We start from the raw sequence: 70,672 nt of genomic DNA on the forward strand, positions 1-70,672 counted from the left end.
TCTCAACCTTGGGAAGAGTCGGTATAACCAAGGATCACTGTCTTCAATGTCTGTGCAGGCCACTAACGGCCTTCAGAAGGTTCTGGGTGTATGGACAGAGCCCAGGAAGGGATCCAACTTCCCAATCAAATAACTGTTGTCTTCAGCAGTTACTCACACCCTGAGAGTCTGGAACGACGTTTCCTACGTGCCCCACCTGTCAGACCTGTGGCCCTGTGAGATTATCGGGGGAGGAGCCAAAACCACCAAGAAGTCGTAAGTCTTTGAATATGTGCTGCCCACCAGGAAGTGGTCCTGGCAGCTCGGCAGAGGGCAGGGGGTGCTGATGGAGGCTGAGGGCAGACGAGAGCTGGTGAGAACTATACCACCGCCCCCCAGGGAATGACACTGGAAGGGCCTCTGGCCCTCCCTAAACCCTTCAGTCTCCTCTACTTCTCAAAAAGACTGCCCCTCCGGAAAGAGCAATGCCCACACTCCCACCTGGTCACCAGCCCTGCTGGGACATTCTTCTGTCATCTCATGAGCTGAACAAGGCCAGGGGCACTGTAGAGATCCTAATAACCACAGCAGCAGCAGCAGCGCCCCACTGGATCTCCCATCATGCCTCGATAACCCAAACCCGTTAGCTCGCCTTCCTGAGAACCTGGGCAGCCATGCCAGCCAGCTGGGCCCAGGGCACAGAGAGGCTGGTGATTAGACTGGTCCTGGTGGGTCTGAGCTCCATCAAATGCTCACACTCCTTGGTGCCTGAGGTGGTTTTATCTAAAATGTGTTTACTCCTGCCGAGACCGGTTTGGCTCAGTGGATAGAGCGTCGGCCTCGGACTCAAGGGTCCCGGGTTCGATTCCGGTTAAGGGCATGTACCTTGGTTGCGGGCACATCCCCAGTAGGGGGTGTGCAGGAGGCAGCTGATCGATGTTTCTCTCTCATCGATGTTTCTAGCTCTCTATCCCTCTCTCTTCCTCTCTGTAAACATTCAATAAAATATATTTTAAAAAAATAAAAAAATAAAAAAATAAAATGTGTTTACTCCAAGCCACTGTCCCAGGCCACCACTTTGATTCCCTGTCCTGGGAGCCTTCACTCCACTGGGGACTCCTCCGTAAGGTACAGCTTATTATGTGCCCCGGTTGAAAGGAAACTGAGGCAACAATAAGTAGCCTGGATTTCCTGATTCCAAGCCAGCTCTCTTCCACTGCCCACAACATACCTCCCAGAGGCCCCAAGACTCTGTGAATATCCAGTTTCCATTTCAGCCTCTGTGACCAAAATATCCCACAGCACCCCAAAGAGAGATAATCACCCCTTCTGGCTCTCTCTCTGCTTCTCTGAGCGAATTCTCTCTGAGAAAACCCTGAGGAGAAGAAAGGGCCATGCAGGCTGACATCCAGGTGGGGGCAGGTCTGGCTTACAGGTGAGGGCGGGGCTGACAGACAGGTGAGGGTGGGGCTGGCTTAGAGGTGAGGGCGGGGCTGACTTACAGGTGAGGGCGGGGCTGACAGGTGAGGGCGGGGCTGACTTACAGGTGAGGGTGGGGCAGGGCTGACAGGTGAGGGCGGGGCTGGCTTACAGGTGAGGGCGGGGCTGACTTACAGGTGGGGGCGGGGCTGACAGGTGAGGGCGGGGCTGGCTTACAGGTGAGGGCAGGGCTGACTTACAGGTGAGGGCGGGGCTGACTTACAGGTGGGGGCAGGGCTGACAGGTGAGGGCAGGGCTGACTTACAGGTGGGGGCAGGGCTGACAGGTGAGGGCGGAGGTTCACAGGGTCAGACACCTGCCCAAGGCCATTCACAGTGAATGGCAGGCCAGCCTCAAACTCAGGATTGGGTGACAACTGATAAGCGTGTGGACTCACTTCCCAACCCTGGGAGCAGGTGGTGCCGACGCTGGCACCTCCGGGCGACATGAAAGAGAAGGAAATCACAGCAACCAGCAATGCCGCATCGTGCAGAGGGCCCGGGACACCCATCCAGGGAGCGGGGCCCACCTCGCTGTCCTCACGTCCATGTCCTAGGAATTTGTCTCCGTAACAAACATTCGCTACGCATAAGCTGAGGTCCCTTAAATAAGACAGATATTCATTAAACACGTACTCTGTGCAAGGCACTTGGGACAGGGCTGACCGTGAGCAAAGCAGGTGTGGGGTCCCGGCCCTCGTGGAGGTAAGCTCCATTCCAGGTCCCCTGGAGGTGACACACAGATGAGCAACTCTGAGATCAGTGAGGGCTGGGCACAGGGTCCAGTGCCCGAGGGGAGAGCAGAGGGCTGGGCACAGGGTGCCAGGGCCCGAGGGAGAGCAGAGGGCTGGGCACAGGGTGCCAGGGCCCGAGGGAAGAGCAGAGGGCTGGGCACAGGGTCCCAGGGCCCGAGGGGAGAGCAGAGAGGGTGGAAGAGGTGGTGGCGGTAAACCCCGTCAGCAGGAATGCCGGGAAGCAGCGCCCTAGGCAGCATGTGGCCGCAGGTGCTCCCCCTCACACAACCTGCTGCCCAGGAAGCCCCTGGCTGACCCCCCACCGCCCTCCACGCTCCAGGGGCTTCCCCTCCGCTCGGCGGGCAGCACACCCAGAGCTTCCCTGGGAGGGCCTTCGCCTCTGGTTCCCTGCCTCTGGACGCGGCTTCACAGTCGCCTCATCTCCAGGGTGAAAGCCTCTGAGTTCTCGCCCCGGCTCCCTCCTCTGCTCGTCCAGTCTGCCGTGTGCTCTGCTCTTTGGAAATGTTACTCAGTGCACCCCCTCTGCCTTCACCGCACCCCAGGCCCTCCGCGCCGTGCCCGGCACTGCACACCTCTGCCCGCGGATCCTCAGCTCTCCCCACCTGGCCCTCTCCTCTCTGCTTTCCCGCCCTCCTGAGCTGACTTGTTCCGCCCACTCAAGCCCTTCTTTCCTCGCCTCACTGGATCCTCAGGACCCCCCCCCCCGCCCCCCTCCCGGTGCAGCCCTCCTCACCCAGGAAGGCCCTCCTCCTGCCCGAGCCCCAGTCCGGGGTGTTCTGTGCTCGCCACTCACATCACCCACCTGCCCAAGCCAGAGCCCCTGCACGGGCTCCTCGCTCAGCGTCCCTGCGGGGCTGCGGCACACGGCACTCTGACATCGAACAGGTCTGTAGTTTAGTCAAACCTGAGAGGACTTTTCATAAAGAGCCTCTCCCTCCCTTTTTCAGGCCCAGGAGCTGGGGCTCTGGAGTGCCCCCCCCCCCCCATCTGTGCAGCAGCACAGACATCCCACTGCAGGGCCCAGGCCCCGCCGCACCTGTAAGGTGCAGATGCTCACAGCTGCCTCAGGGGGAGCTGGGACGAGTGAGAGAAAGAAGCAGAGACAGTGCCACGGTCAACTGATGCCCTCTCCCTCCCACATCTGACCTCGGCGGCACCGTGGCGTCAGATGTGTTTACATTTGATTTGCTAGATGTAGAGCGTACCCTATTTTATGTCACCAAATGTCACAGTCACTCCACAGCTCTCCTGTATGTCCCCGCGGTGAGCAGGGCCCGTTTGGGGGTGTAGACGGACAGCCCTTGCGAGGCCAGGAGCCCCGGAGGGGAAAGGCACGGGGCACAAAGGCTCTCTCCTGCCGGGACCTGCCGTCTGGGTGGGGAGCCAGCGGGTAGGAACTGGCAGCAGCAGGCAGGAGCGGGCAGCTGACACAGTGCCACCGAGGGCCGAGGGCGGCGTGGCAGAGCCCGCCCAGGGACGCTGAGTGGGCACCTGCTGGGAGCCCTGGGGGTGACAGATCAGTCCCCACCCCTCACTCCTGCTGTAACAGCCCTTCAAGCACTGGGATTATCCCCGTCTTACAGGTGAGGCAACTGAGGCTGAGCAGTTTCTTCCAAGTCACTGGGAGTGACACAGGGATGGAAACCGAGGTTTCCCAGCAAGTACTTCCTGCTGGCGCCTGCCGATGGGGTGGGGCTCCCCAGGAGGAGGGAAGAAGAGTCCTGGGGGCGTGGAGGTGGGCAGAGGGTCCCGCCCGGAGGCGGAAAGCTGGGACCAGCCTGTGAGCGGCCGGGGCTTCCGAGCAGCTACAGGGGAATTCCGTCCAGTAGCCCGGGGGCCGCTGAGGGCTCCTGAGACGGGCCACACGTCACAAGCACCTTCCTCTGCAGGAAGGCAGCGTGGCCTCAGGCTGCCCGGGCAGACTGTTACCGCGACCACGAAAGCCTCACGTGAGGACAGAGGCCGGGGAAAGGAGGGGATCAGACAGGGCGCCCCAAGTTCTCAGAGAGCTGAGAGGGCTGGAGTGATGAGGATGGAGCGGGGGTGGGAGAACAGGGGAGAGGCGCTGGGGGTCCCAGGACCACGCCTCAGGCCTTGGGGAACCTGGAGCTCTCTCTGCAGGAGCGAGTCCAGAGAAACGGCGGGCCCAGGGTCCGGGTGGCGGAGGCCCTGGGTGCCGGCAGCCGGGCTAAGGTGGAGAGAATGCAGAACCAGGAGCCCGCCAGAGCCCAGACCCTGGCGGGGTGGAAGCCAGCCTCCAGCCCCACAGGGAGAGGAGAGTGCTGAGCTGACGGGGAGATGAAGGGGAACGGAAGCCTGGGACGGGAGGGGGCGGGGGAGGCTGAACAGCTTTAAAAGCCACAAGTAGCAGCAAAGGAGACTTAGCAGCGGGCGGCCAGAGACCCGGGTGTGGCCGCAGAGCCTCAAGTCATTTAGCCTGGGGGCCCGTATCCTGGGACTCAAGAACACCTCCTCACAGGGTGGTAGCAGGTCAAATACCAGTAGGTCCCAAGGAGAGATCCAGTAATTTTCCTAAAAGCACTGGAGAACTGCGGAGCTACCACCTAGAGGATGGTGCTCTGCCCAAATAACAAGATGCTCTTTCCGCTCCGGTTCACCCACTGCCCACCCAGCAGCCACACGCCAGCCACTTCCTGCGCGCCCTCCTCACGGCCCTTCTGGTCCTAGCAGTGTCCCCCTCACCCAAGAGAGGCCTTCCGTCTGCTTCCTTCCTCCCCCCGGGGGCTGGGACCCCAGCAGGGCGCTGAGGCGGCTCCAAGGCCCTGCTCCCGGCAGCTGGGCCTTGCCCACCACACACACGTCTCCTCACCGTCCTCAGGGAAGACAAGCTGGAAAGTCACACCAACTTCCGGCGCTGGGAGAGGTCAGCCAAGATGCCTTTGGAGGGGGAATGGGGGAAACACAGACAATAACGAGGCCCCTCTCAACCCCCGCGTCTGCCCCCCAGGCACTGCCCCAGCCCTGGGCCCGCCTGCCCGCCTGGGCGCCGAGCTGGGCAGGCAGAAGCTACTGAGAAACCAGGCCACAGCTCCCACACAAGGCTCCCTCCACGAGAAAGGAACGAAATGTGGAAAATTAAACCCAGACATGGCAACGTGTGCTTATTAGATTAACTCTCCAGAGGGCCGCGACCTTGACGAACACGTCGTCAGTGAGGAAAATAATAAACCTGATTCATAATGAGACATGAGCCCCAGCTGGTTTGGCTCCATGGATAAAGCGTTGGCCTGGAGCTGAAGGGTCCTGGGTTTGATTCTGGCCCAGGGCACATGCCCGGGTTGCGGGCTCCATCCCCAGTAGGGGGCGTGCAGAAGGCAGTCGATCAATGATTCTCTGTCATCATTGATGTGTCTCTCTCTCTCTCCCTCCCTTCCTCTCTGAAATCAATAAAAATATACTTTAATAATAATACTGGTAATAATGAGGCCTGAGCTTCAGCACAATGAGCCTCGTGAGGCCCAGGGGCGTTCCAGGGGCTCCTTCCAGGGGGAACACACAGCGGCCTCTCCCGGCCCTGACCGCCAGCCCCTGAGCAGACACAGGAAGTAAAGCAGAACCGGATTTCTCCTGCAGAGGACCCCTGCCCCCCAGGCAGCCTCTCGCCCACAGCCCTGAGCAGGGGCTCCTGGGAGGGTCCCAGCACCCAGGGACTCACGGAGCTTAAGTGAAGGTCGCTCTCTTGGTTCCTGACAGGGCTCAGGGCTCCTGGCCAGTCCTGAGTGCCCACCACTTGGCAAAGGGGCTGCCCGAGCCCAGACAGCCCAGGTCCCTGGGAGACATGCCCAGAAGAGCCCCTGGAGGGAGGCGGGGAGATGGCACCACGTGGCACCCCAGACAACAGCACCAGGAGGAAGATGGCAGCATAGAGATGCCAGAGCTGTGCAGCCACGGGCCCAAGGGGAGCGGCTCTGCGCATTGCCCCACTCCCGCCAGGCGGGCAGGCCCTGGGCCAGGCCCTGCACCCCCTCCTCTGCCCCAGGCCCTGGCCAGCGCTCCGGGGGTTCCCTCGCCTCCCCCTGGCTGTCACCAGCTCCAGGGAGCAGGGAAGGAGGCACAGGTGCTTTAAGGCTTTGAAACCCCATGTCGGACCCCAGGCCAGGGGTAGCAGGCTGACCCCCAACCCCAGGCCAGGTCTGAGCTCTCCGCTCTGCCATCCTCACAGGAGAGTGCCATCAGCCACCCCTCCCCCAGCCTCCCCCCAGCCTCGGGATCACGGGCCCAAATGAAGGTCTCCGAGCTCCTCCTGGCTTCCCACCGGGGTGAACTAGGGTGGGATGGATGGCGCTCCCTTAGTCAGGGACAGAGCGTCATTTCTGATGGGGCTCTGGGTTCCCCAGCGAGCAGCGTGCAGGATGGGAAGGTGGTGGTGGCCCGAGTCCAGCACAGGGACTAGGGGAGGCCGAGGCAGAAGCCAGTGAGGAAACACATCCAGTCAGTGAAGGGGGGGGTGGTTCCTGGGACCCAGGGCTGAGCTGGGTGGGGGGCTGTGGCCAGGGAGCCCGGAGACCAGAGGCCCGGGGCAGAGGGGGAGGAGAGGCACGGGGAGCCCAGCCCTGCAGAGAGCAGCGGGGGGGGGGGGTGGGGGGGGGAGAGACGGGGCAGAGCGGGAGGACCCGGGCCCAGGGAAAGGATGCGGAGGGGAGGCTGGGACGAGGCCGGAGGGCCCAGTGGGCAGGGCCGGCTGTCAGGAGGCGGGAGAGGAAGGCGGCGCAGGCGGCGGTGTCAGCGGCCGCGGCGGGCACAGGGGAGAGGGGAGACCCAGACTTCCGAGTGGGGGGCACGGACGCGGGAGGAGCGCGCGCCAGAAGCCCGCAGGCTGGGGCGCCGGGGCGCGGGGACGGAGGGGCGCGGCGCCGCTGTGGCCGGCCTTACCTGGGCGGCTCCGCGTGGGCCGGAGGGCCGGTGCCGGCCGCGGCGCGCCGTTCCCCTCGCTTCTTCCGCAGCAGCTGCCCGGCCTGGCCCGACCCGCCGGCGGCCGGAGGGAGCGTCTGTGTCCAGCCGGAGTGGGGCGCGGGCAGCGCGGAGGAGCGGGCGCGGGGCGCCGCCCGGCGGGCAGCGCGGGCACTGCGGGCGGATGCCAGCTGGCCGGGGGGAGGGGGCCTGCGGGCGGGGGTCCCCCCGAGCCTCCCTGTAGCGGCAGGAGGCGGCGGGCCCAGCTGCGGGCAAACTTCCTGCCGCCCGGGGGCCGGGGGAGCCGCGGGCTCGGGCTGGGGACCGGTGCCAGGCCGGGGGCGGGGGGCGCGCTCCGGACGAGGTGCCGGCTCCGCGGTGCGTGGACCTCAGGGCACCCGCGCAGCCCGCACCGAGCGCCGCCCCGCGCAGAGGCCGGCAGCCCCCACCCGGCCCGGGGGAGCGGCGGCCCCGCCAGCTTACGGGCAAGGGCGCCCCCTGGTGGGCGCGGGGATGGAGGGCAGGCTGGTGAGGAGCTGGGTGCCCGCAGGTTCCGGGAGAGCAGACGCTCCAGGGCGGGGGCGCCCTGCTCTGGAGGTTCCCACGCTCCGGGGTAACGCAGCCAGCGGGGCGCCGAGAGCGCGGGGAGGGCGGGGACCGTCCGGAAGGGCGGAGGGAGGCCCGGCGCCAGGCCCCCGGAGCCGGTCTGAGCGGCAGGACCTGCAGGCGGCAGGCTTTGCCCACCGGGCAGCCGGTGCTCCACAGGTGGAGGCCGGGGCGGCACCCGAGGAAGGAGCCCGGACCTCCGGCCTCCGAACTGGAGTTCCTCCCCCACCCACCGCTCCTGCCTCGCACAAGGCGCCATTGCCATGGGTCCGAGCCCCACCCCGGCCACCAGCCCCAACGCCATCGGACTCTCTGTGGATCCCATAGCGATGATGTGTCAGAGGGAATGAAGCTGGCCCAGCTGTACCTTTTTCTTTTTAATACTAGAGGCCCAGTGCATGATTGAATCATGCACGTGTAGGGTCCCCTACACGCTTTCACTTTTCGAGGTGGAGATGGGTGCCTGTCCGCTGGTGCACCAGAGGCTTCTGAAAAGCCTGGTGCCGGAGCAGACAGGCACCCAGCTCCCACACTTTTGATGATCCGCGGCCGCTGAGGGGGGCTACCCTGCTGTTGAGAGGCGCTGAGGGGGGCTGCCGTGGACACCTGGCTACCCTGCCGTTGAGAGGCGCAGCTGGGTGTCCACGGCAGGCCCCCTCAGCGGCCGCGGATCCCCCAGCCTCCCGCCGCCCAATCGTGGGCGTAGTGGAGTGATGGTAATTTACATGTTACTCTATTATTAGATAGGATTGATTCCAGAGGCAGAGAGAGGGGGAGAGAGAGAGAAACATCAATGATGAGAGAGGATCATTGATGAGCCGTCTCCCTTTAGCCCCCCACTGGGGCTTGAGCCGCCAACCTGGGCTGTGCCCTTGACTGAAATCAAACCGGGGACACTTCAGTCTGCAGGCCGACGCTCTATCCACTGAGCCAAACCGGCCAGGGCCCAGCTGAACTACTTCTGAAGCTGCTGCCTCAAATGGGAAAGATTGGGGAAGGGGACTCCCTTGCAAAATGATCGCTCCAATCATTCTGACAACATGCATAGTTATTAAAACACTAGAAGCCCAGTGCATGATTTAATCATGCACGTTTAAGCTGTCTGTCCGCTGGTCGGCAGCTCCGAAGTCCCTGGGCCCCTAGGGCGAGGCGGGGCGGGGGCGTGGTCCTCCTGCGGCCAGAGCCCAGGCCGGGGTCTTGCCTTTGCCTCCCGCCCAGGAAGGCTGGGGCCGCCGCCACATGCTCCTGCGGCCCAACTGCCACCAGACTCCTCCCTGGGGAGCCGCACCGCCCGCCGCCTCCAAACCTCCAAAACGCCGGCTCGGCTCGCTGCCCCAGAGGCCTGTCTGTGCCGCAGCACAGCCATGGTGCAGACGCTGAGCTCGCGTCCCCGCGTTGCGAGCTCAGCGTCCTGCCGGCCCAATCACCACCCCAGCCACCCCGAGTCCCGCCCCCTGTGTCACCCGCTGGCCCAATCATGGGCGTAGCAGAGTGATGGTAATTTAAATATTACCTTTTTATTATGTAAGATTATTGGCTATTGCCCGGGTGGTATAGCTCAGTGGTTGAGCATTGACCCATGAACCAGGATGTCACAGTTGGATTCCTGGTCAGGGTGCATGCCCAGGTGGGCCCGATCCCCAGTACAGGTGTGCAGGAGGCAGCCGATGGATGAATCTCTCTCATCATTGATGCCTCTCTCTCTCTCTCTCTCTCCCTCTCTCTCTCTCTCTCTCTCTCTCTCTTCCTTCCTTTCTCTGAAGTCAATAAAAACATTTAAAAAAAATATATCTATTATTGACTATATTCTCTATGCTGTACTTTACATACAACCCTGTAACTGTTTTCTTATCTGGCTATTTGTACATCTTAATCCATTCCCCTTTGTCACCTATCACCTCAACCCCCTCCCTCTGGCAACCATTAATTTGTTCTCTGTATCTATGAATTTGTTTCTGTTTTGTTTGTTCATTTATTTTGTTTTTTAGATTCCATGTATAAGTGAAATCATATGGTGTTTGTCTTCTTTGTCTGACTTATTGCACTTAGCACAATACCAACTAGGCCCATCCATGTTGTTGCAAATGGCAAGACTTCATTCTTTTTATGCCTGAGCAATCTTCCAAGTATCTATGTACCACATCTTTATCCGCTCATTTATCGATGAACATGTAAGTTGCTTGTGCTTATTGTAAATAATGCTATGATGAACATAGAGTCCATATGTTCTTCGAATTAGTGTTTTGGGTTTTCTAAATAAATACCCGGAGGTGAAATTGCTGGATCATATGGTAGTTCTACTTTTAATTTTTTGAAGAACCACCATATTTTTCCCCTCAGTGGCTGCACCAATTTAGAAGCCCACCCACAGTGCACAAGTGTCCCATTTTCTCCACGTTCCTGCCAACACGTTGATTTACTGATGACAGCCATTCTGACAGGTGTGAAGTGGTACCTCACTGTGGTTTTAATTTGCATTTCCATGGCAATTAGTGAGGTTGAGCATCTTTTCACATGCCTATTGGCATCTGTATGTCCTAGTCAGAGCAGTGTCTATCCAGGGCCTTTGCCCCTTTTTCAATCAGATTGTTGGCTTTTTTTGGTGATAAGATGTATGAGTTCCTTATATATTTTGGATATTAATGGGTTATCAGATGTATCATTGGAGAATACCTTCGTCCATTCAGTAGGTTGTCTTTTCATTTTGTTGGTGGTTTCCTTTACTGTTCAATAACTTTTTAGTTTGATGTCATTCCATTTGTTTATTTTTCCTATTGTTTCTCCTGCCAAGGAGACAACTCCAACATATATATATATATATATATATATATATATATATATATATATATTATGACAAATGATGCCAAAGAGTTTACTGCCATGTTTTCTTCTAGTTTTATGAATTCAGGTGTTACATGGTGGAAGGCATCAGGGCCCTGCATTACCCCAGGGGCGTGGGGCAGGAGGAAAAAAAGCCTTCAGCACCAGGTATGCCCAGGCGGTGTCCCATCCAAGTACCAGGCCCAACCCTGCTTAGCTTCTTTTTCCCCAATATTGAGTGGACCTGCTTGGCTTCTAAGATCAGAAGAGATCTGGTGTGTTCAGGGTGGTATGACCCTAGATGCTGGAGGAGGCCTCCAGGAACCCCAGAAGCCCATGCCTGGCCTCCAGGACCCCCCTTCTCCACTCAGCCCGTGGCCCCCATGCTGAGCTGGTACCCCCTAACCCCATACCCCCTAGCTGGTACCAGGTCTTTCCCTGCTGAGCCCCTCAGCTGCCACTCGCCCACCTTCTGAGCTTCCAGAGGGTGCAGGCCAGCATCTCCTGTTGGGGTGCGATGTCCTGGGTAGGGCAGAAGGTGGTGCCCTCCCCAACTGGGTAAGACAGAGCCCTCTAGGGACTCGACTTCACTCCATCGTGGCTGTATTTTGTTGTGGAGGATCTACTTGTTAAACACTTAGTTGTCACCAAAAATGTGTGTGTCCGAAGGCGGGTCCATGGGGAGTAACTGCAGAGGCTGCCCACCAAGTAGGCCCACAGCAAGCCCAAGGTCTGATGCCACGTGTCCGGGGAGACCACAGACGGTGACGTGGCGCGGGCGGTCACCCCCTCCTTTCCTTCCTCTCACCCTCTCACAGGTGAAGGCTATGGAAGTGGCCCAGAGCGTGCGGCTCTCCCAGGGTCACGGCGCTGAAACCCAGGGTCACGGCGCTGAAACCCAGGCCTGTTTGAAGCGACCGTTCGGGCCACATCCAGCCCTGTCTTCGACTTTGGCCACCTCTGAGTTTTTGCATCAGGCACAGGTCACACTGCCCACATGTGTGGCAGGTTTGATGTCGTAGACACCTGCCCGCGTCTCTAGAAAATGGTTTCCTACATCATCCTTTGGGTGTTGGCAGGGGCCCTGGGAAGGCCCAGGAGGACACAATGGCTTTGCCAGGACACTGAACGGATCAGACAGACACAGGTCTAACTCGGCTCTCCTGAACGCTAGGACCCTGGTGGCATGATCCGGGGTTGTTGGGGAAAGCTGAGTTGGATTACTTTACATATTTATGGAGGTGCCGCTGGGTGAGCAGTCAAAAGCCCCGAGGGGTTTCCAGGTAAGTCTGCTTTTTTAAAAAAACTCACGGGTAATGGAATCTTGAAAACTTTATTTCACTTCCTTGGTGACAGAAGCTAGAAGTTGGTCACCAGGCTCCCACATTCCTGAGACAGGGCCCTGTCACCTCACTTGACTGGAGACCATGGAGTGAGCAGGGGGTCCTCCACTGGTCTCCAGATGGTCTCAGGGGGTGTCTTTGGAAGAGCTCACACCCAAAGCTGTTTCACTCACTGCGGACGGCGGCTCCAGTCTCCCTTCTGACGCCTGCTGTCACTCAGCAGTGTGTAGCCTCAGGGAACGTATGACAGCCTAGCGCTGGACAATCCAGGGAGGCCACACCTGGGAGCACTTGTGGGCTTCATATCAGTCCTTGCCGCTGTGTGTGTGTGGGGGGGGGGGAGGGGGGGACGGGCAGGGAGTGAAACGAGGGGTGGATGATTCTCCCGGGCTGGGCAGTTGGTTAGGTCTGGAAGCCTGCTGGGTCTCTCACGTGCTCATCTCAGGTCACAGGTGGCACAACAGGAAGCTCCCCTACCCACTGGAAAACTTGGGTGCTGAGGGGTCACCGTCTTCCTTGGTGGCTGCACGTCTGTTCAGACGCCCTCTGTTTTGTCCTGGCCGGGGAAGACGGCTCTATGGCGGGTTTTCACCTGTGGGGAGACCCAGGCAGCTTTCTCCTGGGGCCTGGCCTGGACGCCAGACGCTGTCCTTTCCAAGTGCCACCCAGGAGGTCGTGGGGAGGTCATGGAGCCTCGGGGGACAGGCACGACTTCTTCCAATCCCTGTGCAGGAGCTCAGTCCAGACCCCGGCAGCGTGGGCAGAGCTGAGGGTGGGCACAGAGGGTGCTGCACCCACGGGATTAAGATGACCAGTGAGAGCCGATTGCACATTCCCACTAGGGTGTCAACTGCTCCACTTTGACTTCCTTATTCATCGTAAATCCTCACCCAGGATGTTTTCCCATTGGTTTTAGAGAGAGTGGAAGGGACAGAGCGAAACATCAGTGTGTGAGAGAGAGACACCATGTCAGAGCGACATCACCTGGCTGCCTCCCCCTCGCCAGGACCAGGGCCAAGGATGGAGCTTGCAACCCAGGTGCGTGGACCGGATCAAACCCGGGACCCTTCGGTCCACAGGCAGGCGCTCCATCCACGGAGCCAACCCGCGTTTAAAGGAACCTAGGCCTCCATTCCCCACCACCGACTACATGGCAGGTGGAAAGTCAGTCCCCTCAGATTTGTGAGAATATTTTCGAAGTGGAATGTTGTTTGACTTCACATAGGCCGTTAGCATCTTGCATTTTCCTACTTTTGATGGTTTGAACCGCCCGCGTCGGGGACCCTGTGTAGCCGTCAGCCCCAAGGGGCCCCCAGAGCTTCTCCAAGGCCAGGCGAGGGCTTGATGCCTCAGAGCCGCCTGGAGGGCGGCGCTGCACCTGCTCCCGTTTCCCACCCAGAACACGGAGACCCCGCGGACGGCCCGGGCTCCAGCCTCCTGCGCCTGCGCACAGCCCGGCTCCCGGCTCCCGGGGTCCTGCCCGCCGAGCACACCTTCCGGCTCCTGCTCCGCGAGGTGCTCACACCTGAGGCACCTGGAGCCGCCTGGGGGCGGGGCTGGCAGGCCCGCCCTCCTATTGGCTGCTGGCGCCAGGCGCCCTCCCCCGACCACCGCTGATTGGCTGCGCGCGCTGATCTTGGGCATTTAATCGGGCGGCGGGCAGGAGACTGGGACTCCACTTCCAGCTCCATCTGCGACCTCGAGGGGGGCAGGTAGGGCCGTGGGTCCCGGCCTTGGCTGCACCCCGCCTCGGTCCCCCCAACACGGACCGCCCTCCCGGGCTCCTGGGCTCCCCAGTCAGGTCCCACCGCCCCTCCAGGCACAGCACTCCCTGCGGGGCGCGTCCCTCCCGCAGCCCACGCGCGGCCACACCTGGGCTCGGCCCTCCCCTCCCCGCGGACAGGAAGGCGGCTCTGCTCGAGCCCGGCCCGTGGGGCGTAGGTCGTGGAAGCGGAACCTGCCCCAGGCCCGCTGCGCCCCCCCCCCCCCCCCGCACCCCCAGGAAGGGAGCCGCCAGAAAGGGGCCGGAACCCAGTCACCCTCGACTTACCTTCCCGCTCCCCCAGGGCGCGGTGCCCGCTCCCCTGCCGCGGGGGCCCCCACTGCCCACACCCCGTAACCCGCCCCGCCCCCTGGGCTCTTGTCCCGCCCACTCCCACCCAGGCCTTCCTTTCGGGGCGCTCTGCTCCCTTGCCCCAGGCGCCCTGGCCTTGCCCTTCCAGCCCCAGCCCCCTCCCCCCCGCCAGCAGGTACCCCGTGGCCCCGCCCCCGCCCCCCAGGTCCATGCCCAGCGCTCAGGCGGGTCCCAGGTTGTCATGTCGGTGATGATCGCAACGACTGTGGGAGGAGGAGCGGCTGCTCTGAGGCTCCTGGGCCCGACTGGAGGCCCCGTGTGGAAGCTCCTGCCCCCCCCCCCCCCCAAGGCCGGGCAATCCCCCTCCCTGCTCCTTCCTTCCCAGCTCCGCTGCTGCCCTCAGGTCCCCTTCCCAGCCCCGCCTTTCCTTCTCCGCGGACTGGGCCCCCCTCCAGCCCAGGCCTGGGGCACTGGCCGTCTCCTCCTCCGTGTCCTCCCAGGCCAGCACCCCCTGCCTCCTGCCTGCCCGGTGAGAGGGCTCCCCCTCCTCGCTGAAGGCCCTTCCAGCTCCTGGTCGTGGGCGGTGGGGCTTCCCGGAGCGTCCGGCCACAGCAGGGACGCCGGGCGTGAGCAGCGACCTGCAGCTCCGCTCGGGGTGACACGTCGGCTTAGCAGACCCTGAGTCTGGACCCAAAGGACCGTGTCGGTGCTCTGACGCCCGCACTTTGTAGCCGCCGACAGAGGGGCCGGGCCACTGTGATCCGTCTGTCACCTGGCTGGGCTTCCGTCTCTTCGCTGAGCTGGGCAGCGGTGGCCCAGAGCACTTGGCACCTCAGTGCCCTGCCAGCTCGCCGGCCTCGGTTCCCGTCCTCTGACTTCGTAGAGGGCCCCGAGGGCGCCGCTGTGCCGCCGTGTTCCTGCGTCCACTGCGTCTCCCTCTGCCTGCGAGTGGCCGCGGTTCTCCACGCCAAGCCGTGGGGAGACCACAGGCAGATGGCTCGTTCAGGGGCAGCGGCTTGTCTGGGGTCGGAGTTAGACCCCGGCCTCTCCCCGGAGGCGCCCACGGCAGCCTCACAGGTGCCGGGTGTTGGCGTGGCCGGCGGTGGGCTACCAGGTGCCGCCGCTCTGCCTGCCTCTGTCTGCGCGGAGGCCCCGCGGGCCGCCTGCTCCGAATTGGGCTGAACGCCCGCCTGGGCCGCCGGGACCCCGCGGGGGAGGGGCCCCGCACATTGTTCTGCCTTTTGCTGACTGCGCTGTTTGAAACGCTCTTCCTCTCAAGCAGTTTCAGAGGTACAGAGACAGGGACCGGAGCAAAATGTCCCCCGACCCTGCACCTGCCTTGCGCAAAGCATCCTGGGGCCTGTTCCCGTCCCGGCAGAAGCTCGGGAAGCTGAGTCTGTTTCTCTCCCAGGTTTCCGTGTTACTTTTCAACTTCACTTTGTATTTTCTTTTTGAAATTCAGCTGCAAGAGCTTAGAGTGACTCCGGCCTGTTCTTCCATGGCAGCCCCGGGAGGGGAGGGAAGCCGCGGCTCAGGCGCCGCCTCCGGGCTTCGGGGTCTGACTCGCTTCCGGGGCCGCAGAGCAGAGGCCTGGGGGCCCGGGAGAGGACCCGGGAAGGTGGCCCTGAGAGCCGGCCCTGCCCTGGCTGAAGGCAGCCTCGCGCCCTCGCCATCCTGTCCTCGGTGAAAGCTGACCCTCGTGTGTCCTGGACCGTGGGCTAGGGGTCGAACCGGAAGAGGCAATAGGCGAGCACAGACAACCTCGCCTTTGACCTGTCCCACGTCTGCTGTCCATCGGTGACCTGTGACCCCAGGCGGCCAGAGGTGAGGCAGGAAAAGGTTCCGAGGAGGCTGACCAAGGTCCTGTTGCTCCTCCCTAGGGGTCTACGCCCTGGACTGGGACAAGCTGGCTCACCCAAACCGCAACCCGCCGGGAGGCGGTGGAGACGCCCAGCTCCCAGGATGTCTCCAGAGCAGTCCCGCGGGGCCCGGGGCCACAGGGGCCTCCCCTCCGAGCCCGTGAGTGCGGGGTGCGGGAGGACCCAGCACCAGAAAGGCCAGTAGGCGCCCTGAGGAGGGGCCAGGGGCGGGCTGTTGGGACATCGCAGAAAAGAGCGGAGGGCGGGCCACGCCAGGGGCGGGCCCTCCGTGGAGACTAGAGAAGAAAACGTCCTGTCGTGGCCCCGGCGCCGAGGGCTGTCAGCACCTGTGCCTGCGGTTCCTGGGGCGGGAGCCGGGGTGCGCCCCTCACCTTCCAGCTGCTCTGGGGACAGCTGCTCAGGGGCCCCGGGGTCGGGTCCTAAGAGAAGCGTAGCCGAGCCCAGGGCCGGCCGCCCGTCTCAGCCTGGGCCCGGCTGTCTGATGAGGGCGCCCAGGGCCGGCCGCCCGTCTCAGCCCCGGGCCCGGCTGTCTGATGAGGGCGCCCAGGGCCGGCCGCCCGTCTCAGCCCCGGGCCCGGCTGTCTGATGAGGGCGCCCAGGGCCGGCCGCCGGCTGCAGCCTGTGGGCCCCGTCTCTCCAGGCCGGTGCCTCCAGCCTCCGCAGATGGCACACCCGTGAGGCAGACCGCGGCGGGGACGGCGGGACCGGTGGGCGAGGTACGGAGTGTGTGCCCGAGCGGTCACCACTGTCTGCACGTTGTCACCAAGCAGAGGGAGGCCGGTGCTGACCGGATGGGACACCCTGCTGCCCACCCCCACCCCACAGCCGCCAGCTCAAGGGGACGGTGAGGCCGAGGCCTCGCCTGGCAGCCTCGACTTCTCCAGATGCTCAGCCTGAGCTCCCAGGTGGCCTTTCTCTTCCTTCTAGGAGGGACCCGTGACTCCTCCAGAGCCAGCGGCTGCCCCCAGCCGTCCGGGCACTGAGCCCGCAGCCTCTGCTGCCGACCCAGCGCCCCCCGCTCTGCAGGGGCCCGAGCCTGCCTGGGACCCCGGGGAGGAGCACTTCCGAGACGCAGCTGCGGGTGCGTTGTCCCCGGTCCTCCCTCTGCTGTCGGTTCACCTGGAACATGTCCCTTGAGCGTGTGTGTTGAGGGGCGTTTGCGGGCGCTCTTCCTGCAGGCAGCCGGGTCCCTGCCTGAGCGAGGCCCTCGGGCGGCAGCCGGTTGGGAGAGGGGCATCCGGGGAGGCTGCGTTAGAAGCCTCTGGAGCCGGGCCTGCAGCCTCGCTGAGAGCAGGAGCACAGGCGTGCGTGCGGCCGTGACAGTCCGGACACCTGGGCCCCGAGGCACTGGAGGGGCTGGAACCGAGACCCAGGGGGACGGGAGCTCAAGCCTTCCACGTGGTGCCCATGCGGTTAAGCGGCCCTCCTACGGGAGGCGGGGTCCCCGAGGGGAGGTGCGCCCAGCGAGGCCGGGACTGAGGTTTTTTAAAAGACAGGAGGCTGCTGGACCAGGTCGCCCTTCTGGCTCCTTAGAAACCACTGGCGCAGAGGAGATGGGGAGTGGGGGGTGGGGGGGTTCCCCCACAGGACAAGGACGCGCCCTCTGCTGGGCGCTGGGAGCCAGGGAGTGCGCGGGGGCAGGCCGCCGCTCCCGGGGGACCGAGTCACGGGGTGGGTTTGAGTCACTTCTCCCGCGGAGCATGTTGTCGGGTTTGAGTCACTTCTCCCGCGGAGCATGTTGTCGGGCTGGCCCGTGTTGCGGCCGGAATGACCTGCGTGTGGACAGAGCAGCCGGTGTTCGCTCCCCAGCGGATGGGCTTCCGTGTGGGTCCACTTCAGCTGCTGAGGGTGCGTGCACAAGTGGAGGTGAACGTACGGTTCCCCGTCTTTCAGGTGGGGGCACCTGCTCCACATGCCTGTCTAACGACCGAGGGACTACGCTTTCCCATGGGGTCTGCACCGGCTCCTCCCCGGGGGCGGGTCCCGCTGTCTGGCTGCGTGGTCCTCGCCCCCCAGTGAGGGCAGCAGGTGTGGGGCTTCGATCTGTGCTCCTGGGGACGGGGACGGGGAGCACCCTCCGGGCTGGCTGGCCTCGTGTCTTCTGTGGAGGAGCGGCGGCTCAGACCCCGCCTGCGCATTGCCTTCTGGTGGTGAGGTTCTGGTGTTTTCTAGAGAAGGGTCCCGATCAGACACCTGGCGTGCAGAAACGCCCTCCTGTGGGCTCCTCCCCGTGCGGACGGTGCCCCTGGAGGCACCCGCGCTAATGAGCCCACTCCCGTGTTTCCTTTTGCTGTTTGTGATGTTGGTGTCCAGCCACGAGCTCATTGCCAAAGCCGGTCTGAAGGTTGACGCTTACGTTTGCTTCTAGGAACTGTGTAGTTCCAGCTCGTGTATCTAGGTCTTTGCCCATTTTCAGTTAGTTTCATAGATGGCATGAGGGACCCTCAGTTTTTTAAGCAAATGTTATGTTACCAGAAACTAGAGGACTCACCCGGGACAGTGGTTCTCATTTAGCCCCTGGGGACCTTTGGCTGTCACCCTGAGGTTACCTCCCAACACCCCGCAGTGCACAGCACGGCCACACTCAACAATCTGGAGGGGGGCGGGTGGGCGCAGCTGGGTGCTGGCAGTGTGAGGGGGGGCTCCGGGGAGCGGGGAAGCGCAGTCCGCCGTGGGGAGGCGCCGGCAGCGGCCGCACTGGCTGCTCCCTCAGTTCTAGGCGTGGGGGTCGACGTGGACTACCTGGAGCGGTTCGGGACGTCCCAGGTGAGCACCACCGGCCTCCCGAGGGGGGGCTCCGGGGGCTGTCCTAGTGCAGCTGTCACACGGGGCAGCCGGGGCGCTGCTTCAGGCCGAGCGTCGGGCCGTCCGGCCTCTCCTGCAGCCGCGTTCCTCAGCCACATCCCGGGTCCCGCACCGTCCCATCCCGGGCCCCAGAGCCACTCGGAGCACATGCGGGGTCAGTCCCCTTGGGAGCACTCGGCCCTTTGGTCGCCTCCCCCTGGGGGCTGCTGTCCGTCAGGATGAGGGGGACCCAGTTGACGCCCCCCCTTCAGTTTAAGGAGTCAGCCCTGAGGAAGCAGTCCCTGTACCTCAGGTTCGACCCGCTCCTGCAGGACAGTCCTGAGAGGCCTGCGCCCGCGGACCCCACGACCAGCAGGTAGGCCGGCCTCTGCGGGGGCTCAGTGTGTGGTTGGAGGTGCGTGGGGATCAGAGACCTCCAGGCTAGGGGGGCTGTGGGGATCAGAGACCTCCAGGCTAGGGGGGCTGTGGGGATCAGAGACCTCCAGGCTAGGGGGGCTGTGGGGATCAGAGACCTCCAGGCTAGGGGGGCTGTGGGGATCAGAGACCTCCAGGCTAGGGGGGCTGTGGGGCGCAGCTACAGCGTTTGGACAGGTTCAAGCCTCGGACTAATGAGAGGGCACAGTCCTCTCGTGGCCACATGCAAGTCCCAGCTTGGAGGGCAGAGCCCTCTCAGCACAATTACAGCCAATAGCTATAGTTTTAAGCTTGAACCTCTGGTCCAAACACATGCCTGAGCGATGTGTGCTTGATAGAGTTCAGGTGCATGTAGTTGAGTAGGATTGAAACCCATCAGGATGTTGTAAACATCTTGATCGCGCCCTTACTTTGCCTCGTGGCATCGGCTATAAAATAGAGACACGGCTTGTGGGCGCTGTCTCTCAGGAAGCGGTGTCCCACCGAGACCCAGCTTTCATTCTCTGGTCTCTTTCCTAAGCCTTTCAGCCGCCCCCACTCAGGTTCACCCTTGGCCGTGCCGGCGCGGCACAGGGGGCACCCCAATAGGGACTGAGTTCAGGGGAACTACAATCGTTAGGTGAAAGGAGGCCCCGAGGCGCACGCGTGCAGGAAGTAAGGCAGGGAGCTGAGGTGTGGTGATAAGCTGGGTGTAAAACTTGGGAAATTCAGGATCCTAGGAAGGGATCACTAAAAACAATGCTATTGAAGCATTTTAAATTTCTTAAGGAGAAAATAAGTAGAAAATAGAATATATAAAATAGAAAGTAAGATAGATACAAATTAAGTGGAAAACTAGAAGTAGAAGATAGTACAGGTAAAGTGTTGGTAATTTGTTTGCTCATAGGCACTGGACCTCGTGGGGTTTTGCGGGTTCAGTTAAGGTGTGGAATTTGTGGGGGTTGCAACCCAGGGAGGTTTGGGCAGGGGCAGCCAAGCCTACCCATAGTTCACAGATAGAGGTGGGAAATAAGTAGAAATAAGCGGTAGACATAGAGAAGTAAGCGGTAGAAAGTAAGCAGTAGAACGTAAGTGGTAGAAATAGGAGCTAGAAATAGGTAGAAAATGAAATAAAGTAGAAAATAGAAGGTAGGAATTAAGAGGTGGCTGGGAACTGTAACAGCAAAGGATGGAGATCCTGGTCAGCGGGATGCTTAAAGCCAAGCCGGGCCATTTGCTGAGGACTGTAAAGCAAAAACCGGAAGTCAAAAGGCTACAGAGAGTGGAAACAGGCAGCCTGGACTGAGCCCAAGATGCAGGAGAGGAAACCATTGGGTAGATGAATGCTGCCCAGGACGGATATTAATGATAATCCAATATCCCCTAGGCAGGGAAGCTTCAAGCAGGGCCAGCCCCGCGCCCACCAGGTAGAGGGGACTGTATTCTCCACCCTACCACAGCCTTTCCAGCCAACTCAGTCCCAAAGCCAACTGTCCAAGCAGCCTGGTCCCCAGAGTCCAGAGGGAGCAGAGCAGCTGATCTGGGTGCCAGAGCGGGACGTGCAAAGCCACAGGGGACCCAGAGAGGCTCCTTGTCCCTCCGTTCAAAAGACTGAGAGTTGTGGCTCGGAAGGAGATAACGAAGGCCACACGCAAGGGACTGAGGTTCCAACATGGAGTCAGCTGAAGAAGCTAACAACTGAGGCCCAGCAAATGGCAGAAAAGCAAGGAGTGGAAGCTACTCCTTCAGCCGTGTTTATGGCTATGTTAGCGTTGGTCAGCTGCCAGTCTTCTGTAAAGTCTTGTGCAGCCAGATCTAAGGACTCTGAGTAAGATATTCTGAAAATGTTAACATGTCTGAAGTTTGGTTTTTCTCTTATTGCTGTATTGCATTGACTTTGTTTTGTTATTATTAATAGCCAGAGTTTTCTCTCTTGTTGCTATATTAATGTTGCTGAGTTGAATGTTTTGTTAATAGCCAGAAGTTTGTTTTGATGTTTTGATTATGCTGAATAATTTGTTTGGAATTTTTTGATAATGTAAAGAGACGTGTTTAAAAACAAAAGGGGATATGAGGGGAGCGGTTACAGTGTTTGGACAGGTTCAAGCCTCGGACCGATGAGAGGGCACAGTCCTCTCGTGGCCACGTGCAAGTCCCAGCTTGGAGGGCGGGGCCCTCCCAACAGCTGTAGTTGTGAGCTTGAACCTGTGGTCCGAACACGTGGCCCCACGTGCCTGAGCGATGTGGGCTTGATAGAGTTCAGGTGCATGTAGTTGAGTAGGATCGAAACCCAGGAGAATGTTGTAACATCTTGATCGCGCCCTTACTCTGCCTCGTGGCATCAGCTATAAAATAAAGACATGCTTGTGGGCGCTGTCTCTCAGGAAGCGGTGTCCCACCGAGACCCAGCTTTCATTCCCTTGTCTGCCTTTCCTAAGCCTTTCACCACCCCCACTCGGGTCCACCCTTGGCCGTGCCGGCGCGGCACAGGGGGCTTCATGACCCGGCTTCTGAGCATCAGGCTCTGAGCTGACGCCCTCGGATTTGAAAAGGCGACGTCAGGAGATCTGAACCACGTGCGCGCCTCTGCTCTGCTTTCAGTGTGCCGGGCGCCGAGGTGCCTTCCTGTGGGGGCCCGCCCGAGGCCCCGCTGGTGGACCTGGACTGCGTTGCGGAGCTACGCCTTGCTGTGAGTGCTGCTCCCTTTGTCGTGGAGAGGGATGGGCTTTATGGTCGGGGATCTGAAGGGTCAGTGGACAGGGGGCCCCTGCTTGTCTCCGGTCACTATGCAGTCCTGGAGCCTCCTGCACCCCGGGACCTGTCCTCCCTGACCACAGGACAGGGCTGGATGGGAGAGGAGCTTGGGGCCCAGCTGGTCTCTGTTGCCCCACAGGTGCCCCCACCTCCTTGTGTGCTCAGGCCCGGGGCCCCCTCGTGGCCGTGCTACAGTACAGCCAGAGGGACCCGGCGGTGAGGGCGAGGCCTGGGGAGGGGGTTGCTGCTGCAGTGGGACCCCAGGTGTCCACTTAGCCGGCCGTCGCCCAGCTGGCACACGCTCCCAGGCTGTGCCCACCGGCAGCTGTGTCCTGCCCTGGCTTCTGCCCACGGCCCCTGCCCTGCTCTGAGCTGCCTCCTGTGTGGTGTTCTCTCTGCCACTCGCCCCTCCTCCCACAAGCTGCTCCCCAGCCTGGCCTGTAGCAAGAGACATCCCCAGCCCACACCCCACACACAGGCGTGGGACCCCCCACAAGGGGAGCTTGATGGGCTCAAACCCCAGACCCGGGCTCTCAGTGGGCACCTGCTGGCCGACTGGTGATGTTCATGCCGCCTCTTGTGTAGGTGGAGGCAGCACAGAAGGAGGTCCTGCAGCTGAGGAGCCAGTGTGAGGAGCTGCACCAGCAAAACCTGGAGATGGAGTGAGGCCTGTGGGGGGGACCTGGAGGTGGGGTGAGGCCTGTGGGGGGGACCTGGAGGTGGGGTGAGGCCTGCGGGGGGCGGGGAACCTGGAGGTGGGGTGGGGCCTGCGGGGGACCTGGAGGTGGGGTGAGGCCTGTGGGGGGGACCTGGAGGTGGGGTGAGGCCTGTGGGGGGGACCTGGAGGTGGGGTGAGGCCTGTGGGGGGGACCTGGGGATGGGGTGGGGCCTGTGGGGGGGACCTGGAAGTGGGGTGAGGCCTGTGGGGGGGACCTGGAGGTGGGGTGGGGCCTGTGGGGGGGACCTGGAGGTGGGGCGGGGCCTGTGGGGGACCTGGAGGTGGGGTGGGGCCTGCGGGGGGCGGGGGAACCTGGGGATGGGGTGGGGCCTGCGGGGCTGGCGAGGCTGCAGTGGGGGAGTGGCCCGACACGGCGCTCACACGCATCTGCTCCTCCCCAGGAAGGTCATGGACCTGTACGAGAGCCTCCTGTACCGGGTGATGGGTAAGTGCGGCCCGAGCCCCTTTCTAGCAGCAGCTCCCGCCTTGGTGCCCCAGCCCCAGCCTAGAGCAGCCCAGGCCGGTGCGGGCAGGCTCGGGGGCAGGAGGAAGGCTGTGGGCTGGTGCTCACAGTTCCCAGACGGGCCAGAACCCGAGCCAGCGGCTGGGACCACAGGGAACGGGTAGGGTCCTCCCTCGGCGTGTCCAGCTTCACCCTCTGTGGGCATTGGCTCTGGGTGTGTCCAGGCTGGGCTGGGGGCGGGGAGCACCCTGCCTCTCCCCGGGCCAGGACTCAGGTTCCAGAGGCCCCACCTGTGGGGACAGCTCTGCTGGGGCCCTGGGCTCCTGTCCGCCCTGGGCTCCCGGGACCTGGTGTGAGGAAGCGCTGTGCTCTGGGAGAGCAGGTGGGGAGGGGCCTGGTCACCTTCCTCTGGCGGGACCTCCGGGCGCTGCAGCTGACGCTGCCCCCTCGCCTCCGTCCCACTTCCCTGCCCTCAGTCGCCCACGGGGAGACTGCCCTCTAACCCCGTGTGCCTTTCCCTTTTCAAGAGGAGGCTCAGAAACAGGAGGAACGTGCCGAAGCCGAGATCCAGAAGGTGCGGAAAGAAAAAGACGAGTTGAGCACAGGTCTGAGCTCCATGGAGAAGTCCTTCTCCGGCCTCTTGAAGCGGCAGAAGGCAGTGATCGAGGGCTACCGGATGGTAGGGGGGCTGTGCCCTGTGACCCCGCCTTGTCATGCCCAGTCCCCAGCCCCTCGGGCAGGAGCTGCCCTCCCCACCGAGTCCTGGTCCCTTAAACGCGGCACCTGGCGAAGCCTTGCTCTGCGCTGGGCTGTGCGGCCAGTCTCGCCAGTGGGCCCGGGGCAGGGTGGGTGCTGTCGGCCTGGGGAGGCCAGGGCATGTGAGCAGAGGGGCTGGAGGCACAGCCTGGGCAGGGCCGTGCGGGCCCAGCGGATGCCCTGGTGACAGCGGGCACCGAGGAGCCAGTGCTGCCTTCCAGAGGAGGCCTGGCCAGGTCCCCTCAGCGCCCCCAGCTGGGCACGTGCAGGAGTCGGGGCCCACAGGGCTGCGGGGAGGGAAGCTCTGGTGCCTCTGGGGGGCCAGGAGGCAATGACCCCATTGGGGTCGGGGTCAGGCCTGGTGTCCAGGGAGGGGGAGCCTGGGCTGTGTGGGGGGCTTTCCAACAGAAACGGCAGGTGCTGCCTCTGTGCGCCCTTCCCCGTCCGAGCTGCTGCCGGGGGCCCAGGGGGCCTGGCCGGGCCTCGCACACCCGGCCCCAGAGCAGCAAACGGGCAGCAGTAACGCCCTGTCCCCCTAAAGAATGAAGAGGCGCTGAGGAAGTGTGTGGAGGACTACACCGACAGGGTCCAGAAGGAAGGCCAGCGGTACCAGGCGCTGAAGGCCCACGCGGAGGAGAAGCTCCGGCTGTGAGTCCGGGCGCCGTGGGCCGTGGGGTGATGGGGAGGAAGGTGAGGCTGAGCCCGCTCGCCCACGTGCAGGGCCAACGAGGAGCTCGCCCAGGTCCGGGGCAGGGCCCAGGCGGAGGCGCTGGCCTTCCAGGCGAGCCTGAGGGAGGAGCACATGCGTGTCCAGGAGCTGGAGAAGGCCGTGGAGCAGAAGGTGGGCGCAGGCCTGAGGCCCGGGAGCGGGAGGGACGTGCCCCTGTGGTTTGGGACCTGCCCTGTCCCGGGCCCCGTGGCCGGCTGGCTCCCAAACTGGGCCACGACCCTCCTCCCAAACTCCTCTCCGTGCCAGGCCAGGCGCCACCTGGGCCCCTGCTGCCACCTCTGAGCACTGGGAGATGCAGGGCTTGACGTTCCTCTTTCAGAAACAAGAAAACGACGAGCTGATCCGAATCTGTGATGACCTCATTTCCGTGATGGAGAAGATCTGATGTGGGGGTCCCCGCCCTGCACACACCCGCCCTCCTGTCTGTCGGTCTGTCTGTCTGTCAGGTTTCATGTTCTTTCTCCTCTCCTCGCCTCAGCTCCTGTTTAAGCTGATTATTTAGAAAGGACACTAAATAAAGTGTGAGTTTGGCACTGAAGTTGCTCTATCTTGACTAAAGCAAGGCTTCCAGCTCTGGCTGATCTTCCACGGCCCACGTGCCTCTGGCCCCTCCGCCCGCACCTCGGGGCTGCCAGGTGGGCACGCAGCCTGCTGGTCTGGCTCCCAACCACAGACCAGAGTCCAATGGACCCACGTTTATTTTATTTATTTATTTTTAATGTTTTTATTGATTCCAGAGAGGAAGGGAGAGAGGGAAACATCAATAATGAGAGAGACTCATTGATCGGCTGCCTCTGCATGCCCCCCACTGGGGAGTGAGCCTGCAACCAGGCATGTGCCCTGACCAGAATCAAACCCGGGACCCTTCAGTCTATAGGCCGACACTTTATCCACTACCCAAACCAGCTAGGGCCACTGCAATCCTCCTATCTAATGAAGAGGGAACGTGCTAACTGACCATCACTCCGTCACAAAGATGGCTGCACCCACAGCTGACGCCAAGTTCCCAGCAGGAGCTTTAAGGAGCAATCAGCAGGGAACTAAGGCTACGCCCTCCCCCTCCCCCATGGGGCTTGCCGGGGGACCTGAGGCCACGCCCCCCACCTGGCGGGGCTTGACGGGGGGGGGGGGGGGCGGGGGGGAACCTCAAGGTGCACTTCCTGTCCTGGTGCTGGGCTAGGGGACCTCAGGCTGCGTCCCCCACCAGGTGGGGCTTGACAGGGGACTTGAGGCCATGCCCCCCCCATCCCAGCACTGGGCCAGGGGACCTGAGGCTGCACCCCCCTGCCGGGCTTGGCTTGACAGAGGACCTCAGGCCGTGCCCCCCGCCCAGCAGGGCTTGATGGGGGACCTCAGGGCATGCCCCCATCCAGCGGGGCTTGACGGGATCTCAGGCCGTGTCCCCCACCTGGTGGGGCTTGACAGAGGACCTCAGGCCGTGCCCCCCGCCTGGTGGGGCTTGATGGGGGACCTCAGGCCGTGTCCCCCACCTGGTGGGGCTTGACAGAGGACCTCAGGCCGTGTCCCCCACCTGGTGGGGCTTGATGGAGGACCTCAAGGCACGCCCCCCACCCCAGTCTGGGCTGGGGGACCTCAGGCCACGCTCCCCGTCCTGGTGCTAGGGGACCTGTGGCTATGCCCCCTGCCTGGCAGGGCTTGACAAGGGTGGGACTGGCCAGGTCTGGATCTAGCCCAATGCGGGGGGGGGGGGGGGGCGGGGGGAGCAGCAGGGTCTCATGCAATACTGAGGTGTATGTGGTGTGCCCCAGACTCTGACAGGAGGAAGGTTTTCATATACATTTTACTAATTTTCTTTCATCTCTGACACTTCTATTATAGAGAAAGGGCAATTTAATATTGCTATAAAATTATTAAATTATTTCCTCTAATTAATCCCCCTTTAACGTGCACAAATTTCGTGCACCGGGTCCCTAGTTTTAATGTAAAAACCTGCAAGGGGATGGTGGGCCTGTGTTACTGGGTGAGGCTGCGGCCCGGGAAGGAGCCCTCCCTGAGGGGCTGAAGGTTAGCACCTGTGGCTGATTCACATGAGCACTGCAATGTCCTGGCTGCTCGGTGGCCTCGTCCAGCCCCGTGGACCAACAGGGGAACGCCCCAGACCTCAGGCTCTCTGCTGGGCCCCGGCCTGCTCAGCCAGGCCGGCCGGCTGGGGCTTGGGGGTTGCTCCAGCAGCTGAGGTCTCGGGGCACCCCTGCCAGAGCAGACCTCCAGCTCCTGGCCGTGGCTCGGCACATAGGAACATCTGCGTGGACACCTGTTTTCAGGGCCGTCAGCTGCGTCCAGGCCTGCTCCAGGGAGCCTGTCAGGAGTGGGTATGCAAATTAACCCAACAAAGATGGCGGGTTAATTTGCATACACAGGCGGCCGGGGATGGGGCGGGATGCTTGCATCGTCAACACAAGCGTTCCGCACCACCCCAGCCGCTCTGGGCCTCTGGGCAGCATGGGAAGGCAGCAAGGCCAGAGCGAAGGCGGTGCTGGCAGCCAGGGGAACGAAGGCCCATTCTTGCACGAATCTTCATCCGTGCATTGGGCCACTAGTACTGTATGTAATAAACACACTGCACTGCCTCTGGGTCACTGTCCATCAGAGGACAGCTGTCCCACCCGGTCCCAGCTTTCCCTGCTGTTTCTGCGTCTGTCTCTTTCATTTTCTCAATCCCCCATCGCCCCTACTCAGGACTCCTGTCCACTCTCTAGCCACACTGGATGCTGTTAAGAGAGAAATACTTAATAGGATCCTCCCATCCCACCCCTCCTGGCATTCCCAACATCAGCTGCTCACACCCTCCCAGGCCCCTGAGCGGGCCTGGGGCCCCCAACAGACTGACCGGACTGACTGACTGACCAAGGGGCCTCCACCCTCTCACCCCTCCTGGCTGCATCTCATTCGAATCATATCACACCCCTGCCGGGAGCCTGGGGCTCCTCCTGTCATTGGGTGCTGACCACTGCCCCCTGGCCACCCCTGGTCCTTGCCTCTCACCTGCCCTGTGCCCCCAGGAGTCCTTCCCTGACCGCCCCCACCTGTTCTCATCCTGCCAGAACTTTCCTGAGGGGTGTGTGTGTGTGTGTGTGTTTTACAGGCCCGCTGCATGAATTCGTGCATGGGTGAGTCTGGCCAGCCTGGCCAAGGGGAGGGGACATGGGCCTTCCTGCTGGTCTAACTCCTGGTCGAGGGGACAGTTTGCATATTAGCCTTTTATTATATAGGATATACACTGAGTCGCAAGATTATTATGCGTTCAGAGATCATAATAATCTGGCCACTCAGTATATATATATTATTGATTTCGAAGAGGGAGGGAGAGGGGAAAAACATCAATGATGAGAGAGAATCATGGATCAGCTGACTCCTGCACACCCCACACTGGGGATTGAGCCCACAACCCAGGCATGTGCCCTGACTGGGAATTGAACCGTGACCTCCTGGTTCGTAGGTCGGGTCCCCCTCCGCTGGGCTTGCCCTCTGCCCAGCAGCCTGGATGTGCCCTTCAGTGTCTATTCCCACCAGAGGGGGCGCCAGGACAGCAGGGCTCTGCCGCCCTCTCTGCTGGGCACAGCACCCCCAGGCTGGGGGGAGGGGGGACATCAGACAGGATGCCAGGTACCTGAGCCCAGAGGGGGAGTCCCAGGAGATGGTGGGTGACCAGGAGCGACAAAGCGCTGGCTGCCAGGCCCCGCCGGGGAGAGAACGCGGGCTGGCGGGGGCTGGCGTGGTGCCCGCGGCGGCAGGGTGTCCCTGTGCAGACCCCTCCTTCTCCCTGCGTGGGAAGATGAGCTCCCGGCCTTCTCCTGGGTGCACCGGGGTGGGGGAGCGAGCTGGGGTGGCGAGGGTGCGGGCAGCCTCAGCTGGGGTGGCATCCCGCCAGCTCTGGCACACGGGTGTCAGGGAGCCCAGACGAGGAAGGGGTGATGGGGCTTCGTGAGGCCTCGAGGGACGAGCAGGGGGAGGCCCCCCCAGGGACGCCCACCGGCCCTGGCCACACTGCCCACACAGGCCACATGGACGGCCACCCTGGGGCTCCCCGGAGGGACCTGACCAGAGCCTCACGGCTGAAGACAGGGACCCCGCACCACGTCACCCCCACCCCACGTCACCCCACCCCACGGGGGCTAGAGTCCAGCCTCCTCATCCCTTGCCCTGCCCACACCCCAGAACCCCCTCAGCCTCCAGCCCCTGCCCTGGCCTCAGACCCCCATCAGATCAGCCCTGCCCAGCTCCAGAGCCCCAGGGCCACTCCCTGAGGAGCCAGCCACACAGGCCGCCTGGGCCACAGCCCTGCCCCCCACAGCCCTACCCCCCACAGCCCTGCCCCCCACAGCCCTGCCCCCCACTGCCCTGACCCCCACAGCCCTGCCCCCCACAGCCCTGCCCCCCACAGCCCTGCCCCCCACTGCCCTGCCCCCCACAGCCCTGACCCCCACAACCCTGTCCCCATAGCCCTGCCCCCCACAGCCCTGCCCCCCACTGCCCTGCCCCCCACAGCCCTGCCCCCCACTGCCCTGACCCCCACAGCCCTGACCCCCACAGCCCTGACCCCCACAACCCTGTCCCCACAGCCCTGCCCCCCACAGCCCTGACCCCCACAGCCCTGACCCCCACAGCCCTGACCCCCACTGCCCTGACCCCACAGCCCTGCCCCCCACTGTCCTGCCCCCCACAGCCCTGCCCCCCACTGCCCTGCCCCCCACAGCCCTGCCCCCACAGCCCTGCCCCCCACTGTCCTGACCCCCACAGCCCTGCCCCCCACAGCCTTGCTCCCCACAGCCTTGCTCCCCCCACAGCCCTGCCCCCCACAGCCCTGCCCCCCACAGCCCTGCCCCCCACTGCCCTGTCCCCACAGCCCTGTCCCCCACAGCCCTGACCCCCACAGCCCTGCCCCACTGGCCCCTTGGCCCAGGGCTGGCCCCTCTGCCTGGAGCCCCCACCTCAGGCCTCAGTGGTCAGGCAGTGTGGCTGCTTCCTGTGCTGACAGAGCCCAGCACCTGGCTGCAGCCTGTCACCGTCTGCGGGGCGGCCTTGGTCTGTGAGGCTCAGCCCCTCGGGAGAGCTGTGGAATGAATGAATGAATGAATGAATGAATGACTCCCAATTCAAATGGAAAGTAGCTGAGAGCAGGGTGTCAGGCATGGGTGGTGGGCCCAGCGGGGCCCACGGTCCAGAGGTGTCTGTGTCAGACCCACAGCCCACAGGGCTGGGCCCACCCAGAGTCCTGCCCGCCCACGCCTGCCCACCCGGCCCCCGCAGCTCCCTGAGCCCCGAGGTGAATTTATGAGTGCACATTTTTTCATAAGTTTTGGTATGTGATATCAGTTCAACTTATTGTCTAACTTGAATTGTGATGTATTTGGGGGTTAGAAGTGTATTTCATAACTTTAAAATATAAGTCCCTTCTGTCCCTGATTTCTGGATTAATTACAATGACAACAGGAAACATACTGTGTACAGTTTCAGTTCTTCCAAGTTTGTTGAAACTTGCCTCAGAGCGTGAGGTGTGCTCCTCTGCTGCCATCTGGTGTCTACCTTGGGAATGTAGTGCAGGTCAGCAGGACGGGGCTGACTGAAATGTTATTTAGGAGTGTATTACAGGACTTTTAAAAACTAAGACTTGCCTTTCATCAACAAACACAAGTGTTGGCGAGGACGTGGAGAAAAAGGAACCCTCGTGCACTGCTGGTGGGAATGCAGACTGGTTCAGCCACTGTGGAGAACAGTATGGAGTTCCCTCAAAAAACTAAAACGGGAACTGCCATTTGACCCAGTGATCCCACTTCTAGGAACATATCCCAAGAAACTAGAAACACGAATCAGAAAGGATATACGCACCCCTATGTTCAGAGCAGCACAATTTACCATAGCTAAGATTTGGGAACATCCAGGTGCCCCATCAGCAGATGAGTGGATTAAAAAACTGTGGTACATCTACACAATGGAATATTACACTGCTGTAAAAACAAACAAACAAACAAACAAAAACATAGCTGATTTGGCTCAGTGGATAGAGCATCTGCCTGCAGAATGAAGGATCCTGGTTTCAAGTCTGGCCAACAGCACATGCCCAGGTTCCAGACTTGATCCCCAGTAGGGGGCATGCAGGAGGCAGCCAATCAATGAGTCTCTCTCACCATTGATGTTTCAATCTCTCTTTCCCTCTCCCTTCCTCTCTGAAATCAATAAAAATATATATATTTTTAAAAGGCCTCACTCCTGTGAGAATTTTTTTTAAAAAAAGAACTTTTATCATTTGCAACAGCATGTCTGGACCTGGAAAGCATTATGCTAAGTGAAAGCCAGTTGGAGAAAGATAAATCCTATATAATAAAAGCCTAATATGTTAAGTGTTTGGTTGTCCGATTGGCCATTCAACCAATCAAAGCGTAATATGCTAATGATATGCTAAGGCCTCTCAACTGCTCGCTATTATGTGCACTGACCACCAGGGGGCAGACACTCTAACCAGTAGGTTAACTTACTGCTGGGATCAGGTTGATGGGGACTGCATGAGATGGGCTGGACACACCCAGGACCTGGTCCCTCCCCTGGTCCCTCCCTGGCTGGCCAACTTCCTATGTCCCTCCCCAGCCCCAATCATGCACCGGTGGGGTCCCTCAGCCTGGCCTGTGCCCTCTCACAATCTGGGACCCCTCGGGGGATATCGGAGAGCCAGTTTCAGCCCGATCCCCAGGTCAGGCCGAGGGACCCCACTGGTGCACAAATTTATGCACCGGGCCTCTAGTATCACATAATTTCACTCACATGTAGAATATAATGAACAACATAAACTGATGAACAAAAACAGATCCAGAGATAGAGAAGCATCAAACAGACCATCAAACCGCAGTGGGAGGAGGGAAGGAAAGGGAGGGAAGAGATCAACCAAAGGGCTTGCATGCATGCATATAAAGCATCACCAATGGACACAGACAATAGGGGGGTGAGGGCCTGTGCTGGGGGGCGGGAGCAGCCGGGGAGAGGTCAATGGGGGAAAAGGAGACATATGTAATACTTTCAACAATAAAGAATTTCTAAAAAACTAAGAACTTTCTACTTACCTTTTGTTACTGATTTACTGATTAACTGCTATTAGAGCAAGAAATATCTATAATAATAAAAGCATAATATGCTAATTAGACCAGACGCCCTTCCGGATGTCCTTCCAGACGACCTTCCAAATAAAGCTGTGGTGGGCAGGAGCTGAGGCAGAAGTGGCCACCATGGTGGCGGAGGCCGAGGCAGAGGCAGCTGCCGCCATGGCGGGGGGCCGAGTCCCTTGCACGAATTTCATGCAGAGGGCCTCTGGTTTGAAATTTATATGGCCACAATAAAAATATTTCCAAGTGTGGTTCTTTGCTGCCATCTTGTGTGCAACTTGGGAACAACATGTGAGTGTCTTTCAGCAGGAAAGGTTGTTGGTTGTCTGAACGTTGAACACAGTTTGTTGAAGTGTTGGACATCCTGGCTGAAGTGTTTGTGGGTGGCTGTTGTTCTCAAAGAGGTACGCTCTGTCCCTGAATGAGAGAGTGTGTTAAATTTATTATGATTATAAATGTGTCTATTTTTCATTGTAGCTCTGCTTTGTGTACTTTGATCTCACGTATGAAATGCTTGTGAATGTGGATTTTCCTGGTGAAATGGAGTTATTGATAGGAAGTGTTCTTTATTTATAGTCATGCTTTTTGCCTTCAATTCTCCAGTGCTATCATATAATTGACATTTGGTTTATCATTTGCTTAATATATCTTTCTTCCATTCTTTCACATTTGATCTCTTTGTACCCTTACATTTTCAGTAGCTTTCAGTTTTTATACTAGTTATGAGTGAAATGAATTGATTTTGGCTCAATATTTTTTCCCATTCAGTTGTCCCAACATCTTTTATTATATAAAGCACTAGAACCCGATGCAGGAGATTCATGCATGGGTAGGGTCCCTAGGCCTCGCCGGCGATCAGGGCCGATCTGTGGGGCGACCAGCGGGGCGATCGGGGGTCCCTGCTGGCACCTGCCTTGGCCAGCCTGTTGGCTGGGGCCAGCTCCTGTATTGAGTGTCTGCCCTCTGGTGGTCAGTGCGCATCATAGCGATCAGTTGTTCCACGGGTCATTTTGCTGTTTGGTCAATTTGCATATTAGGCTTTTATTATCTAGGATATTTTCCCACTGTTCTAAGGAGATATTTTTATTATACTAAATTTCCATATGCATTTGAGTCTATTCCTGGACTTTGTATTCTGTTCCATCCATTTATCTATTCACAGGACTTTACCCAATTTTTTAAATTACTGTAGTTTTATAACACCATACATAATTCTATCTGGCCAGGGTAGCATTTATTTATTAATTTTCTTTTTCAGAATTTTATTTTTTTAAACTAGAGGCCCGGTGCACGAAATTCGTGCACGGGGGGGGGGGCAGCGGGGAGTGTGTCCCTCAGCCTGGCCTGCACCCTCTCCAATCTGGGACCCCTCATGGGATAACCAGCAGTTGGACATCCCTCTCACAATTCAGAACTGCTGGCTCCTAACCGCTCACCTGCCTGCCTGATTGCCCCTAACTGCTTCTGCCTACCAGCCTGATTGTCCCTAACTGCTCCCCTGCTGGCTTGATTGCCCCTAACTACCTCTTCCTCCGCCCACACCTGGTACCCAGGATTCCCTCCTCCAGCTGACCACAGGCACCCAGGATCCGGGCTTCTCTCCCTCTGGTCAGCCATAGGCGCCCAGGCTGGCTGCAGCCTTAGGGGATGGTGGACAGGGGGCTTCGCCTGTGCTGCAGCTGCAAGTGCTGGCGCCCAGGACTGCAGGGTGGGCGGCTTCTTTGTCTCCCAGGCCACAGCCAGCCACAGGTGCTGGTGCCCGGGACTGCAGGGTGGGCGGATTCTCCATCTACCATGCTGTAGCCAGCTGCAGGTGCTGGCACCTGGACCACAGGGTGAGCGGCTTCTCTGTCTCCCAGGCCACAGCCAGCCACAGTTACTGGTGCCCAGGTCCGCAGGGTGGGTGGCTTCTCTGTCTCCCAGGCCACAGCCAGCCGCAGGTGCTGGTGCCCGGGACTGCAGGGTGGGTGGCTTCTCTGTCTCCCAGGCCACAGCCAGCCGCAGTTACTGATGCCCAGGACCGCAGGGTGGGCGGCTTCTCTGTCTCCCAGGCCACAGCCAGCCACAGGTACTGGGGCCCAGGACCGCAGGGTGGGTGGCTTCTCTGTCTCCCAGGCCACAGCCAGCCACAGGTACTGGTGCCCAGGACCGCAGGGTGGGCGGCTTCTCTGTCTCCCAGGCCACAGCCAGCCACAGTTACTGGTGCCCAGGTCCGCAGGGTGGGTGGCTTCTCTGTCTCCCAGGCCACAGCCAGCCGCAGGTGCTGGTGCCCAGGTCCGCAGGGTGGGTGGCTTCTCTGTCTCCCAGGCCACAGCCAGCCGCAGGTGCTGGTGCCCGGGACTGCAGGGTGGGCGGCTTCTCTGTCTCCCAGGCCACAGCCAGCCGCAGTTACTGATGCCCAGGACCGCAGGGTGGGCAGCTTCTCTGTCTCCCAGGCCACAGCCAGCCACAGGTACTGGGGCCCAGGACCGCAGGGTGGGTGGCTTCTCTGTCTCCCAGGCCACAGCCAGCCACAGGTACTGGTGCCCAGGACCGCAGGGTGGGCGGCTTCTCTGTCTCCCAGGCCACAGCCAGCCACAGGTACTGATGCCCAGGACCGCAGGGTGGGCGGCTTCTCCATCTTCCGGGCTGCAGCCAGCCACAGGTACTGGTGCCCAGGACCGCAGGGTGGGCGGCTTCTCCATCTCCCGGGCTGCAGCCAGCCTCAGGTACTGGTGCCGGTTTCTCCATCTCTCCCAGGACGTGGGGCGGGTGGACATGGGGTGGGCAGCTTCTCCAGCTGGCTGTAGCCTGGGATTATAGGGCAAATGGCTTCTTCATCTCGCAGATCGCATCCACCCTCAGGTACTGGCACCTGGTTTCTTGTCTCCCCCAGGACGTGGGGAGGGCGGCTTCTCCAGCTGGCTGCGGCTTGGGATCACGGGGCAGGCGGCTTCTTCATCTCCCAGGTCGCAGCCAGCCTCAGGCGCTGAGGCCGGGTTTCTCAGTCTCCCCCAGGAGGTGGGGCAGGTGGACCTGAGGTTTCTGCTGCTGGCTGCAGCCTGGGATCACAGGGCAGGCGGCTTCTTCATCTCCCGGGCTGCAGCCAGCCTCAGGCACTGGCACCTGGTTTCTTGTCTCCCCCAGGACGTGGGGTGAACCGCTTCTCCAGCTGGCTGAGGCCTGAGATCACGGGGCAGGCAGCTTCTTGGTCTCCGTGGCTGCAGCCAGCCTCAGGTGCTGGGGCCCAGTTTCTCCGTCTCCCCAGGACGTTGGGCAGGCGGACCTGAGGCTTCTGAGGCTGGCTGCAGCCTGGGATCATGGGGCAGGCGGCTTCTTGGTCTCTGTGGCTGCAGCCAGCCTCAGGCGCTGGCGCCTGACTTCTCCAACTCCCAGAGACCTGGAGAGGCTGGGGGCGGGGCTGCCGCCATGTTTTCAGTTTAATTGCATACTCACTCAGATTGAATGGTGGGCGTGGCTGGGGCGTGGCTGGTGGGCGTGGCTTGTGAGTGTAGCGGAGTGATGATTTGCATACTACTCTATTATTAGATAGATATATTTTTATTGATTTTAGAGAGGAAGGGAGAGGGAGAGAGAGAAACATCAATGATGAGAGAGAATCATTGATCAGCTGCCTCCTGCACGCACCCCACTGGGGTTCAAACCCACAACCAGGGCATGCGTCCTGACCAGGAATCAAACTGTGACCTCCTGGTTCATAGCTCGACACTTAACCACTGAGCAACACTGGCCAGGCCAGAATTTTCTTTTTCATTATTCATTTTAACATGTGAACTTAAATGAGCTTGTTTTGGTCTTTAAAGTCTTGCTGATATTTTAATCAAATCATAATAAATTTATAATCAACATTAGGAGAGTGACATCATTATGTTTTTTTCCTGTCCAAGAATACAATGTTACTGTCCAGTTGTTCAAGTGTCTGTTATTGGGTAGCATTGTGAAATTTTGTTATACAGATTGTGCACATTTTTGTTAAGATCATCCCTAGGCATTTATGTGTTTTGTTTCCATTGTATATTTTCTTTGATTATATATTTCATGTGCTGTTTTAAAGCATATGTATTTATCTGCATGTTATCTCTCCCTTCCTCTCTGAAATCAATAAAAATACATTAAAAGAGTAAGATTATTGATTATTACTAAAAAATCAATCTAAACTTTTGTTTCTCCACCATATAAGCAAGTAATCAGACATTTTGGAAGTACATGTCCATCATCATTTCCTGAACTAAGATTTAAAAATTATATGGTAGTAATGATTTTTAGAGAGAGAGGAAGGGAAAAGGAGGGAGAGTGAAACGTCAGTGAGAGAGATATCACATCAACTGGCTGCCTCCTGCAAGCCCCCTTCTGGGGACTGAGCCCACAGCCCGGCATACGCCCTGACCGGAATCCAACAGCGGCCTCTTGGTGCCTGGGACAACACTCAGTCTGCAGAGCCACACCAGGCGGGCTGAACTAAGATTTAACAATTGAAGTAAAGTAATTCATTCTCAACTGAATGATTATGTCAACGAAATGTGCAACAGTCTACTAATTTATCTTGTGGATGTAAACTTTTACTTAAAATTTTAAAAGTGGGAATGAAGAGGACCAAAATTTTGCATTGGGTACACTAATTTTAAGCTCATTGTTAAAAAATAAAAATGACAAAGAACTTATGATCTCCCATTTCTTTCTAAAAGATTTACTTGGAAAAAATACATATAGGAAGAGAACTTTACCAAGAGTTTCTTTTTAAAAATATATTTTTATTGCTTTCAGAGAGAAAGGGAGAGGGAGAGATAGAAACATCAATGATGAGAGAGAATCAGTGATCAGCTGCCTCCTGCACGCCCCATCTGGGGATCAAGCCTGACACCTGGGCATGTGCGCTGACTGGAAATTGAACCATGACCTCCTGGTTCATGGGTCAACACTCAACCACTAAGCAACACTGGTCAGGCTACCAGGAGTTTCTTGATGCTCCTATCTTACCGCCCCCGCCCCCCCCCCCCCCCATTCTATAGTTTTTGGGATTACCCAACAAAAGTGAACATGCCTCATATCCTGTACTTTTCCTAAATATCACCCATTTCACCTCTACAATCTAAGACCCCGTCTCCCCATTTTCCAACATTTCCTGTTCCTTGTATTACCTCATTGTCTTTGGCATTCATTTGTATGTGAGTTTTCTCTCTGTGTGTATTGAACGTTATATATCTCTTGTTCATTTGATCGTGTAAACTTGGTGATTAGCCCAGGTGTTAGATGTACAAGGTATGAGGTAAACAATTACTTTTAAATCCCCTACAGCTGTGAAGAGCCACCCTCGTGACCCCTCCAACTTCGTTCTTCTTTCTCAGGATGGCTGCAGCTATTCAGGGTCTTTTTTTTATTCCAGATGAATTTTTGGAGAGTTTGTTCTAGATCTGTGAAATATGCCATTAGTATTTTAATGGGGATTGCATTGAATCTATAGATTGCTTAGGGTAGTATGGACATTTTAATGATGTTGATTCTACCAACCCATGAACACAGTATGTTCTTCCATCTGTTTATGTCTTCCTCTATCTCTTTTTTCAGTGTCCTGTAGTTTTCCGAGTATAGGTCTTTTACCTCCTTAGTTAAGTGTATTCCTAGGTATCTTAATTGTTTTGTTGCAATGGTAAATAGGATTGTTTTTTTAGTTTCTCTTTCTGTGAGTTCATTATTGATGTATAAAAAAGCCATAGATTTCTGGGTGTTAATTTTGTATCCTGCTACATTGCAGAATTCATTTATTAAGTGTAATAGGTTTTTTATGGAGTCTTTGGAATTTTCTATGTACAATATCATGTCATCTATGAATAATGACAGTTTTACTTCTTCATGTCACATTTGGATGCCCTTTATTTCTTCTTCTTGTCTTATTGCTATGATAAGCACTTCCAGTACTATGTCGAACAGGAGTGGTAAGAGTGGGCATCCTGTCTTGTTCCTGTTCTTAGGGAAATGGTTTTAGTTTTTGCCCGTTGAGTATAATGTTGGCTGTGGGTTTGTCATCTATGGCCTTTATCATGTTGAGATATGCTCCCTCTATTCCCACTTTGCTGAGAGTCTTTATCAAGAAAGGGTGTTGGATTTTGTCAAATGCTTTTTCTGCATCAGTTGATATGATCATGTGATTTTTATCTCTCTATTTATGTGATGTATCACGTTTATTGATTTGTGAATATTGTACCATCCTTGCATCCCTGGAATAAATCCCACCTGGTCATGGTGTCTGATCTTTCTGATGTAATGCTGGGCTGATTTGCTAGAATTTTCTTGAGAATTTTAGCATCTATGTTCATCAGCAATATTGGTCTGCAATTCTCTTTCTTTGTAGTGTCTTTTTTTTTTTTTAAATTTCTTTATTGATTAAGGTGTCACATATTTGTCCTCATCCCCCCATTCCCATCCCACACCCCTCCCCATGGATGCCCCAACCCCCTGTTGAACTTAACCATTGGTTAGGCTCTTATGCATGCACATAAGACCTTTGGTTGATCTCTCCCTTCTCCCCCCACCCTCCCCTATCCTCCCTCTGAGGCCCGATAGTCCGATCGGTGCCTCCTTGTTTCTGGTTCTGTTCTTGTTCATCAGTCCATGTTGTTCATCATTTCCCCTAGATGAGCGAACTCATGTGTCACTATAGATATACTTATAAGAATTGAATGTGCGACGAGCAATAATAGTTATGCTGACAGGCAAATGAATCAGTCTGTAGTGAGTTTCTTTCTGGACCCACAGTTCTTTTGAGACCCAATATCAATGTCCACCAGTTCCTTATGAGTACATGTCGGCACTGACCCCTCAGCTCTGGATGGTGGACAAATGGTGGTAATGCAGGTCCGACTCCCTCTGGTTTGGTCTCGGCCGGACCCAGGGGCACGGCTTCACCCGGATCCAGGGGCCCACGGCCTCACCCGGACCCGGGGCCAGGCTCACCCGGATCCAGGGGCCCGCGGCCTCGCCCGGACCCGGGGCCCAGGCTCACCCGGCTCCAGGGGCCCGCGGCCTCGCCCGGACCCGGGGCCCAGGCTCACCCGGCTCCAGGGGCCCGCGGCCTCGCCCGGACCCGGGGCCCAGGCTCACCCGGCTCCAGGGGCCCGCGGCCTCGCCCGGACCCGGGGCCCAGGCTCACCCGGCTCCAGGGGCCCGCGGCCTCGCCCGGACCCGGGGCCCAGGCTCACCCGGCTCCAGGGGCCCGCGGCCTCGCCCGGACCCGGGGACTTTGTAGTGTCTTTATCTGGTTTGGGAACTAGGGTGATGCTGGCTTCATATAAAGAGCTTGAAAGGGCTCCTTCCTCTTGAATTTTCTGGAATAGTCTGAGGAGGGGAGGTTTTAGTTCTTTGAATGTTTGGTAAAACTCCCCTGTGAAGCCGTCCGGCCCAGAGCTTTTGTTTGCAGGAAGTTTTTTGATGACTGCTTCAATTTCCTCCATAGTAATCGGCCTATTCGGATTTTTTTATTCTTCCTGATTGACTTTTGGAAGACTGTCTATTTCTAGGAATATGTCCATTTCATCCAGAACTAGCCCTCGTCGGTTTGGCTCAGTGATAGGGTCGGTAAGCCCAATGAAGGGCCCCGAGTTCGATTCTGGACAAAGGCATGTACCTGGGTGCAGGCTCCATCCCCAGCCCTGGTTGGGGAGCATGCAGGAGGAAACCAATCAATGTTTCTCTCCCTCATTGATGTTTCTCTCTCTCCCTGTCCTTCCACTCTCCAAAAATCCATGAAAAAGTATCTCCGGGTTAGAATTAACGACAAAAACAAAGTAATTAGACATGTTTAACATACTTATAGTAACCTAATACAGTAGTAATAATAGTAGTAATAATAATAAAAACCAAAAATAAAATATTAATAATTATGTTCTATTTATATACATTTTTTAATTAAAATGAATGTTGTAAAAATTTCAACCTGCCTTAAGAAAAAACTTCCTAAATCTCAAAGCCAGACTTAAACAGGGAGCTGCCAGGCAGTACGTGTCCTGTCAGTGACACTGGGCAGCCAGGAGTGCTGGCTCCCGGAGGCCGTCGCAGTAACACTCCAGGTGTTTGTGGTCCACACAGTGGGAGGTTATGGGTTGTTTCTAAGCTCAATGTGCTCTTCTTCTAGGCCATGGGCAATGTCTTAATGCTGTAGATATTAATTGCAGTTATATATTAAATCTGAAAAAATACATCAACTTTATATTATTCTCTTCGTCATCCTATATAATAAAAGCCTAATATGCAAATCGACTGAACAGTGCAAGGATTGGTGGAACGACCACTCGCTATGATGCGCACTAACCACCAGAGGGCAGACGCCCCCAGCTGCAGGCCCCAGGCCAGCCAAGGCGGGTTGCCAGTGGGCCCCCCCCCCACCGATCACACCCCTCTGGTCACTCCACAGATCAGCCCTGATCACCTGCCAGGCCTAGGGACCCTACCCGTGCACGAATTTCATGCACCGGGCCTCTAGTTGTACAATAATCATTAAAAGCAAAGTTTATATCAATTACTTTATTAACAAATCTATAACCATTCCATTTTATGTTTTGTCATCTATAGAATCATTATTTTACTCTAATACAGTTTCAAATAAATTACATCTTTTATAAAATTCATGAAAATAACTGACTTACTCTAAATCACAGAAAGGTCAGATCTTTAAGTAAATATTTATAAAACTTTAAGAAATGCCTGAATTCATAAAAATGCTGGCAAATCAAAAGCAACAAAAATTGATTATAAGATAAATAAACTAAAACTGATTATTCTTATTACTGTTTTAAATATTTTTTTATTTTTTTAAAATAAATCTTTATTGTTCAGATTATCACAGGTGTTCCTCTCCCCCCCCCCCATAGCTCCCCTCCACCTGATTCCCCACCCCACCCCATGCCCTTACCCCCTGCCACTGTCCTCATCCATAGGTGTAAGATTTTTGTCCAATCTCTTCCTGCACCCCTCAGACCCCCTTCCCCCTGAGAATTGTCTGTCCCCTCCCTTTCTATGTCCCTGATTCTATTATCTTCACTAGTCCATTCTGTTCTTCAGATTTTTTATTCACCTGATTTTTAGATTCACTTGTTGGTAGGTATGTATTTGATGTCTTTTTGTTGTTCATAATTTTTACCTTTACCTTTTTCTTCTTCTTCCTCTTCTTAAAGAATACCCTTCAGCATTTCATGTAATCCTGGTTTGGCGGTGATGAACTCCTTTAGCTTTTTCTTGTCTGTGAAGCTCTTCATCTGACCTTCAATTCTGAATGATAGCTTTGTTGGGTAGAGTAATCTTGGTTGTAGGTTCTTTTTTTTATTATTTTTTTATGTTTTAAATTTCTTTATTGATTAAGGTGTCACATATTTGTCCTCATCCCCCCATTCCCATCCCCCACCCCTCCCCATGGATGCCCCCACCCCCCTGTTGTCCTTAACCATTTGTTAGGTTCGTATGCATGCACACAAGTCCCTTGGTTGATCTCTCCCCCCTACCCCCACCCTCTCCTACCCTCCCTCTGAGGCTCGACAGTCCGATCGATGCATCCTTGTTTCTGGGTCTGTTCTTGTTCATCAGTCTATGTTGTTCATCATTTCCCCTAGATGAGTGAGATCATGTGTTACTAGAAATATACTTATAAGAACCGAATGTGAGACGAGCAATAGTAGTTATGCTGACAGGCAAATGAGTCAGTCTGTAGTAAGTTTCTTTCTGGACCAACATTTCTTTTGAGACCCAATTTCAATGTCCACCAGTTCCTTATGTGTACATGTCGGCACTGACTTTTCAGCTCTGGATGGTGGACAAATGGTGGTAATGCAGGTCCGACTCCCTCTGGTTTGGTCTCACCCGGATGCAGGGGTGCGGCTTCTCCCAGACTTAGGGGTATGCGGCCTCACCCAGACCTGGGACCCAGCATCACCCAGGCCCCGGGGCGCGTGGCCTCACCCGGACCCAGGTGTGTGCGGCCTCACCTGGTCCCAGGATCCAGCCTCACCCGGACCCAGGGGCACGTGGCCTCACTCGGACCCAGGGGCGCGGCCTCACCCGGACCCGGGACCCAGCCTCACCCAGATCCAGGGGCGCATGGCCTCACCCGGACCCGGGATCCAGCTTCACCCGGACCCGGGACCCAGCCTCACCCGGATCCAGGGGTGCACGGCCTCACCCGGACCCGGGACCCAGCTTCACCCGGACCCAGGGGCGCGTGGCCTCACCCAGACCCCGGGGCGCGTGGACTTTCCAGGACCCAGGGGTGCACGGCCTCACCCGGACCTGGGGACGCGTGGCCTCACCCGGACCCGGGACCCAGCCTCACCTGGATCCAGGGGCACACGGCCTCACCCGGACCCAGAATCCAGCTACACCCGGACCCAGGGGCACGTGGCCTCACCCGGACCCAGGGGCACACGGCTTCGCCCAGACCTGGGGGCGCACGGTCTCACCCGGACCCGGGACCCAGCCTCACCTGGATCCAGGGGCACATGGCCACACCCGGACCCGAGACCCAGCCTCACCCGGACCCAGGGGTGCACGGCCTCACCCGGACCCGGGATCCAGCTTCACCCGGACCCGGGACCCAGCCTCGCCTGGACCCGGGGGCGCGCACCCTCACCCGGACCCGGGACCTAGCCTCACCCGGATCCAGGGGCGCAAGGCCTCACCCGGACCCTGGATCCAGCTTCACCCGGACCCAGGGGCGCGCGGCCTCGCCCGGACCCGGGGGTACGCGGCCTCACCTGGACCCGGGATCCAGCTACACCCGGACCCAGGGTCGCGTGGCCTCACCTAGACCCAGGGGCGCGTGGCCTCGCCCGGACCCAGGGGCGCGGCCTCACCCGGACCCGGGACCCAGCCTCACCTGGACCCAGGGGCGCACGGCCTCACCCGGACCTGGGATCCAGCCACACCCTGACCCAGGGGCTGGTGGCCTCACCCAGACCCAGGGGCGCGTGGCCTCGCCCGGACCCAGGGGCGCGGCCTCACCCAGACCCGGGACCCAGCGGGGCCTCGTCTTCTTGATCCCAATTCCTGTCGGTCAATTCCCTCTCAGCAATTCCTTAGGCCATTTTCTCAAAGCTCCGGGGCGGCTGCCGCGGAACTCGCTGGGCGGCGGGCTCGGCGAAGCTCCAGTGTGCCCGGTGCGCGGCAGCAGGCTGGTCCGAGGTCACTGTGGCGGCACTAGGGTCTGCAGCGGCGGCCAGTTGCCGGGCGAGCGCACCTGGATCTGGGACCCAGCGGGGCCTCGTCTTCCTGATCCCAACTCCCATCGGTCAATTCCTTCAGAGCAATTCCTCCGGCCATTGTTCTGGATGGTGTCCGCTCTGTTTTCCAGTTGTAGTTTCAAAATTGTTGTGGTAGGCAACAATCAGGCGTCTGCCCTATGCCGCCATCTTGGTCCTCCAGAAGATTCTTAAGTAACCTTATAAATGTGGTTCTGAACACTGTGTCATCCATTAGTTTACTTTCCTTCATCCCTTCTATTCGTGACCTGCTTCGGTGTCTTCACCTTTTGGCTGCCTCCCTACAGCTCAGCTTCCCCAATCTCCCTAGGTGGTTGCTCTTGATACCCCCCTTTGTGGGCTGAGTGCAAGGTCTTGGTGTTGTTAAGCCTTGATTGCTGTTGGTACACTGGGAGGATGTGACCTCCAGTCCAATTGGCTGTGAGGATCAGCTGTGTTTATGCCGGGAGACAGCCTTATTCAACTAGACTTGCAAAATTGTAAAAGCCTCTGTGCTCAGCTTGGATGGGGCGGAGTTACAGGGTGGAGCCTACAGCCTTGGCTTCCCGTCAGCCCCGCCCTATGAGGTTCCTGGGTCTCAGTGTCCCTCAGTACTCCCTGCAAACACCTCTGAGAGAAAAGCGCCCTGGAGTTTTGCCCGCTGCCAAACAGTCTAGTCTCTCCCCCAATGAATCTGGATTCCCAGATTCTCGCCCGGAACTGGGTTTCAGTGTAGTCGGCACTGGGGCTCAGCGCAGTCCAGAGCTTTTGTCTCCTTCCCACCAGGGCAATCCAGCGGCACAGTCAACAGTCCATCCTCTGTGCACAATCCCGTGCGCGCCTCCGGTGCTCTGCCTTTCGCCGCTTCTCTGCATTTCCGCCTTACAGCCCAGATTCCCCCAGTATGAGCCTGGCTTCCCAGGGTCTTTCTCGGAACTGGGGTTCAGTGCAGTTGGAACTGGGGTTCAGCACAGTCCGGAGCTTTTGTCTCCTTCCCGCTAGGGCAATTCAGCGGCACAGGCAATAGTCCCTCCTCTGCGCACATTCCCGTGCGCGCCTCTGGAGCTCTGCCTTTCACCGCTCCTCTGTGCCTCCGCCCCACAGCCCAGATTCCCCCAGCATGAGCCTGGCTTCCCAGGGTTTCGCCCGGAACTGGGGTTCAGTGCAGTCGGAGCGGGGGTTCAGCGCAATCTGGAGCTTTTATCTCCTTCCTGCTAGAGAACGCCGGCCAGGCCATCAGCCACCCCTTCCTCTCCAGCTCTGTCCTCCCCGCATGCGTGCGTGCTCGTGTCTCCGCCCATGTCTCCATACCTCAGGCTTTTACGGCTCCTCTGATTTTCCTTGTGGTTTTCTCTTTCCTTCTAGTTGTGGGCATTTCAGTCAGCCAGCTTTCCTGTGGTTCTGGATGATGTCCATTTTGACTTTTAGTTGTATTTTTGAAATTGTTGTGCCAGGCTGTAGGTTAGGTGTTTAACCTATGCCGCCATCTTGGTTTCTCTCCTACTGTTTTAAATATTGTTAATTTTTATATTTTATTACTTTTCAAATATAAGAAAAACCAAAAGGAGACATTCTACATTATTATCAAGTGCTCATCAACCAGATTACAGGAACTGATACATTAACAACATTCATGTCACAATATACTCCTGACGACAAAGAGGTTAATGACCACAACCTAACACCAGGTCATTGTTGTCCATTTAAGAAAACATTAACTGGAGACTCTCCAACATTGTTGGAATGAACCTCGTCAGGTTCCTAGCTGCTAATGGACATCTGTCCTTGTCTGTGACACCTCACCTACAGTGGAAATCAAAAGCTTTTCAAGGGTAATATGCACACACATCAAAAAAGCCAGCCATCCTGAGACACCTACAAATAATAATAATAATAATAATAATAATAATATTTATACATCCGACTGGTGTGGCTGAGAGTTTGAGCATCCACCTATGAACTAGGAGCTCACGGTTCGATTCCCGGTCAGGGCACATGCCTGGCTTACAGGCTCAATCTCCGGTGCAGGATATGCAGGAGGCAGCTGATCAGTGATTGCCTCTCATCATTGATGCTTCTATCTCTCTCCCTCTCCCTTCCTCTCTGAAATCAATAAAAACATATTTTAAAAATACACTATCATTTCTCATTTAAAAATTGAAAATACTGTTTAAAAAGTTAATTTGTTAACTTAAAAAAATTTATACATAAAGGTCAAAACCTAACCCAATAAAGACTATATTCCAATAAAAACTGCAATGACTATAAAATCATGGCTCTCTGTAACTGCTACTAAGGCAGAAAATATTTACTTATAAATCCCTTATTGTTCTCTTGGCCTCTGAAATTTTAAGTAATAATTAACATCTATGGTTTTATATTATTACAGCCTTTGCTCCAGTTAAAAAAAAACACACAAAAAACAAAAACAAAACAAAACACAGAACTAGTGGGACTCAAATGAACAACAGCACCTAAATGTCTCCCATGGGAAATAAATGGGGCATAATCAATCAAAACCCATCTTAAAATTAAATTATAAAAACTGGAAAAAAGTATGTTATGTTCTCAAACCATAAATTTTATAGTAAATACAAAATATAAATAAGTCAGGCAACAAAACCTGCATCATAATAACTTATAAATTAAAAATACCCTATAATGTTCTTCTTAGTAAAGGCCCTTACGACAGGACTGCCTCCCATTTACCTGCCTTTCACTTCGGAGGAGAAAATCAGCCTTCACTTCCATCCGAGGCCATGACATTCGTTTATCTGCAATGGTCCCATTGCGTAGCCAGGCAAACACTAACGAGCCTTCCTAGAAATAAGCCTCCCTAGCAGGGTGGCACCTCAGTACCAAACCTACAGGTTGGCCATCTCTTCATTTTTTGGGTTAATTTATGACCAAAAGGGAAATATGTGAATGAAAAGGGGGCCAAATCGTCACTGACAAGCTCAGGGAAGGGCTGCAGGACAGCCTGGCTAACTCAGAGACCGAAAATAACCCAGAGGATGGACTCAAATTAAAACCTTATACCTAAGAGCAGTTCATAGGATAGAAACTTACCTGACAAAGTTCATCTTCACCTTAGATAACCCTGTCTTTCTTTTACACCTAAGATAACATGTTCATTATATCTAGAGAGAGAGAGAGGGAGAGGGAGGGAGAGAGAAAAACATTGATCGGTTGCCTCCTGTGTGTGCCTTCCCTGTAATCAGACCTGCCACCTTTTGTATGTCTGTGGTGTGTCTTTTCTGGAGAAGGGATTATTTCAGATCACCTAAAAAATTCAGTTGTTTGTTATTTTCTTCATGCTCTTTTATAAATTCTTGATTTGGGATCACAAGTGTTATTGGAGATGTTTGTAACTATTTTCGTGCATTTCATAGGCTCTCTCTTTTGCTCTTTGGGTAGCTTCCTTTAGTGCATAGAGGATCCTAATATCAAAGAAAAAAATCATTTGTGTATTAATTTGTCATCGTTTTGGCTTTAGAAGAGATTGCTCTGATTTGCCAACATGAGAAGATGCCGCATGCATCTTCTCATGTGTAAAATGTGTCATCATTACGTAATTTTATAGTTACTTAATTTATTCTAATGATATTTATCCCCATTTAGGTTAGATTGGAATTTTAGAGGGAGAGGGTGAATTGGTCAGGGTCAGGGTCAAAAGTCAAGGGTCAGAGTTTGAGGTTCAAAGGCCAAAGATTAAGGTTCAGAGGTCAAGGCTCATGGTTCAAATGTCAAGGGTCAAGGTTCAAAGGCCAAAGATTAAGGTTCAGCGGTCAAGGATGATGGTTAAAACGTCAATGGTCAAGGCGCAAGGCTTGAGCATCAGGGTTCAAGAGTCATATCTGGGTTCAAAGACCGAGGCACAAGTCTTGGGCACAAGTCAGAGCTCAAGGTCAGAGGTCAAAGTTCAAAAATCAAGAGTCAATGGTGGAGGGTAAAAGTGAAATTCAGTCAGAGGTCAAAGATCAACATTTAAATGTCAATTGTTAAGCACTAAGGCTTGAGATTCAGGCTCAATGAATGAAGGTTAAGGGTCAGACCTCATGACTTGGTGTTAAGGGTCAAGGGCCAGAGCTCAAATTTCAAGGCCAATGATAGTAGCTTAAAGTCAAAGGTCAGGGGTTAAAGGTCAAAGCTTAGTGGTCAAAAGTCAAAGGCCAGAGATAGAAGTTCAGAGGTCATGGATCAGAGGCAAGAAGTCTAGGATAGGAAGTCAAAGTTCACATGATAAAGGTCAGAGGTTAAACTCCAGGAGAAAAGCTCCAGATCAGAGAGAACAGAAATCCAGGAAATAAGCAAAAGATCACAGAAAACAGAGTGATTAAGGAGGGGAGAGATGTGAGGAAATGGCACAATTTTGGAGAGAAGTGAGAGTTCAGAGAAAATGGAGAGAATAAGGAAAGAAGTGAGTGGTCAGAGTAAATGGAGAGATTCAGGAAAGAAGCCAGAGATCACAGAAAACAAAGAGAATGAGGAGATAAGTGAGCCGTCAGGGAAAATGGAGACAATAAGGCAAGAAGCTGGAGATCAGAGAAAACAGATTTAGGATCAAAGTGAGACATCAGAGAAAATGGAGAAATTCTGGAGAAGAGCGGTAAGAAGCCAGAGTTCAGTGAAAATGGAGAGATTCGTGGGGAAGTGGTATTCAGAGGAAACGGAGAGATTCAGGAGGGAAGCACGAAGTCAGAGATAATGGAGAGAATAAGGAGAGAAGTGAGAGATCAGAGAAAGCAGAGATTTATGAGAGAAACAAGAAATCAGAAAAAACATTCTGGAAAGAAGCAAGAGACCTCAGGAAATGGAAATTCTGGAGTGAAGCGAGGGATTAGAGGAAGTGGATGACTCAGGAAAACCCGCTGGTATGACACCAGCTCCACTCAGCAAAAACTCAGAACCAGGACTCAGCAAAAATTCAAAACCATGACTTAGTATAATTAGTAAGGGGTGGGAGTGAGGGGGGAGTCGCAATAGAGCCCTCTTGTGGACTTTCTGAGAGCAGCACCCTCCCCCTAGTAAGGGATCATTTGTGAACATTCTAAGAACATCACCCCAGTAGGGAGGATTTGCAATTGCTCCCTCTTGTGGACATTCTGAGAACAACACCCTAGTAAGGGATAGTTGATGCACTAGTTAGATAGGCTATGCCTCCCAGCCTCTAATGCAGGACAGTGTCAAACGCTGTTTTTGCCTAATTGGTTCTGGCAAAGGCTCAAAGCCTCCAGAAACCCACCTCTGCCTGAGACTGAGTAGCCGCAGGCAATCGTGCACAGGTGTGGGGGGAGGTTTCCCAACAGGCTGGGGCAAATGGCTTCTGCTTGGAGGCTAATTGTTATTCAGTCTCTGAATGGGCCTAAGAAACTCCACTCTGTGGGCAAGGGGTTTTCCCATATGGTGGGTCAACTGTCTTCCCTCCAGGCAAAACGCGCCTGGGTAGTGAAAGATGAAACAGAGGGCCGGAGACCGTGGGATACCAGGATACAGGCTTTATTGGAGATCACCCTGCCAGGCCATCTTCCAGAAGGGAAAGGGGGAGAGAGAGGGGGGGGGCGGGGAGAGAGAGGGGGGGCGGGGAGAGAGGGGGGGGGCGGGGAGAGAGAGAGAGAGCGAGCTTGCAGGGGTGAGAGTGCCTTTTAAGGGGAGGAAAAGAGGGGACGGGGCTTAGGGCACTCAGCCCACGCTGATTGGTGGTTTCATGTAAGGCACATGGTTAGGGGCCTAGGGATTTAGGAATTGGGGGCTTAGGGTATACGGCAGGTACTGATTGGCGGTTCAATGTACAGTCCATATAAGGTGTTCAGGAATGTCCGGCTGCAGGTGGAGTTTACATCATACTCTGTCCATCATTTGGGGGAAGGGAGGATCTATCATTCCAGGCTTTTGTTAATATTATTTTAAAAAATTGAGAGTCCGGGCAAGGTCAGGGGATGAAGGTCTATATTCCGTAACTTCTTCCAGCTGAGAGGGGGCGTCGTTACGGGCGTCTACCCGGGGTCTCAAGGATTCTGGTGTTAGGTTCTGAATTCAGTGCCAGATAGATCTCTCCCACCTTCTGGTTGGCGAACGCCTGCATTCTGTTCTGCAAGAAACTAGTGAAACAACACATGAGAAATGGGCCAAAGAGCACAATTAAGAGTATAAATACCAGTGGGCCTAATAGTGGGAGGAGCCATGGGGTAAGTGAGCGAAAAACAGGTAGTGTTTTCCTTGCTGGACGAGGGGTGCAGCAGCATGATTTCCCCAAGAGACTGGTTGGTGAAGTCTCCAGAGCGATCCTGTTGAGTCACTTGGGAGGTAAAAGCTGGTCCTGAGGCTGCCACGGCGTCACTTGTCTGGTTTTGCCGCTTTTCTGGGCCTGGAGCTGAAATACAACTGAGACCTAGATGTTATTTTTAGGGGGAAAAAGAGTAGGGGTCTCAGTTGCCTCACTAGTGATATGAAAGGGGAGAATAGGTTACCCTGGGAGTGAGGTTCTTGCTTTCCCAGTTTTTCCCCTTGCTGGGCATCCACATGTTTCTTGTAGGTCCTGAGACAGGGTTTCAAAGTATGGGTAGAGTAGTGGTTAAGCTCCCTGTGGCAGTTCCAAGCCCTGCTGTGATGCTGAGGGTTAGGAGAGGGATGATCTGGACTGCCCTTGTTTCATCTTTCAGGTAGCAAGGGTCTGCCTTAGAAAGATGACCTTCGAAGGGGGAGGGAGTGACTCAGCACAGGAATCCGGGTGTCTGCCTTCTGACCTCTAACCCCAGAGCCCCCAAGCCTGGCTTCTGCTCACACTGTTCCAGTCCACTCTGCCCTCCCTATGCCAGAGCCCAAGGTGAGTGGCTGCACACTAAGTTTTGTGCATTGGCCCTTTAAGAGGGTGCCTGCATTTCCGGACCTCTCCTTAGCCGAGAGCAACCCTGCTGTTTTCACCGCCAGTTGTTCTGTGCAGTCTTCTCAATGCCGGTGCTCTCTGCCGGGAAGCGGGGTGGGGCATCTTGGGGGTGAGACCCTATACTTCTCAGTGGCCCCCTCCCCGACATCTGAGATATTTCCCTGGAACTTTGGCTGCGGTTGTTGGGAGTCAGGCCAGCCCCTCCTGGCTCTGCCCTTCCTGCCAGTCTCTATGCCGTCTCCATTTTCCATCCTTGGTTATTAGGGTTCTCTCCAGCTAGTCTTCAGTTGATTATTCAAGATTTTTAAAATTTATTTTTAGTTTTCGTTTTAGTTATAATTCCAGTTTGGTGCTGGGAGAGAATCCACTGTCGCATCCACTTATCTCCTGGCCATTATAAATCTTTTCTGTAGTGCCCTCTTGTGGATATTCTGAGAATAGCACCCTGGTAATCTTAAACAATTCAATCTAATCTATTGCTTCAACCTACTTAATTTAACCATCTGATCTAAAATACCTAATCTAATGTACTGATTTAAACCACATAATCTAAGCTATCTAATCTAATCTACCGATTTAAGCAACATAATCTAATATGCTAATCAAATGTAAATAATCAAATCTAACACTTATTTTACCTAAAATAATACTGATTTAATCTACCTAATATGATCTATTGTTTTAATCTACTTAATAGAATATACTGATTTGATTTACCTAAACCACTCTAATTATTAGCAATCTAATTATACAAATCGATCAATCAACCTTATCCAACCAATACACTAAAGCAAAACCTAATCTGACCAATTAAGTAAAATAATGCAAGCAGCTGATTTAAGCACTCTAATCCAATTATATGACTTAATAAGCTAATCCAATAAACCGATTTGATGAGTCTCATCTAATCAGCTGATGGGTCAGGGGCCTAAGGCCGAAGGGGGCTAGGGGCCCTGGGCACTAGTGATAGGGGCCCTTATAATCTGATAGATAGAGCACCTGAATTACTAGTAATCTGAAACATAATCATATTATTTTAAATCTTAGAACACATATATTTATGTGAATAGGGGGTTAAGTTTTTCTTAGGTTTCCTTTCCAAGGCCTGTGCGAAGCGATTGCGGAGTTGACTCAGCTGTGAATCCAGCAAGCAGAACCGATAACCAAGGTCAGACGACCCACCAGGAGTCAAAACATCATCTCATCACCATCATCTCATCCACATCATCTCATCGCCATCATCTCATCACCATCATCTCATCACCATCATCTCATCCACATCATCTCATCACCATCATCTCACCCACATCATCTCATCACCATCATCTCATCCACATCATCTCATCGCCATCATCTCATCACCATCATCTCATCACCATCATCTCATCACCATCATCTCATCCACATCATCTCATCACCATCATCTCACCCACATCATCTCATCACCATCATCTCATCCACATCATCTCATCGCCATCATCTCATCACCATCATCTCATCACCATCATCTCATCACCATCATCTCATCCACATCATCTCATCACCATCATCTCACCCACATCATCTCATCACCATCATCTCATCCACATCATCTCATTACCATCATCTCATCCACATCATCTCACCACCATCATCTCATCACCATCATCTCATCACCATCATCTCATCCACATCATCTCATCACCATCATCTCATCCACATCATCTCATCACCATCATCTCATCCACATCATCTCATCACCATCATTTCATCCACATCATCTCATTACCATCATCTCATCACCATCATCTCATTACCATCATCTCATCACCATCATCTCATTACCATCATCTCATCCACATCTCATCACCTAACTGTGGCTCTGGCTCTTTGGCCCCTTGAGTGTGGCCCTTCCACAAAATACCATGGCCTGGGCGAGTCTATTTTGAAGAAGTGGCATTAGAAGAAATTTAAGTTTAAAAAATTTGGCTCTCAGAAGAAATTTCAATCGTTGTACTGTTGATAATTTGGCTCTGTTGACTAATGAGTTTGCCGACCACTGTCTTAAACTACCTATATCTTAGAGCAATTTGGTAAATTCTACCTTTGTGAGCAGACCAGAAACATTTATCTTTTCTTCCTACATGGACCCTCCAGAATGTGGAAACTCTTAGCGAGTATTCTCGTTTTTCATGGCAATATGGTTATTCGCATAACTTCAGTAAGAATCCGTTCTCTGTGTACAGGACACTATTGGAAACTGGGTGCATTTCCAGGGTTTGACTGGAATGCCGTGTGAGGAAAACATGCGTGGACTCAGGTATGACCAGACAGCTCCAAGGACCCAGTGGACTTGGGGAGCTGGAAAAGGCTCCTGGGAAAATGAGCCCGCCCCTCCCTTGCAGGGCTTCTCGCAGCGTCAGCAGGTGCTTGAGGAAGGTCGCTTCTGGCAGGTGCAGGAGCCTCAAGACACTGGGGACCTTGAGCAAAGAGGCATTAACCCAAATCTAACGGCGCTACAGGCAAAGCGAAGGGATGAGTGTATTTGCATCTGAGACCTCGCAGGAGGCCTGGCTGACGAGACAGGAAGCAAGGTGGACGTCCAGGCTTCCTGCCTGAGCATCACTGTGGACGGAGGTGCCACTTCCGGAGACAGAGACCACCAGAGGAGAGGTGGGGATGAGGCTGCAGAGGAAGGAAAAGGCAGGAGAAGGGACAGTGGCTCAGAGGGGCCCAGAGCACTGTGGGTGTGTGTCTATCAAACTGAGGAGAGTAAAGAGCTGGCCTTGTCATTCTTCCCTCGAAAGCTCAGATGGTTCTGGAAGGCGAGCTCCCAGTTCGCCTGGTGCGTCGGGCTGGGCCGCCTCTGGGCAGGTGTGCTCACAGACGGTGGTTTCTTCCCCAGGGGCTCCCTGCATGTGGATGGTGTCAGAAAGGCACAGAGTTACCTCTAATGCCTGCTCATCCCGCTCCTTTAGAAGATACAGTTGAGGGGCTGCAAGTGTGGTGACGAAGAGCGCATATTCTCTGCACAGATTCCGGCTCCGCCACCAAAGAGCTTATTTGGAAAGTGGAGCTCAAAATAAATAAATGCCTCTTTTTTTATTCATCATTTTGAAACAGTGAGACTTCAAAGAAATGTCAAATCTGAAACCCAGCTTCAGGCTCCGCCCATCTCCCCCCAGCTCCGCCTGTCCCCCTCGTCGGGGAGCTGTGCCCCAAAGACACCCTCCTGTCTAACCCCACACCTGGGGTGCGCCTCCCCTGCTGGGGTCTCTGCAGCTGGGGTCAAGTTGAGGGGAGGTCCCAGGTGGCCTGATCCAGTGTGATCATGTCCTTACAAGAAGAGCAAGTGCCATTTGAAGACGGAGACACATGAAGGGCGGGACGGGGTATACAAGATGGGGGACCATGTGACAATGAGGCAGAGACTGAGGGATGTGCCTGAAGCCAAGGGTGTAGGACTAAGGGCCACAAGGAGTGGGCAGTGGCGAGGGAGCGAGGCCCTGCCTGGGGCCTGGGAGAGGAGAGGATGGGGGGCCTGCTCATCCCCTCCTGATGGAGGCCCCGGGTGCGCTGAGACAGATGCCCCCCAAACTGCCATGGTTGCTGGCTAGGCCAGGCCTCGCCCCTGCCCTACAGAAAGTGCTGGGAATGGTCGAGCACATTTGGGGCCCAGGCAGGGAAGCCTGCCCCCGTCCCCCCCCCACACACACACACACAGGAGAGAGTATCAGGGAGCCTGCACAGCCCTGCCCGCATCTCCTCCCCGGATCAGCCCTGGAGAGGGGTTCAAGGTGGGGCGGTTGGCTCGCGCTCTGTCCTGGCCCAGATCTGAGGGCAGGTCCACGGGAGGCCAAGTCCACGGGGAGCCAGTGCCCACGGGGGGCCAGGTCCACGGGGGGCCAGGTCCACGGGAGGCCAGGTCCACGGGGGGCCAGGTCCACGGGAGGCCAGGTCCACGGGGGGCCAGGTCCACGGGGGGCCAGGTCCACGGAGGCCAGGTCCACGGGAGGCCAGGTCCACGGGGGCCAGGTCCACGGGGGGCCAGGTCCACGGGAGGCCAGCACCCACGGGGGGCCAGCGCCCACAGGAGGCCAGGCCCACGGGAGGCCAGGTCCACGGGGGGGCAGGTCCACGGGGGGCCAGGTCCACGGGGGGCCAGGTCCATGGGGGGCCAGGTCCACGGGGGGCCAGGTCCACGGGGGGCCAGGTCCACGGGGGGCCAGCCAAGCATGTTCTCTGGTCGGAAGGCTCCAGCTGCCTGGTCTGGCTCTCCCGCCCCGAGGAGGCGGCCTGGGGCCTCGGCACCACAGCAAAGGCCCCGCGGGCGGCGTGCTTCCTGCAGCCCCCCCACTCTCCCCGGGCCGGGCGCTGCCTCCCGAAGCGAGCTCTGTCCCGTGCCCTCTCCACACGCGAGTCCTCTTGCGACCCGGGAGCGTGGGCCTCCCCTCTCACCCGCTGAGCCAACAGGGTGCGTGGGCCTGTCAGCTCCCCGGTCAGGGTCCCCCCGCCTCACGTCCATCTGAGCCGGCCGAGGCTCCCAGTGGAGGCCGGGCACCGGGCACTGTGGGCGAGGGCCTGTGCCTGCGGGGACCCCCTCCCAGGCGGGCTGCGTGTAGGGGAGAGGGCGCCCAGGGGCCCGGGGAGACACCCAGGCCAGGGCTGAGGTCCCCTCGCCGGAGGAGATGCATGGCTGCTATTCAAGCTCTTGGTGGTAACACTGCCAGCTTCCAGCTCCCGTGGGAAAGGGGGCGGGGCCTGCAGGAATGGGGCCCACGGGCCCGCCCTGTCCAAGGCCAACAGTGTCCCCTGGAAGGAGGCCCTGGCGCCCCGGTGGCCTGTCCTGGCGCCGGGGACGTCAGACGGGAGGGCTGGGCAGCGGCTTTGGACTAGGCAGCTAGTAGTCAAAGGTCCGCACGCCGTGCGATGAAGGCTCTGGCCACGAGGTGGCGCCCGCATCCCGGCCTCGGGGCCGGCGCTGAGAGCGGGCGTGCAGCCTGGAGACCCAGGAGCTTGCAGGGCTGAGCACAGCAGAGAGGGCTTCAGCCAGGGGAGCCTGGAGCCCGTCGCGTGTGCGGGGCTCAGTGAGCCCAGGGCGAGAAAGAAGCCTCCAAGTGGGAGCCCCGCGAGAACCTGGAGGTGTGGGCGTTTGAGAGCAGTTCCCAGCTCTGCCAGACCTAAACCCGACTTGTGAGAGGCCCCAGTTGAGAACCATCTCGCACATCCCAACACATTTGCTCAGAGAAACTTGGCAGGGCCTGTGCGCAGAGCTGGAGGGAGAGGGTCCTGGGGAGGAGGCCTGAGTGCCCCGGAGGGGCTGTTTAGCACAGAAACAGCAGGAGACTCCGAGAGGCTCCAGGTCCCGCTGCAGTGGAAGGTGGAGCAGGCCGCCGGCGGGCCCAGGGGAGGAGCACGGCCTAACCGGGCCCTGGGCACCAGGCAGGGCAGCGGGGCAGTGAGCAGAGACCCTGTGTGTGCCCTGCTCCTCACTGCTGCTCCACACCCTCCCGATGGTCACACAAGGACCCCTCCTCCCAAACCAGTGCCCTGAGTCCCCCCTGGACCCCACGCGCAGTCGCCTGTCCAAGGGCAGCCTCAGCAAACCCCACCTTTCAGAGCTGTCCAGAGAGCCGCTGAGCTCCCAGGACACCATGAGCTCCCGGGTCATCTCTGACCTCCCAGGTCACCGTGAGCTCCCAGGTCATCTCTGACCTCCCAGGTCACCGTGAGCTCCCAGGTCATCTCTGACCTCCCAGGTCACCGTGAGCTCCCAGGTCATCTCTGACCTCCCAGGTCACCGTGAGCTCTCGGGTCATCTCTGACCTCCCAGGTCACCGTGAGCTCCCGGGTCATCTCTGACCTCCCAGGTCACCGTGAGCTCCCAGGTCACCATGACCTCCCAGGTCACCGTGAGCTCCCGGGTCATCTCTGACCTCCCAGGTCACCGTGAGCTCCCAGGTCATCTCTGACCTCCCAGGTCACCGTGAGCTCCCGGGTCATCTCTGACCTCCCAGGTCACCGTGAGCTCCCGGGTCATCTCTGACCTCCCAGGTCACCGTGAGCTCCCGGGTCATCTCTGACCTCCCAGGTCACCGTGAGCTCCCAGGTCATCTCTGACCTCCCAGGTCACCGTGAGCTCCCGGGTCATCTCTGACCTCCCAGGTCACCGTGAGCTCCCGGGTCATCTCTGACCTCCCAGGTCACCGTGAGCTCCTAGGTCACCATTTGCTCCCAGGTCATCTCTGACCTCCCAGGTCACCATGACCTCCCAGGTCACTGTGAGCTCCCGGGTCATCTCTGACCTCCCAGGTCACCGTGAGCTCCCAGGTCATCTCTGACCTCCCAGGTCACCGTGAGCTCCCAGGTCACCGTGAGCTCCCAGGTCACCATGAGCTCCCAGGTCATCTCTGACCTCCCAGGTCACCGTGAGCTCCCGGGTCACCTCTGACCTCCCCAGTCACCGTGAGCTGCCAGGTCACACAGCTCTATCTGGTAACAGCGGCCTTTTCCCAGGACCCTCTGCACTCAGTTTCTTAGTGCAAAGGAGTGACCAGTGAACTCGGGGCAGGAAGGCAGCCCAGGCAGGGAGGTGGAAGCCGTCCTCGGGCCTCAAGTCGTACGAAGACATGGCCCCACAGTCACGACCAGTAAACTCAGTGTCCTCAGCCCTCAGACTCTCCTCTGGTTCCAAGGCCAAATCCTGCTTAATCCGCAGTGACCACGCCTCGACCAGCTGGCTCGGTGCTAGTCCTGACCCAGTTCCCTGCAGTTTGAACCCGGAGCCAGGGACCTTGTGTGGCCCAGGGAGGCGAAGTCACTTACCCCAGGTGCTGTGGCAAGTCTGCACCAGAGCCCGCCAGCCAGAGTCGTATCTCTCCAGCGCTAAGACTGGTGATAGAGGAAGTCCTGGTCATTATTTGCCATGACATTTTCAGGAAGAGTAGATTCGCTCAGTCCAGTCTGATGGGCATTTGGCAAAATCTAGTGAAGCAAGTGTTCTGATTGCTGAGGGTTTAACGGGGATGCGCTTAACGCTTAGCCAGCTAACGCCTCAGACATGGTCCAGATGCAGCTTACACTGATAAATCCAACTGCATACAAGTTTTCAGTACTATCTACTATGTTGTTTCCAATTCTACATTAATGGCTGCCACTTGTAGGCGCCCCGACCAGGGATCAAATCTGAAACCTAGGTATGTGCTCTGACTGGAAATTGAACCCTCAACCTTTTGGTGTATGTTATTACACTCCAAACAACTGAGTCACCTGGCCAGAGCTGAACACTTTTTCATATATTTATTGATCCTTAGATAGCCTCTTTTGTGAAATAGCTCTTCAAGTCTTTTGCCTATTTTTAATTGGGTTATTATTTTTTTATTGATTTGTAGAAGTTCTTTATTTGTCATGAATATGTCTTTTGTTGAATATATATATTGCGAATATCTTCTCCCAGTTTTTAGTTTACCTTAACAATGTGTTTTGATGAACTAAAGTTCTTCATGTTAATGAAGTCCAATGTAACAATCTTTTATTCCACGGACAGTGCTTCTTTGTGAACTTTTTAGGAAATCTATCCTATCCCAATTCATAAAGATATTTACCTATTTTTTTTCCTAGAAACTCTGTGGCTTTACTTATCATATGTAGGTTTATGAGTTATTTCAAATTAATTTTTGTGTATGGTGTGAGGTAGGGATAGAAATATTTTTCATATGAATGCCCAATTCATACAATCAAGAGTCATTTTTTGTAAAACAACCCTTTCCCCCAGTGAATTTTTGTTGAACCTTTACTGGAAATGGTTATCTCATATTCTTTTTGGGTCAATTTCAGTGATCTTTTGGTCTATCTTTGCACCACACTATCTGTATTTATTTGATTTGCTATTACTGTGTAATGTTAAACCAACTTTGCATTCCTAGAATAAACCCAACTTGGTTTTGATTTATTATCCTATTTATATATTGCTGAATACAACAAAGGAGTTGCATTCAATTTGCTGATTTTTTGTTTGGAACTTTCTGAGAGAAAATAGACTTTGGTAGAATTTATCAGCTCTATCCCACTTAAGATTGGGGTTTTTACTTATAGAGTTGATTCCTTAAGTAGGATTGTTCATATTTTCTATTTTTTCTTACATACCTTTGGATAACTTGAGTTTTTCTAGGAATTTATTTATCTCTTCAAAATTTTCAAATATTGGCCTAGAGTTATTGGCAAATTGTGTAATGGTTGGTGGGCTCTGTGTCTGTCACTGAAGAAGAGTGGACTCTGGCGTATGTTACCTGCTTGGGCCTCACAGGAGTGCTGGGGTCTTTGCTGTGGTTGGGTTCTCCTGCTGGTAGGCTTGAAGAGCCAAACAAATCTTCCTGATTTATAATCTTTCTTCAGATGTGCTAATGCCTTCAATCAGCTTTGGTGTTAAATTAAATCCTGGCCCAGAGCTCTTAATCCCTTTAAGGGTTTATTATTTCTGTTCTAATTTTATTTCCATGTTGTTTTCTTTTTGGGGATTGCCTCAGTGTTACTCAACCATATCGCCTGTAAGTAGCTGAATTGTTTTCTGGAAATGTTGCCACATTCACTCTTACCTACAGCATCAGACAGAGCTCATCTCCCGGAGCCCTCCTGCACTGATCATTTCCATTAGACAAGAACCCTCTGCGCCAGTCCAACAGGCCCCAGACAGCAGGGAGCTGAGCTGTAAGCAACACACACTACAGCGTCCCTGCTGGCACAGTCCTCTGAGTCTCACAGTCTAAGAAGACACGTTCTCCCAAGGAGTCTGAGTGTTCTTTGCTCATAACACTCAATTTCCTGTTAAGGAATGGCTGCAAAAACCTGACTCACTTCTGTGTGACCACATGCCCAAAGTTTCAAATCAAAATATGTCACCTATTTAAAACATATTGCATCATAAAAATCTTACCAATTCACTCATCCATTCAACAAATATTTATTGAAGACATCTCAGGAGCTAAGAACTGTTCTAGGCCCTGGGTTTATAGCAATAAACAGGAAGACACAATCCCTGCTGTCTGGAGTTGTTTGTGTTCAATGCACTAACTCAGTGGTCGGCAAACTCATTAGTCAACAGAGCCAAATATCAACAGGACGATTGAAATTTCTTTGGAGAGCCAAATTTTTTAAACTTAAACTTCTTCTAACGCCACTTCTTCAAACTAGACTCGCCCAGGCCGTGGTATTTTGTGGAAGAGCCACACTCAAGGGGCCAAAGAGCTGCATGTGGCTCGCGAGCCGCTGTTTGCCGACCACTGCACTAACTCCTATTGAGTTGGACATTCAATACTGCCCCTTTCTAATATTTCAACATTTAAAATCAGAGATGGTCTAGAAAATGAAAGGCTTATGATCAGCTGTTCATATGACAATCCTTGATGCTTTGAAGATGGGTGAGGTGTTTTGGGAAAGAGTCTGCAGTTGCACAGAGTCAAGCCCGGTGAGTGACAGGAGTGACGCCATTGGTGAAGAGCATCTATCTAGAGCCGTGATAAAATAATGAGGCTGATTGCTCCTTGGGACTGGGTGCCTCCTGAAGGCAGGTACTCTGACCTGTTCATCCCTCATTTCCCAGCAGCTGGCACACTGCCTGGCACACAGGGGTCTTTAACGTCATTAAGAGCCACTCCCTTGGTGATCTCACCTAGTGTCTTTACGATCAAGACAAAAATAACTCCCAAATGTACATCTCCAAGCCAGAATTTGCCTCTGATATCCAATTGCCTCCTCATCTTACCTGGCTGTCTTCTAGATATCATTAAATTAATATGTTCAAAATCAAGTTTTTTATTCCTTCTCCCACTCCCAAACTGTTGCACCCACAGTCTGCCCATATTCAGTCAATGACAGCTTCACCTTTCCCTGACAGTTGCTCATGGTCAAAATCTTGAAGTCATCCTTGACTCCTTTCTTTCTCTTACCTCATCCTCTTCCTCCTTCTTCTAAAATATATTTTTATTGATTTCAGAGAGGAAGAGAGAGGGAGAGAGATAGAAATATCAATGACTAGAGAGAATCATTGATTGGCTACCTCCTGCATGCCCCCTACTGGGGATCAAGCCCACAACCTGAGCACATGCCCTGACCAGGAATGGAACCGTGACCTCCTGGTTCATAGATTGACACTCAACCACTGAGCCATGCCAGCCAGCAGCACATATTACATTGGCAGCACATGTACTAAAATCGGAACAATACAGAGATTATCATGGCCCCTGTGCAAGGATGACAGGCACATTTGTCATATGCCTAAGCGACTGTTACAACCAGCCAACTGGCAGACCAGCTGATAGCTATGATGCACACTAACCACCAGGGGGCAGACGTTCAACGCAGGAGCTGCCCCCTGGTGGTCAGTGGGCTCCCACAGCCAACCTCCTGAAGTTCCCCTCCCCGCTCCCGCCGGCTGCAGTCCCTCCCCACTGCCAGCCACCCCCAATCACCGGCCAGGCCAAGGGACCCCACCTGTGCATGAATTCGTGCACCAGGCCTCTAGTATCCTATATAATAAAAGCCTAATATGCACATTGTTCTACCGGGAGTTTGACCTCTTGCTATGATGTGCGCAGAACATGGTGGTGCTGGCAGTGGAGGTGCTGCCATCCCCAATGGGCCCCAACAACAGCGGGACCACAGCAGGATGGTGGAGCAGGTGAGTGGGCGACATCAGGCTAAGGCAGGTTTGAGCAGGGGCCCACAGACAGGGACCAGTGACAGTGATGGGGAGTGGGGCCACTGCCTGACTGAGGGAGCCTGGCAGGGGTCCTGGCCCTGATGGATCAGTCTGCAGGCAGGATGGTGGAGCTGGTGAGGGGGCGGTGCCAGGCCACAGCAGAGTGCCAGGTGGGGCTGGGGGGCTACAAGGGTGGGGGCACATGCTGGGGCTACAAGCCTGGGGGCACAAGCTGGGGCCTGATCCCCACAGGCCACCTGAAGGGACCCCACCCATGCATTATTTCATGCACCAGGTCTCTAGTGTGTGTGTATACACACACACACACACACACACACACACACACTGAGTGGCCAGATTATTATGCGTTCAGAGATCATAATAATCTGGCCACTCAGTTTATATTCTTATGGCTCTACCTTCAAAATCTGTATTTCCAGATTTTGTCTACTTCTCACAGTCTCCACTACTTTTACTGGGTTCAGGCTACCATTACAACTTGTTTGTATTTTTATAAGAGTCTCCTGATGTGTCTTCCAACTTCTACTTTTGCCACACAACGGAGGCTAGTCTGTTTCCCCACAACAGCCAGACGGATCTGTTAAACATAAGTCACATCATGTAACTCTTCCAGTGGCTCCCCCCATCGCTCAAGTCAAATTCCTTAAAACATATTTTGTCCCAACCACATTTTCTACCCTCCCTTCAGCTCATTGTTCCAGCCACTCACAGACCTCCTTGCTGATCCCTAAATGACACAGCATGAGGCTCAGGATTCGGGGCCTTAGCACTTCCTGTTCCCTCGGCATGCAATGAAAAGGGCTCTTGCTTCCTTGCCTCACAGGCCACCTTTCTTGGCCATCCCATTAAAACTGGAACCACGGGATAGCTCCCATTCTTCAGGAAACAGAAAAGCCATGATTAGGAACCCAGAGCTAAGCCAACAACCTGCATTCTTTCCCCCAGAACCCAGTGCCTCCCCTGTGCTAGGATGGAGTGGAGAGCTCCCTTGCTGCGAACCTCCCTTGTAAGGGATTGAGAGCTGTCAGAACAGAGGTGATTGGGTCAGCTCGCTGTTAGGCCCCGCCCAGTTTCCTCCTGGTGTGTTTAGTTGCCTAGACTCGGAATGGATGCTGCTGGGAGGGGGATGCTGGATTTGCGGCTTTGCCCAGGGAAAGAGCGGAGGCTCCCGGTGGCCGCAGGCGCCCGGAACCTAAAGTCAGGGTCTCGGTTTCCGCCCGGAGAGCTGCTTGCGCTGCTCAGGCCGCTCCCGGAAGCTGCGCCGGTGGCAGGGTAACCGCCAGGCGGCGTGGGCGGGGCCGCGGTCCAGGGCCAGAGGCAGGGCGGCGGGGGGCACAAAGCTGAGGAGGGGGGCTCCGGGGCGCCCCTGACCGCAGGAGGGGGGGGAGCGGGAGGCTGCAGGCCGGGGCAGGGCCGGCCGCGGGCCTGGGAGCGGGTCTTGGGAGAAAGGGGCCGAGAGCGCGGCCCGGGGAGGGTGGGGGTGGGGGGCCGCCCTCGGGTGCGCTGCGGGGGAGGGTGGAGCTGTGGCCTCTGTGTCCTCACCCTGCCCGGCTCCCTGGGAGGCCGCGCCTCCGTCCCTGGGCGCAGGGATCCCCATTCCGGGTTGGGGACACTCCAGGTAATGGCGTATCAATACGGGGTGAGGGAGACCTTACCGGCATTCGTTTTTTTTAATCCTCACCCAAGGAGTGGGGATATTTTTTCCATTGACTTTTAGAGAGTGGGAAGGGGAGTGGGGGGCGGGAGAGGAGAGAGAAGCATCCATTGGCTGCCTTCCGCTGGCGCCCCCACCGGGCGGGGCATTGAACGTGCAACCCAGGTACCTCCGTTGACTGGAATCCACCCTCGCCCCTTGGGTCCGCTGGCCGTGCTCTAACAACCGGCCAGGGCGGTGACATTCATTTTTCACATTCTGCACAAAATGCTGTATCCTTTGATGGCATTAAAGAATTCTATAATTAGATCAATGCTAATGTCAAACACCGAAGAGTTGGAGATCAGTAACTGACAGTCTGGGACTAGGCCTTACTCATTGTATTTGCAAATAATTGATCTATTTTTATTGGTCTTGCAATGCCCAAATTCCAAGAATGTAAGTAATTTGCAAGCGCTCACATTGAGTGAAGGGATTTGTAAATTAGATTTAGGATGAGTTTTTGAAATTATATTGGGCCATATATAGAAATGATTTCCTGATTCAGACTGCACAGTCTGAGGGGAAATCATTGAAACTACTTAGAAGATGGTGCATTTCTTTTCATTAGTTAACACGTAAGCGTTTTTAACGTGTTGTGATAGCTTAAAGGTTTGGAAGAAGGAATGTTAGAAAGACTGAGGGCTCTTAGGAGTATTTGCCGGAAATTTGCTTCACTTTATCTTTGCACAGTACCTTACAGATTGCCAAGTGCTTCCTCGCCCAGTATTTGATTGCCTCCTGTGACAGCCTGTGAGCTATACTCTTGTGCCTATCCAGGGACGGGCATGAAGGCCCACTGATTGAGTGAGTTTGCCAAAGTCACACCGGTATAAAGTGTTGAGCCAGGACTTGAACCTGAGTCTTCTGGCTCCAGTGCTGATTTTACCCCACCACACCTGCCCTTTAAAGTGGAGACTGCCATTCTGTCCTGCATGGCCTTGGTAAGTGAGGACACATTCCCATTGGGAGTGCTGGGCCTGCTCTAGTGACGCGCCTTCCAGGCAATCCTCTCTAATAAAAGAGTAATATGCAAATTAACCATCACTCTGCTACACAAGCCACGCCCATCAGCCAAGCCACACCCATCAGCCAATCAGGGCGAGTATGCAAATTAACCCCAACCAAGATGGCGAGGCCCTTAGGGGCCAGGAGGTTGGGAGACACAAACCCTTGGGAGGCCGGCACCCACAAGCCTTAAGCCCCGCCATGGCTGCACTGGGCTGCAGGGGGCCAGATCGGAGACACAAACCTGCCGGGGGCCCCCCGGATTGGAGACACAAACCCGCAGGGGACCGGCACCCAGGAGCCCTCAGATCGGAGACACAAACCCGCAGGGGACCGGCACTCAGGAGCCCCCAGATCGGAGACACAAACCCGTAGGGGGCGGGACCCAGCAGCCCCCGGATCGGAGACAAATCTGCAGGGGGCCAGATCGGAGACACAAACCCACAGGGAGGCCAGCACCCTGCAGCCCCAAGCCCTGCCACCGCGGACCTGGGGCTGGGGTGGCAGGGGGAAGGAGTGGATTGGAGACACAAACCCGAAGGCCTGGCACCCAGCAGCCCCAAGGCCCTAGGCGGAGGCGCCTGGGGCTGCTGGGGGAAGGGCGGGCAGCGAGGACACAAACCTGCAAGAAACCTGTGGAAAGGGAGATAAACTATCATAACTTTATCTCCCTTCCACAAGATGAGAAAACTGCCCCGGGTTTATTTAGTGATGTGGCCTACACCTTTCTACAAACACAGGGTATGTTATGACCACTCCCAGGAAGGTCTGGTCAGAATCCGTCTCCAGGGAATAATGCTACTGTGGCAAATCATCTAAGAGAGGAAACAAGCTTTTTTGGGGTTTATTCTGAAGGTCAGAGAACATGCCACCCCAACATATGCTGTGTTGTTATATTGATGATCTTGAGCTGCAGATGCTTGAAAAACAGCAAATGCATGCAGCGGATTTCACTGAAGTCTCCTGATCTGCCTAAAATCAGACCCCCCAAAAGGAGCTTAAATGTCATAGGTCCCCTTGACAGGAGAATGTCATCAGGCAGAGAAGACTGACTCCTGTCACAGGACAGGAGAGTAGAAGTTGACATCACACCCAAACTTAGTTACAAACTATTTCCCCCCACCCCCATTCTTCTTTCCTAAGAATCATTTACTCTCCTCTAAGAGGCCTACATCTCCCATCCCCTTTCCCTAGGAAGAAGGTATTTAAATCAGCATTCTAAGCCACCTTGGGGAGTTACTCATTTTTCCCTGGGATCTCCCACATGTACACGGGGTACACATGTTAATGAACTTTTGTTTTTCTCTTGGTGATCTGTCTTTCATTACAAGGGCCTCCACTAAGAACTCAGAAAGGTAGAGGAAAACTATTTTTCTTCCTCTATAATTCTATCTCAGGATATCAAGTCCCCAGCTGAACAATGAGGTTGGCTCAAGTACCAAGCAGTCTTGGCTGATGGGAGGGAAGCTTCTAAGGAGAAATCAATGATATTGGTATCAAAGTGGGACAGAGGGCACACGCATGGTTGCTGGTGGGAGTTTAAAGTAGTTCAACATTTTTGGAGGATGATTTGACAAATTCAATAGAAATGTTCAAGGTACATCCAAGAGTCTTCTTCTAGGAATCACATCTGCTGAGATAAAGCACAAGCGCATAAGCCCTGGTCAGAACCCAGGATGCTACTGTGAGCTCCCCTTCCACGATAGGAAAACCTGAGAACAACCTGCATTTTTAGGAGAAGGTGGCATCTATACTAATAAAAGGGTAATATGCTAATTAGGCTGAACATCTTCCAGGCGACCTTCTAGATGGGATGTCCTTCTGTACATCCTTCCCGACAAAGCCATGTTGGCGGGGCCAAGGCAGAGGAGGTTAGAAGTGATGAGGTAGGCAGGGGAGAGCAGTTAGGGGGACCAGGCCAGTAGGGGAGAGCAGTTCGGGCAAACAGGCTGTCAGGGGAGAGCAGTTAGGGGGATCAGGCTGGCAGGCAGGTGAGCTGTTAGGAGCCAGAGGTCCTAAGGGGTCCCAGATTGGAGAGAGTGCAGGCCGAGCTGAGGGGACCCCCTTCCCGTGCATGAATTTCATGCACCGGGCCTCTAGTAACATAATTGTTGAGAACTGATTATCGAGAACTGCTTATCAAAGTTTGCATTGTTGATCAGTTGTTAGAATTCGACCACCATTGTTTGGACTTAATGAACAATGGCATTTTTTGGGATTGGCAACGACAAAAACATTTTTTTAAATATATTTTATTGATTTTTTACAGAGAGGAAGAGAGAGGGATAGAGAGTTAGAAACATCGATGAGAGAGAAACATCGATCAGCTGCCTCTTGCACACCCCCTACTGGGGATGTGCCCGAAACCAAGGTACATGCCCTTGACCGGAATCGAACCTGGGACCCTTGAGCCCGCAGGCTGACGCTCTATCCACTAAGCCAAACCGGTTTCGGCCAACGAAAACATTTTGTAACTGTCTCTCAGACGATACACATCGTACTGCGTGCTAGTAAGCTAGTTAAACAAGTGATGTCATTACAAATCAGCTATTCAGATAATTTAGGTAAGTAATTTATTTCATAAATACATAAATTTTCTTGAATTTAGCAGACAGTACTCGTATTATTTACATTTTATAGTGGCGGTAAAAAGTCTAGCGCCGGCCTTGAAAGTGACACTTACGTTACGGCAAATTCAGAGGAAAAATAATACAAGTTAGTATTGTTATTATTTAGAAAGAAATATAGGATTAAAATAATTTTTAAAATATAGTTACTTTATAACAATCAAACTAATTTAATTTATAAACTAACAATAAAATATGTTCATGTAATTATGTACCTACTTACTGTGTTTTTAAGCAATATGTATATAATAATTTATAATATAATTTTAAATTATTTTTTTTAGATTTTTAACATAATGAGTAAGAAAAGAGGATGCAAATTCAACGATGATCTAAGAAGTGAATTTCCTTTTATAAAAAAACCAAAAGTGATTACAATATAGACCAAATTTTTAATCAAGAACCCCTCCCCCCCCACCGGGCCGAAACTGGTTTGGCTCAGTGGATAGAGCGTCGGCCTGCGGACTCAAGGGTCCCAGGTTTGATTCCGGTCAAGGGCATGTACCTTGGTTGCAGGCACATCCCCAGTAGGGGGTGTGCAAGAGGCAGCTGATCAATGTTTCTAACTCTCTATCCCTCTCTCTTCCTCTCTGTAAAAAATAAATGGTGTCCCAATTTACCAATGTTAAAATCTGGTCACCTTAGGCAAAGAGCACCTGTAATATTTTCAACAATAAAGATAAATAAAAACAAAAAAAGAACTCAGATACACAAGTCTTCAATTTACAGCAAGCATGTCAAACTCAAAGGCTAACACGGGCCAAATAAGGTTTAAGTGTATGCGGGCCACAAAAAAACAAAAGCTTCAATTTTCATAGAAATGTAGGTTTATTTTGATAGAGACATGCTGAATACAAAGGGCTGAAATAAATGAGTAATCGTTAACATAAAACATAGAACATTTTAATAAAAATTAATATTTTTTCTTGAACTGCACAAATTAATAAGCATAACACAAATAAACCTATTTTTCTTGTTCTCCAAAAGCAAAATATTTCCTGTTGCACACACCAAACAAGTCAGCCCAAGACTAATGATGTGGCCATGGGCTGCTAAAATATTTGCTACTAGTATTAGAAATGGTGCACCTGCGCGTAAGGTGTGTAAGGGAAATGAATGCAACACGGTTATAGTAATCAGTCATTAGTGAACATTGTAGTTCCTTATTAATAACTAGAGGCCCGGTGCATGAAATTCGTGCGTGGGGGGGGGGGTGTCCCTCAGCCCAGCCTGCACCCTCTCCAATCTGGGACCCCTCAAGGGATGTCCAACTGCCTGTTTAGGCCCGATCCCACCAGGATCAGAGAGACAGAAAGAGAGAAGCATCAATATGAGAGAGACACATTGATTAATTGCCTTGGGCAATTAGACATCCCTCTTAATCCAGGACTACTGGCTCATCTGCTCACCTGCCTGCTTTCCTGATTGCCCCTAACCGCTTCTGCCTGCCAGCCTGATCACCCCCTAACCACTCCCCTGCCAGCCTGATTGATGCCTAACTGCTCCCCTGCCAGCCTGTTTGCCCCTAACTGCCCTCACCTGCAGGCCTGGTCATCCCTAACTACCCTCCCCTTCAGGCCTGGTCCCCCACAACTGCTCTCCCCTGCAGGCCTGGGTCCCTCCCAACAGCCCTTCCCTGCAGGCCTGGTCCCTCCCAACTGCCCTCCCCTGCTGGCCATCTTGTGGTGGCCATCTTCTGTCTACATGGGGGCAGGATCTTTGATCACATGGGGGCAGCCACCTTGTGTGTTGGTGTGATGGTCAATCTGCATAATACTTGTTTATTAGATAGGTGCACGGGTGGGGGCCAGCTGGTTTGCCCTGAAGGATGTCCCGGATCAGGATGGGGGTTCCTTTAAGGTGTGGGGTGGCCTGGGTGAGGGGCCTGTGGTGGTTTGCAGGCCGGTCACACCCCCTGGTGACCCAAGCGGAGGCCCTGGTATCTGGGGTTTATTTATCTTCTACAATTGAAACTTTGTAGCCTGGAGTGGAGCCAAGCCTTCTGCTCGCTCCATGGTGGCAGCCATTTCTGTTGGGATTTATGTATCTTCTATAATTTAAACTTTGTAGCCTTAAGCGGAGGCCTGGGCCAGCCAGGGTGTGTGGAAAGCTTGGCTTCTTCCATCGCCGGGGAAACCCAAGCCTCCCTCCTGCTCTCTGTGGCCGTAACCATCTTGGTTGGGTTTATTTGCTCCTGATTGGCTGGTGGGTGTGGCTTGTGGGTGTAGCAGAGTGATGGTTAATTTGCATATTACTCTTTTATTAGATAGGATTATGTATAACAGAATATTGTAAAAATTAGTTAAGAAATTTTTATTAAAACATTTCTTACATGTCATTATTTTGACTGGGCTGCACAAATATTCATTGTGGGCCACATGCAGCCTGCAGGCCACGAGTTTGACATGCTTGATTTACAGCATAATCAATCTAAAATGCCATTGTTTGTAAGGTGCACCATTATTGCAGAATTGAAAACAACATAGTAGATAGTATTGAAAACCACAAGACAAGATGGCATGACATCACCAAAGTGTGAAGACAGAGAGGAGTACCAAGAACTGAGCTGTGGGCCACTCTAGGGCTAAGATGTCTGTGATAGAAGAGGAACGGGCTGACAGGACTGCTGGTGAAGGAGGAGGAAGCCAAAAGAGTGAGGAGCGTTCTGGAAACTAGGCAACGAGGATTTCAAGAAGAGAGGAGCGATCAACTCGTAATGCTGCTGCCTGCTCAAGAAGGAAGAGAGGGAAACTTGACGAGTGGAAAGTGGGGTGAAGAGTTTTATTGGGATGGGGTTTAGGTAGACAGGGAGGGGAGGACGTGGGGTCGCAGGTGTGCACAGCCCTCTGTAGGCGCTCTGCCGCAAAGAAGTTCAAGCGTTCCTCCAAGATGCTGCAGGTTCGGCTCCTGACCACCGAAATAAAGCAAGTGCTGCAATAAAGCAAGTTGTAATCTTTTTGCTGGTGGGGGTCTGGCCTTCAATTTGTAAAAATGCAACAACTGTGAAGTGCAATATAACAAAGTCTGGCTGTACAAAGAAGTCGAGCTGTAGCTGGAGTTCAGGAAAGCGTTTAATTGGATGAACGATAGCATATTTGCTTGCTGATAGGAATGATACAGGAGAGAGTGTAGAAGTGAATGGTAACCTGTGAGTAGAGAGGGGGTGGGGCTGAGTGCACAAAGGAAGGAACTGGCTTTGGCGGGAGCTTGGTGTCCCCAGGAGAATCTGACAGGTTATGCGACAGGGTAGAGGATGCGGTCAGTCGCTCGCAGATAGCCATCTGCACAGCCTGTGGGCATTTCCTTCTATTTCATTTGTTCAGGAGGCCATGCTCACCTGCCACTTTACAGTGTACCTTGCATCTCACATGCTTGCCTATAAAGGGGGGGGGGGGGGAGGGGAAGGGGTGTGTGCTTGACAGAGGACACTTTTTTTAAAAATTTTGCTTTATTCTCTTGTGAGTGTTCTTATCTCTCCTTAACAATATCAAGTTTCTTGGCCTGCATGGCTGAGAGCATGGCTTTGCTGTGATTAGTTCCTCCAAGGTTATTGTCAGCTAGGGAAGCCTTTCAGCCGGCAGCCGGCTGATCTTTCTTAGGGACACTTTAACTAGCATTTCAGTAATGTGCTGGGGTGATATCCAGCATCTAGAAGGGTTCAGGAATCTGGAGAAGGGGCTGCAGCATAAATTAATAAAGAGACTAGAAATCTAATATATAAAAGGCCAGGATTGTAACCACCGATCACAACTGAAGGCTGACCAACCCAGAAGTCCTTCAGTCAGGGCTGGGTTTCCAGGGCAACCCAGCACGGACTGCCCAGGGGGCTGAGACCCAGAGAGAAAGGCAGGGTCTGATCCGCAGCCTCAGTGGCAGCTGTTGATCAGTACTTGCCTCTCTCTTTCTCTCTTTCTTTCTGAGCTTTGCCAGCAGCTGGGCTTTTCTTTCTCTCCTGGCCTCCTTGGGGGCTGCTGTTAAGCCCCACCTCTCTGATGAGTCCCAGGGATAGGCCTGGAGATGCTGACTGGTATAGGAACCGACCAATCAGAACCAAATGTGGGTGCTGTGAAGAACCAATGGCTGCCTAGGAGGAGGAGCTTTTGATGTTGATTGGCATAGGAATCAATCAATCAGAACCAAATGTGGGTGCTGTGAAGAACCAATGGCTGCCTAAGAGGCACAGCTTTTGACGCTGACTAGCATAGAAACCAACCAATCAGAACCAAATCTGGGTGCTGTGGGGAACCAATGGCTGCCTAGCAGGCAGAGCTTTTGATGCTGACTGGCATTGAAACCGACCAATCAGAACCAAATCTGGGTGCTGTGGGGAGCCAATGGCTGCCTAGGAGGTGGAGCTTTTGATGCTGGCATAGAAACCAACCAATCAGAACCAAATTGGCCAGCAGAGGAGGGCAGTTTGGGGCGAGATCAGGCTGTCAGGGGAGGGCCATTGGGGGCAACCATGCCAGCAGGGGAGAGCAGTTAGGGGTGATCAGGCTGGCAGGCAGAGGCAGTTAGGGGCAATCAGGCAGGCAGGCAGTTGAGCAGTTAGGAGCCAGCAGTCCCAGATTGCGAGAGGGATGTCTCACTGCCGGTTTAGGCCCGATCCCAGATATACATATCAAAGGTAAGGTTTAGTATACAGTAGGCATTGTCAGTTTGGGGGGAACTGCCTTTGGCTGTTCAGGTTTTGGGCCAGCAGGAGGCAATAACATGTAGATTGAAATGCCCTCAGCTGTCTGGCAGCAAGCAATCATTTATGCATCTTTTTCAGGTTTGGGGAAATACTTTTCAGCTATTCCAGTAGGCAAAAATATGTAACATTTAGCCCTTGCTGAAGGCTCAAGGTCCACCACCTTTTGATGAACTTCTTGCATTTATGACCTGCTGGAATTAACCTCCAGCAGTAATGCATGCCTGAAAAATTAAACAATGGTATGAGATAGTATAGGCCAATGGTCGG

At 55.0% G+C, this 70,672-nt stretch overlaps 1 protein-coding gene across 1 annotated transcript; it reads left to right on the forward strand.

The window, feature by feature from the left end:
• Nucleotides 1-13,236: 13,236 nt before the first annotated feature.
• Nucleotides 13,237-24,881, forward strand: LOC307094258 (transforming acidic coiled-coil-containing protein 3-like; the record flags this gene model as incomplete). Its single annotated transcript, XM_079762940.1, is given in 16 exon segments — nucleotides 13,237-13,407; nucleotides 15,249-15,360; nucleotides 15,847-15,985; nucleotides 16,487-16,562; nucleotides 16,774-16,927; nucleotides 18,560-18,612; nucleotides 18,903-19,006; nucleotides 21,646-21,733; nucleotides 21,938-21,965; nucleotides 21,968-22,014; nucleotides 22,384-22,460; nucleotides 22,918-22,961; nucleotides 23,507-23,658; nucleotides 24,277-24,383; nucleotides 24,456-24,576; nucleotides 24,785-24,881. Coding segments are annotated over 16 exon segments (1,539 nt in total). The 3' UTR covers nucleotides 24,851-24,881.
• Nucleotides 24,882-70,672: the final 45,791 nt, after the last annotated feature.

The sequence above is a fragment of the Cnephaeus nilssonii genome, assembly GCF_951640355.1.
Source record: "Cnephaeus nilssonii genome assembly, chromosome: 22".
NCBI lineage: Eukaryota > Metazoa > Chordata > Mammalia > Chiroptera > Vespertilionidae > Cnephaeus > Cnephaeus nilssonii.